General features: G+C 38.7%; 4 protein-coding genes across 4 annotated transcripts; 2 read left to right on the top strand and 2 right to left on the bottom strand.

Moving 5' to 3' along the window:
- Positions 1 to 21,029: 21,029 nt before the first annotated feature.
- Positions 21,030 to 24,811, top strand: LOC104087525 (uncharacterized). Its single transcript, XM_009592031.3, has 6 exons — positions 21,030 to 21,184; positions 22,241 to 22,524; positions 22,640 to 22,748; positions 23,093 to 23,185; positions 23,481 to 23,568; positions 24,074 to 24,811. Exons 1-6 carry the CDS (start codon positions 21,120 to 21,122, stop codon positions 24,362 to 24,364), a joined length of 930 nt encoding a protein of 309 aa, XP_009590326.1. The 5' UTR covers positions 21,030 to 21,119; the 3' UTR covers positions 24,365 to 24,811.
- Positions 24,812 to 37,711: 12,900 nt separating this feature from the next.
- On the bottom strand, positions 37,712 to 38,023 carry LOC138895610 (uncharacterized). Its single transcript, XM_070180318.1, has one exon. It carries the CDS (start codon positions 38,021 to 38,023, stop codon positions 37,712 to 37,714), a length of 312 nt encoding a protein of 103 aa, XP_070036419.1.
- Positions 38,024 to 40,143: 2,120 nt separating this feature from the next.
- Positions 40,144 to 43,826, bottom strand: LOC104087532 (leucine-rich repeat receptor-like serine/threonine-protein kinase RGI4). Its single transcript, XM_009592040.4, has 2 exons — positions 40,891 to 43,826; positions 40,144 to 40,792 (listed from the first exon to the last, which is right to left on the bottom strand). Exons 1-2 carry the CDS (start codon positions 43,700 to 43,702, stop codon positions 40,326 to 40,328), a joined length of 3,279 nt encoding a protein of 1,092 aa, XP_009590335.1. The 5' UTR covers positions 43,703 to 43,826; the 3' UTR covers positions 40,144 to 40,325.
- A 26,961-nt stretch (positions 43,827 to 70,787) lies between these two features.
- On the top strand, positions 70,788 to 71,336 carry LOC138895609 (uncharacterized). Its single transcript, XM_070180317.1, has 2 exons — positions 70,788 to 71,014; positions 71,105 to 71,336. The coding sequence occupies exons 1-2, from the start codon at positions 70,788 to 70,790 to the stop codon at positions 71,334 to 71,336; spliced, it is 459 nt and encodes a 152-aa protein (XP_070036418.1).
- The last annotated feature ends 753 nt before the right edge of the window (positions 71,337 to 72,089 follow it).

The raw sequence follows: 72,089 nt of genomic DNA, 5'->3' as shown, positions 1-72,089 counted from the left end.
CACCCAAATGACCCCAGAATGGCCTAAGGACCTAAAAATCCATATCTGGGCGCGCTCCTAAGACCGGAACCATCATACGGAGCTATTCCCAGACTCGAAATCCCAAACGGACATCGATGTCATTGAAATACACTTCAACTCAAATTTATGAAATTCTTCCAAAACACCAACCTTCCACAATAGGCGCCGAAACGCTCCCGGGTCATCCAAAACCCGATTCGGACATACGCCTAAGTCTAAAATCATCATACGAACCTGTTGGAACCTTCAAATCCCGATTCCAAGGTCGTTTACTCAAAAATAAAACCTTAGTCAATTCTTCCAACTTAAAGCTTCCGAAATTAGAATTTTCTTTCCTAATCAACTTCGAACTTCCCGAAATTCAATTCCGACCATACGCACAAGTCATAATACCTAAAGTGAAGCTGCTCGGGTCTCAAATCGCTAAATGACGCGCTAGAGCTCAAAACGATCGGTCGGGTCGTTACATTCTCTCCCACTTAAACATACGTTTGTCCGCGAACGTGCTAAGAACTGCTCTGGAGTTGTCTGAAATCACTGATTAACACCTCTTGCACCTACCCGTGCTACCATAACCCAGTTGAGCACATTTTCTCGAGCAAACCTGAAGATCTTCCTCTTTATTTAGCCAAGTAAGTCTTAGAGTCAAATTCCAACATACAGAATTCTCCACCAGGCCTGTTTCCAACATACGAACACCGTATCAATCACTACACACTGCACCAAACACGATTGTGTACCCTTACTAAATTCATACCATGCACCGCATAATTCACATGACCATAATAACATCCTCCGATAACAATCGCCGAAATTCCATGAATCTGATGCCTACAATACACTTCGTGACACGTATAAGTCCTGTTCCAACTCTTGGAATGCTGCCACGACGGAAGAGATGTGCAGCAATTCATAACTAACTGCCGAGTCAAACAATCATTTGGTTTCTTCTCTTGACTAGAACCATTACCTCATTATGAACCAAATAACGATATTTGCTCTTTAATATGCTTCAAATAAATCTGATCGCACTGGTCCCAGGTCCAATTATCTTGTCTCCTCCAGTACAAGATGTTCATGCAATAAGCCACCTCAAACACTGCCAAAAATCTCGTATAATGCCATAATGTGCCAACAAGATACAGACTCGAAGGCGATACATAAGGAAAAACGAACTCTGGAAAGAACTACTCAACCCACGTAACTAATTAAACAACTGAAAGGATGTTATGAACCTTCCTCAGGAAATGAAAAGCAAAACACGCAATAATAGATATGGGAAACTGTACTCAATAACATACTATTGCGGTGTGCACCTGATCCACACATGATACCATTGCGGCGTGCAACCTGATCCAACCATGATACCCGTGGCGGCATGCCACCCGATCCAATCAACATAATAATCTAAGGAAAATACACATCGAGCCGTAATGCTTATACTTACGAAATGCCTGAATATCAACCATAAGCACGCCAAGTGCATAATACAAATCTTGGGGAGACGGGTAACGACTAAGGTGCGATAAATGACCTGCATCTCGGGAGCCATCCTACTCATATAACACTACAACCTATACGGGATCTCAATACGAGTGTGAATAATCAAACCGCCTCACAACCCACATGGCACAATAGAGACTGCACGGAAGGGCTGACAACAGAAATAACATCCAAGGTCCGAAGAACCCTCCGAAAACAACGCTATGCTGAAATGAACACTTTCGGCTTGATATAGAGCCCACATTCACATTTAGATCCATCCACAGACCTCAAGCTGATTCTGATCGTGCCGCACTGGGCTAATAACCTTTCAAGAATCCACAATATCCCTTTTCCCCATGGCATACAAGAACAACCGTCGGATCCAGAACAAACTTCCACAACTCACAATCAAATGAACCAAGCGCCCTTCAGACATAAATTCTCACATTAGCGATAGTACCACAATCTTCATACTTGGTTTTAAATCTTTAATCAATCAGGTGACTACATGTCACACTTACACAATCTTCCCGTGGGACGCACTCCCGCGACCTTCCGTACTAGGTAACAAGTCTGCACCTCCATACAACCGGCCACTTTAATGCTGTAAAGCAAATCAAGAATCCACAATCAGTACACAAAACCTCTTACATAGGACACTGATCTCAGGTGACGCTAAAGACAATACCATCTTACTCTAAACATCTGAATTCTTCCCTGATCATCCGAGCTCGTGACATTCTTGTCAACACCGAACCGCAACTTGATCCTCAACTTTTAATTTTTCCCATGCCGCTCACTGCACCTAACATGCCAATACGCGACGGAACAAGAATTTCACCGTAACTCCTGAACCACTAATAGAATAAATACTTTATCGTATAGAAACCTTCTACTTAGCTCATCTCAGAAGAACCAATGCAACTCGCAACTAAATTCTCAAACCGCAGAAAATACAACCTCATGTCGTAATCTAAACTGCCATAACATTTTCGAAAAATACCTTTACATAACAAGGCCATATGAATCAAATACCTCCCAAATCAACCAAGTTGTGGTGGCGCTCAAGTCCAAGTGTACAACCACAAACCACATGTATAACTTCACGTTGGAGAAACTGGTCACTCCCATAACCGTGCTGATTTAACCATTACCAACCGAGCCACTTCTTCTAATTTACTCTGGATTTGCCTTAGGAATAATAATAGCTCCATTCAAAACATCATGAACCCAAATCCGCACTTATCCAGAGTGACCTTATTTTACGAGACCATGTTGTCTCAAAACCACAAACCATCACACACTTTCCTTGTGTGCATATTCGCATCTTCAACGGGTACACTCATTCTGATAATTTCCCTATGATTCCGAAGTTATTTTCTCCCATTCTTCCACTCCTACACCGCATACCGAAGATAACATAGAACACTCCAAGCCCATTTTGTAATCCGCTGCAAAAGCTCAATACTTAACCATACTACGGACTCGAAATCCTTAGGCACCACACTTTAACTTTTGAATCCACTAGGACCGTTGTTGAGAGTCACCCACTTTGACTTGGTCCTGAATATAATCAAACCCCAAGGCTCTACTAGCACATGAACACCCTCTCAAAGAAGCACCCGGCTGAATCACTTTCCTTGTAAATCACATCTACGCAAAACATAAACTCTGAGTCTTCCCAAAGCCTGCATATAAATCGATAAGACCAATTATAGCACACATTCCTCAAATCCTTGGCTCAAATCACCATTGATGTCCTCTTTCTTTAGTCGTAATAACCCACCAACATGCCAATAACCAGAAACCTCACAAGTAGACAACCATGCAATCCAATCATAGACGGTGAGGCTCTCCCACTTAGCTTGAAGCTACCATTGCATAACTCTGGAACCTACCAAGATTCCTTCTTCCTTACTGACATGACCTTGCGCAATTGACCCGCCAAATTCCTCGAAATCTTCCTGTTAACCATTTCATGAATTCCTTGAATTACTAGCCACATTTACATATTCAACCTTTTATGGGATAGCCAGTAAAATTCTTCGTAGAAGTTTCATCAACACCATGTAATAGTTAACCTGCTCACCAGAAATAACCCACATGTGGAAATTCCATACCGACATCTTCCAACAATGCCGCACCGAGTACAATTACTATGAAATCCTTAAACCATCCTAAGCTCGTGCTCATTCACTAGTCGTACAAGCCCGTTCACTCCCCATTGACATCAACTAAACGTGCGACGATACATTCAAATCCAAAGTCATGTTGTATCCTTCTTCATATCATGCAACTCTTTTCCGTCGTATCCAACCCTTCTCCGTATAGCTGCCAATATTCCAAATTAAGTTCGTAGACTTAGTCACCGTCCACCATGAGTTCCAAATCACTCTAAACTTTTCCCAAGGCATATATTCATCCTACCACAGAACCCATATGCTACTCCGCCACTCTCCCACTTTGGTCAAACCCTCTCCTTTAAGCAACTACCCGACTTTTGTTTCTCACACTTGGCCTTATAGAAATTTAACCACCGCAAAACACTTCCCACATGTCCTTCCTCATCCTTCGTTGCCCAATTGTTTCCTTAACTCAATATCTATCTCTGTAGCACTTGAACCAATAGATCGCCACCAACTTTAAACCCCTCCGAAGATTATCTTCCTCGAGCCGTCAACATTAGAAATACCCATTTAAATTCTGAAATTACTGCACTCTGTTGTCTCTAACAACTGCTTCTCCGGCACCATCTCATACTACTCTGCCCCGAAGGCGAATTGATAAATACCATAACATCGGCGAACTTAACACATTCAATCCAGGGCGACGATACCACATCACAGATGAAAATTCCACCATGCTCGAAATACCAAGTCTCGTTACTCTGTCCACCCAAACCTGAACAATCATAGCCTGATTGCTTTTCCTTCGCCGGAAATAAAACACTGGATCTCCGAATCATACACTGAGTAAACCTCTTTCCAAGTCATTCACTGCTTCGATGCGTAGACAAGCATCCTACTATTACACCAACACTGTGCGATAGCAACGCGTGAATCATCATAACAATCAATGCCAAGTCTCAAAACCTTAGGTAATACTGACATTGAGCTGAAACGATAGAACGACCTTCCTTAAGGTGAAGACAATAGCCCCAAGCAAATATGCAGGGAGAAACATCCCGCACCACATCTATAGTACCATTTGAGATCCTAGATTCCCAATCTATAACAAGCGTTTCACGCCACGTAAGATTGAATAGGAAGGAAGTGAAGGCATAAGCCTCACAGGGATCAAATTGCACGACGAGGAATCAAGAAGGAAAGTGCTCCTAACAGCCCTGTAGCCTCTCGAAGATAAATACAGACGTCTTTGTACCGATCCGCAAGACTCTACTAGACTCGCTCATGACTCGTGCGACCCAAGTGAACCTAGTTCTCTGATACCATATTGTTACGACCCTAAAATCTATTAAAGGTCGTGATGGCACCGGACACCGCTGTTAGGCAAGCCAAAAATAAATACTTAATTTGGTTCTCATTTTTAATATTTCTGAAATCATATTTCCTTCAATTAAATAGTAAAAGATGGAGTTTACAAAATACATAATAATATCTTCAAAATTCCAATACAGTGCAACCCATAATCGCCTAAAACCCCGATGTCACAAGTGCATGAGCATCAACTAGGAATATAAAATAAAATACAACATCTGTCCGGAATTACAAATTGGACATGAAAATGTAAATACTTTGAAGGAGAATCTGCTGGCCGCGGACTCGTAACGTGAAATGCAGCTCACCTAAGTCCCCGCAATAACTGCGCCTCTACGCCCACAAGGCTACTAGACATATATGCACCTGCACAATTCCTAACTCTACTTGAAAAGTCGATAAAAATCACCCTCTAGCCCACATGCTTGGATTCTGAAAATTTTTAAAGATAAACTTTACCCAAGAAACCACGAACTCAAATATATAATTTATTCCAAATTCCATATCCAATTTCGTGGTCAAAATCCAAAAATATCAATTTCTAGGTTTTCTACCAAAATCATAAATTTCTACAAATTTTCAAGTCTAAATCCATATATAATCCAAGTATTTAACTTGTTATATGTGGAGGAAAATGGCCAAATCCCGTCTTTTAAAAACCTCATTGCCCAGGTGATTTTTGCACTTGCGGTGCCTTGGCCGCATCTGCGGTCCCGCACCTGCGACAAAACCCTCACAGGTGCACATTTCCCTTACCTGGCCAAGCTCCGCATCAGCGGACAAAAAAGTGTCGCTTCTGCGAGCCCATCCACTTCTGCGACTACTTCCCTCGCACCTATGGTCACGCAGGTGCGCCAAAACTTCCGCACCTGCGGTGGCTGGCCTGCACTCACTCTTTCACTTCTGCGGCTAATAGCTCGCACCTGCGGCTACCTCTGCGCAAATGCGGTTACAGCCGAAGCTGGAAGCTTCAGATGTTCTTCCCAAGTCAAAACTCGATCCGTTTATCGTCTGGAATCCACCCAAGGCCCCCGGGACCTCAACCAAATATACCAACACGTTCCAAAACACATTACAAACTTAGTCAAGGCCTCAAATAACGCCCAATAACATCGAAACAATGAATTACCCTCCAATTTAAACTTAATAAACTTTAAAATTCCAAACTTCTAAAATCGATGCTGAAACCTATCAAATCACGTCCGATTGACCTCAAATTTTGCACACAAGTCATAATTGATATTACGGACCTACTCCAACTTTCGAAAATCGGAATTCGACCCCGATATCAAAAAGTCTACTCCCGATCAAACTTCTCAAAATTATCCAAATTTACAACTTTCGCCCAAATGACTCCACCTCCCAATCCACATCTGGACGCACTCCTAAGACCGGAATCATCATACGGAGCTATTCCCAAACTCAGAATCCCAAATGGACGTCAATATCATTGAAATGCACTTCATCTCAAATTTATGAAATTTTTCCAAAATGCCAACCTTCCACAATAGGCGCTGAAATGCTCCTGGATCATCCAAAACCCTATCCGGACATATGCCTAAGTCAAAAATCATCATACGAACCTGTTGGAACCTTCAAATCCCGTCGTTTACTCAAAAATCAAACCTTAGTCAATTCTTCCAACTTAAAGCTTCTGAAATTAGAATTTTCTTTCCAAATCAACTTCGAACTTCCTGAAATTTAATTTCCACCATATGCACAAGTCATAATACCTGAAGTGAAGCTGCTCGGGTCTCAAACCGCTGAATGACGTGCCAGAACTCAAAACAACCGGTCTGGTTGTTAGAAATAGATAGATAGATAGATAGATAGATAGATAGATAGATAGATAGATAGATAGATAGAATAGATAGATAGATAGATAGATAGATAGATAGATAGAGAGAGAGAGAGAGAGAGAGAGAGAGAGAGAGGGAGAGATTTCATCGTATCCTTAATACGTTCTGCCTCCTCATCTTTGAGATGGTTTACTTCCTTCTTTCTCATGTAATTGATTAGTTCTTGGAGAGTTATGTTCTTTTTGTGCTTCAGTTAGTTCCTGCAATCACTCAAGGAAGATGAGAACTTTTCAAGCAGCACATTATCCTGAAGAATGTCACACATCTCCATGCTTTCATTGAAAATATCAGCGGTCAAGTTCTCATATTTGTGAACCTGCTCCATGATTAGCTTATCATCAATTATTTGGAACTTGATCCACTTCTCCACTACATACTTTTTATCTCTCGTATCATCAACATCATAGTTCTTCTCTAAACTGTCCCATATGACTTTTGCAGATTTGCAATTTATAAATAAATCAAATAGACGGTTAGTCATATGGTTAAGCAGATGCCATCCAATAATTTTATTATTATTTTTGAATTTTTTTAGCAGAATCATCAACAACAATAGCAGTAGTAGTATTAGTTCTATTAACAACAACAACAATATTAAAAACAACAACACGAGGTTCGTTAAATAAAACATAATCAACTTCTAATTGTTCAGAGAAAATCAGAAGTTTTTGGGACCAACACTTATAATTAGGAAAAATGCATAAGTACCCTCTAACATATAGCCCGATTTTCAACTATCTTTATTTTTGCGGGGGTTCTATTACCCCCCTGAATTTTTTTAAAATGAAATTAGTATTCTTTTAGTGCCGATGTGGTAGAAGAGAGTGTATGTCACCCTCTTGAGAGTAAGAAAGAGAGAGAATGTTAAAATTTTATTTTTATAAAATACTATTTCCCTTTTCTTTTCTCTTGTTTTTCTTTTCCTTTTTCTTTTCTTTCCTCCAGTTTCGTTTCGTTACTTATAGACTTGGCCGGAAATTGTACTCCATCATTCTCCATATTCACCGACAAGATCGAGGTCAAATATTCTCGATGTACTCGTCGTTTTCTGATTGGTGCCTTCGGCCATTCACTGCTTCAGGTAGTGAGGTGAGGGAGGGGAGTCCTATTTTTTTAATTAATTAAATTTACATTTAAAAAAAAAAGAATGAGGAAAAAGAATTTGATTGTTGATTGTTGATTACCAGAAAGTTTTTTAGGAGCTCACCATTGTTTGATCTATCACCAAAAAATATTTTCGCACCGAAAACAAATAGAGTCCTTAAAACTTCGACCACTATTTTCTTATATTCATTCTTTATTACTTTTTCTCTTCCTCCTACACATAAATCATACTTTCAAGAAAAATTTATACATATATAAAGAAAAACACACTTAAATCTGGACAAAAATCTGTCACCGAAAATATTTTTCGAGCCGAAAAAAATTGAGTCTTTGAAATTCTGACGACCACCATTTTATGAAATTGTGAAATCAGAGAAGAAGAAAAAAATGAATAACATCACCTTGAAAAAATTAAATTTTTAGCATAATTTCATTCCATTCTAAGTATTTATTCTTATAGAATCTAAAAATAATATTTCTAAACTTGTCTACTTGCCCAACTAAGTGGAATGTTGAATTGTTAGATAAGGATCAAAATTTATCTCTACTGTTATGCCGCCGGTGACCAAAATAAAAAGAAAGAGAATGAAAAATACAAAAAAAATAAAAACAATAATAGAATGGTAAGAAATACGAAAAAGGAAAAGAAAAAGAAGAAAGAATAAAAAAATACTAAATATACATGTGGCAGTGTGTGTAACAACTTGCCAAGAGTTTGGTTGTCTAGCTTTAGGGTGGTATTTATTTCGTGTAAACAAAGTTTAGGGGGGTAATAGGACCCCCACAAAGATAAAGTGTGTAGTTAAAAAAGCGGCTATAGACCAGGGGGTACTTATGCATTTTTCCCTTATAATTATTTCCATCCAAAGGCTCAAGTTTTGATAAATCGGAAAGAGTTTCATTCAAATTGGTAGACATTGATCAATATTACGTGTAAAAATTACTATTAAATTGTAAGAGAAATAGCTAATAATATTGACCAAGAGCAAGAAGAGAACAAAAATAACTTATTGAATAAATATTGTATCGTGACAAGCCACTATCTTAAAAGTAATTTTCGCTCGATTGGGTGCAAATCGTTAAAATTAGTCGCTATCCAAGATTCTACATGTCATGACCCAAAAACTCATTATAAGTCGTGATGGCACACAACGTCGCTATTGGGCAAGCCAACGGTGAACTACCAATTTTTACCTATGCAATTATTACTTTCGAAATCGTGACTCTTATTAGATAAAGAAATCAATGCTTTAGAATTATGAGAACATACAATTTAAATAGAATAAATAATAAAGGTGTATCAATGCTAAGCACAACCAAAAAATAATTTATAAAATATCCCAAAATCCGATGTTACAAGTGCATGAGTATTTACTAAGGAGTACAATAATAATACAACATCTATTTGGAATATAAATAAGACGGAATAGAATAAATAGTGCGATGGAGACTCTGTGGACTGCGATGCGTAGCCTGGAGTGCATCTCACATAAAGTTTCCTCAACATCTGCGCCTACGCGCCAAGATGATTACCCAAATGAACCTGTCAGATTCTGCACATTTAGTGCATAAGTGTAGCATGAGTACGTAAATCAACGCGTACCCAGTCAGTATCTAGCCTAACCCCGGAGAAGTAGTGATGAGGGGTCGACATCGACACTTACTAGTGGTCCAATAAATCAATATGGTAAATCATAAACAGATAAGAGTACAATAATAGTAGTGAGGTAAATATTGAACTAACACAATCTTCCAAAATTTCTTTTAACGATATCAATTTTTCAATCTCGTATTCTATCTCAACAGCTCAGAAATATCAAGTGCCAATATCAAACGGATAAGGAACTACCATATAAAGTGCAAGGCATTAGTGGAAGGGAAATCTCGCAAATATTTGGACTGCTAGCGATATAACACATGATTATGTCGAGGTCGTATGCCCAGATCTCAGAAAGAATATGATACTGCCAAGGCGATCGGCCCGATCCCATCATAACGTATACACTACCGAGGGTCAAGCGGCACAAACCATAGATGCATATATTATATTGTCGAGGCGAAAGGCCCGCTCCCTTAAAGAGTGTGGTACATAATCCCGCCGAGGCATTCGACCCGCTCCAATAGAAGGAAAGGAATTATCGAATTACGAGACACGAGCTTACGATATAGTATATGAACACAAGGCGAGTATAACCTTTACCGTTTCTCAAATAACTTGCCAACAACTCAAGGTGATAAGGCTCGACCTAATATATATGTAATTTCTAAATCAAGTTCAATTATAATTTCAATTAGTTAAGCAGCAGAATGAGTTCAAATATTTCATAATAGAGTCCTAAGTCTACCCGGACATAAACATGCTTTATATACGTACGGACTTTCATCACCTCATGCGTACGCAGCACCCACAACTAGTAGAACATAACAATTACATCACCTAGGGGCAGTTTCCCCCTCACAAGGTTAGACAGGAGACTTACCTCACTCCGAAGTTCCATAACCGGCTCTAACGCCTCTCTAACTCTTCAATTCAAAGCCAAACGATCCAAAACTAGTCAAAAAATGTGCAACTCAATCAAAATATATTCCAATGCTTATAATTAATCAATTTATAATAATTTTCAACACCGCTCGAAAAGTCAATAAAGTCAACCATCTAGCTCACGTGCCCAAATTTCAAAAATGTTTGAAGATAAACTTTACTCATAACATTACGAACTCAAATATATAATTTATTCCATATTCTATGCCCAATTTCGTGGTAAAACTTCAAAATACCAAATTATAGGTTTTATTCAAAATCTCACAATTTTCACCAATTTCTATGTTCTAATTCATGTATTTAACTCACGATGAGCAGAAATTACTTACCTCCTAGTTGATGACGAAAATGGTGCTCCAAAATTGTTCCCAAAGTCGGCTCCCATGAAGAAATGGAGTGAAAATGAGCCAAACCCCTGTCTTTAAAAAGACATTGCCCAGCACCTCCTTCTTCGCGAACGCGACCTTATCCTCACGTTCGCGAAGAGCATCCCTGTCCCAGATCCAAAACTCCCCTACGCGAATGCGATGGACCGGTCGCGAACGCGGTGACCAACTCCTCCGCCCTTTCTCGAACGCGACACCAGACACACGAACATGTAGAACAAACCCCTGGTGCATATACCCATTCGCGATTGCGAAGCACTGCCTTCTCCAAGGCTTCGCGAACGCGCACCCTGAATCGCGTACACGATGAACAAAATGGCCAAACGCCCCACAGACCTTCGCGAACGCGATCCTTTCTTCGCGAACGCAAAGAAGGACGCACCAGACCTCAGCAAACAGCAGTCCAAATATAGCAAAAAGACTTGTAGCCCCTCCGAAACTCACCCGAGGCCTCCGGTATCCCGTCCGATCACACCAACAAGTCTAAGTATATGACGCAAACTTGCTCGAGGCCTCCAATCACACCAAACAATATCAAAACTACGAATCGACGATCGAAACCTTTCTTTAAACTTTCAAACTTCGACGAATGCGTCCGATTCATACTTAAACATTTTGAAATGACGCCAAACTTTACGTACAAGTCATAAATCACGATACGAACCTATTCCAAGGCTCGAAACCCCAAACGAACATCGATATCACCAAAGTCCACCTCAAACCAAACTTAGGAAATTCTAAAACATTCAAAATGCCAACTTTCTACAATAAGCGCTGAAATGCTCTCGTGCTACCCGATACTCAACCCGAACCTACGCCCAAGTCCGAAATCATCATACGAACTTATTGGAACCTTCAAATCCCGATTCCAAGGGTGTTTAATCAAAGGTCAAATCTTAGTCAATTCTTCCAACTTAAGCTTCCAAAATTAGAATTTTCCATTCGAATCAACTCTGAACTTCCCGAAATTTGATTACGACTACGCGTATAAGTCATAAAACATGAAATGACGCTACTCAAGGCCTCAAACCGCCAAGCGACATGCTAGAGCTCAAAACGACCGGTCGGGTCATTACATTCTCCCCCACTTAAACATATTTTCGCCCTCTAACGTGTTAAGGACTATTCCGAAATTGTCCCGAAATCACTGTTCAACACCTTGTGCACCCCACCCGTGCCACCACAACCCAGTTGAGGACATTAGCTCGAGCTAGACTAAAGATCCTCTCTTTTTACCTTAGCCAACAAACCTTAGGGCCAAATTCCAATATCTGAAATCCGCCACGAGACCTGATTCCAACATACGAACACCGCATCAATCACCAGACACTGTACCCAACATGACCATGCTCCTCCGCTGAAATAACACCATGCACCACATAAGTCGTTTGACCATAATAACATCCTCCGACCACAATAGCTGCAATTTCACGAACTTGGTGCCCGCAATACACCTCATAACACATATAAGCCATGTTTCAACTCTCGCAATACTGCCACGACGGAAGAGATGTGTAGAAACTCATAACCACCGGTCGAATCAACAAATCATGGAGTCTCTCCTCCTGACAAGGACCATTACCTCATTCTGAATTGAATAAAGATATTTGCTCTTTAATATACCTTATATAAATCTGATTGCACTGATTTCAGGTCCAATAATTCAGTCTCACCCAGTACAAATTGCTCAGGCAATAAGCCACCTCAAACACTGACCAAGATCTCATATGACGTTGTCAATGCGACGATAAGCCACAACTTGAATATGACACATAAGGAGAAACAAACTATGGAAAAGAATTACCCAGCCCGTGTAACGAATAAAACGGTCGAACATATGCTATGAACCCTTCTCAGAGGATGAGAAACAAAATACACAAGAATAGATATAGGGAACCATACTCAACATCTCACTGTTGCGGCGTACAACCCGATCCACATATGATACTGTTGCGGCTTGCATCCCGATCCAAACAACATACCCATGGCGGCGTGCCACTCGATCCACATATAATAATTAATAAGGAAATACCCATCAAGCCATAATGTTTATACCTACGAAATACTCGAATATCGACCACAAGCACGCCAAGTGCAAAAATACAACCCTGGGGAGACGGATAGTGCCATACACTATAAAACCCAGGCATGACTAAGGTGCGATAAATGACCTGCATCTCGAGAGCCATCCTGTTCATATAGAACCACAAGCTACGCGAGACCACAACACATGTACGAATAATCAAGCCGTCTCACTACCCTCATGGCATAATAGAGTATTACATGGAATAGCTGACGACGGGAATAACATCCAATGCTCGAAGACTCCTCCATAAGCAACGCTATGTTGAATGAACATATTCGACCTGATGTAAAGCACACATTCACATTAGATCCATCAACGGACCCCAAGCCGATTCCGATCATCCCATACTGGGCCAACAACATTATAAGGATCCACGATGGCCTTATTCATTACACACACGAGCAGCCGTCCCAATCCGGAACAAACTCCCACAGTTCACAACCAAAGGAATAGAGCGCCTTCCAGGCATAAACTCTCACATTAACAATAGTACCATAATCTCCATCCTTGGTTTCAATCTTTAACAATCAAGTGACTAACATGTCACACGTATACAGATTTCCCCGTGTGATACGCTCCCATGACCTTCTGCACCAGGTAGCAAGGTCTGGACCTCCATACCACCAACAGTGCTAATACTATAAAGCAAATCGAGAATCCACAAATCAGTACACAAAGCCTCTTACACAGGACACCGTTCTCAGATGACACTAAAGAAAATGCCTGCTTACTCTGAACATCTGAATTCCTTCCTGCTCATCCGAGCTCGTGACATTCTCGTCAACACCGAACCGCAACCTTGATCCTCAACTTCCAATTCACATGCCACTCACTGCACCTATCATGCCACTACGCGAGAGTACAAGAATTCATCATAACCCCTGAACTACTCGTACAACAAAAATCCTTCATTGACTAGAAACCTTTCACTTAACTCATTTCAGAAAACCATTGCAACACGCAACTGAATCCCCATAACCGCAGAAAATACAAACCTCAAGTCGTGGCCTAAATCGTCATAACTCTTCCAGGATCCATTTACACATAACAAGGTCATTAGAATCAAATACCTCCCAAATCAATCAAATTATGGTGGTTGTCAAGACCGCACGTACAACCACCAACCACCTGTATAACTTACGTGCCGAAGGAATTGATCATTGCCACAATTATATGGATTTAAACCATTACTAATCGACCCCACTTCTTTCAATTTGCTCTTGACTTGCCTTAGAAATAATAATAGCTCCATTCGAGAACATAACGAAACTCAACAACACTCCTCCCGAGTGACCGAATTCACGAGACCACATCGTCTCAATACCCATGAACCATCTCATATCCTCCTCATGCGCACAATAGCATCTCAAACTAGCACACCCATTATGAAAGACCTTACGCGAATCCGAAACTGTTTCTCCTACTTTTCCAATACTGCCTCGCAGACCCCGATGATAACATAGAAAATTGCCCAAGTATTCTGCACACTCTGCTGCAAAATCCCAGTCTTCAGCCATATAACGAACCCATTAGAACCACTGTTGAGAGTCACACAATCTGACTTGGTCCCGAATATAAGCCAATCTCTAGTGCGTTGTCAGCACATGAACACTCCCAAAGAAGCAACCAGATAAATTATTTTCCTTGTACATCACATCCACAAGAAGCATAAACTTTGAGTCTTCCCAAAACTGCACATGAATTGATAAGGCAAAGTATAGCACATATTCATCAAGTTCTTCGCTCGAATTTCCCCTAATGTTTTATTTTCTTAGTCATAATAATCCACCAATGCACCGATAACCAGAAACCGCACAAGCAGACAACCATGTGATCCAATCGTAAACGGTGGGCTCCCCCACTTAGCTTTAAGCTACAATTACATAAAAGTAGAACCCACAAAGATTCCTCCTTCTCAATTACCATGATCTCGTACCTTTAACCCGCTAAATTTCTTAAAATCTTTTGTTAAACATTTCATGAATATTTTGAATCATCAGCCACAATCACATATTCGACCTCTTACCGGGTAGCAAGTAGAATTCTTCATAGAAGCTTCATCAACATCACGCAACCGCTAACCTACTCATAGGAGATAACCCACCTGTGGAATTCCATGCCGACATCTTCCAACGATGATGCACTGGGTACAACTACCACGCATTCAGTAAACCCTCCTGAGCCCATGCTCGTCCACCAGTTGTACAAATCTGTTCCTTCCCCATTGACATCAACTGAAAGTCCGACAATACGTTCCAAACTCGAAGTCACATTGCATCCAAAAATGGTAATCAAGTTTTCACACCCCTCCTGTGTAGAACTAGTTGCTTCCTACCACGAATCTCAAATCACTGCAAACTTTTCTCAAGGCATATGGCTATCTTACCAAAGAATCCATATGCTACTCTGCCACTATCACTTTGGTTAAGCCATCTTTTTAAAGTAACTTCTCGACCTCTGCTTTTCATACTTGACCTGCTAGTAATTCAACCACCGCAAGACACCTCCCGCCATGTCCTTCCTAATCCTTCGCTGCCTAAATGTTGCCTCAAATCAAATCCATACCTGTAGCACCTGAACTAATAAATTGCTGCCAACTCTAAAACCTCCTAGAAGATCATCTTTCTCGAGCCATCAACATTAGAAACACCAATTCGATTCCGAAACCACTACACATCGCTATCTCTAACAATAACTTCTCATGCACCATTTCACAACACCCTGCCCCGAAGGCAAATCGAAGAAGACTATAACACCGACGGACCTTAATGCGTTCAAACAAGGACGACGACACCACCTCATAAATGAGAATTCCACCTTGCTCGAAATATCAAGTCTCGTTACTCCATCAACCAAAGCCTGAATATCCATAGACCGATTGTATTTCCCCCATTGGAATTAAATGCTAAACCCCTAAACCACGTACCGAGAGATCCTCATTTCGAGTCATTCACTGCGTCAACACATAAACAAGCACCCTACCATTACTCCAACACTGTGCGATAATAACCATGAACCTTATAATAATCCGTGCATAGCCTCAAAACCATAGGAAATACAGATACTGGGCTGAAACGATAGAACACCCTTCCGCAAGGTGACGATAATAGCCCTCTCGAATATGCATGGAAAAACATCTTGCACCACATTTGCGGTACCATTTACAACTCCTCAATGCCCAATTGATAACAAGTGCCCCACGTCGCATAAGATTGAGTGGAAAGGAAATGAAGGCATAAGCTTTAATAGAATAAAATCACACAATGAGGAATCAAGAGGGATGTGCTCCTAACAGCCTTGTAACCTCCCGAAGATAAGTACAGACGTCTCCGTATCGATCCGCGGGACTCTACTAGACTTGCTCATGACTCGTGAGACCTAAGTGAACCTAACGCTCTGATACCAAGCTGTCACGACCCAAAAATTTACTATAAGTCGTGATGGCGCACAACGTCGCCATTAGACAAGCCAACGGTGAACTACCAATTTTTAACTATGCAATTATTACTTTCGAAATCATGACTCTTATTAGATAAAGAAATCAACGCTTCAGAATCATGGGAACATACAATTTAAATAGAATAAATAATAAAGGTGTATCAATGCTAGGCAAAACCAAAAAAATAATTTACAGAATATCCCAAAACCCGGTGTCACAAGTGCATGAGCATTTACTAAGGAGTACAATAATAATACAACATCTGTCTGGAATATAAATAAAACGGCATAAAAAAATAGTGCGATGGAAACTCTGTAGACTACGATGCGTAGCCTGAAGTGCATCTCACATAAAGTTTCCTCAACAGTTGCGCCTACGCGCCAAGATGATCACCCAAATGAACCTGTCAGATTATGCACATTTAGTGCAAAAGTGCAGCATGAGTACGTAAATCAATGCGTACCCAGTCAGTATCTAGCCTAACCCCGGAGAAGTAGTGATGAGGGGTCGACATCGACACTTACTAGTGGTCCAATAAATCAATATGGTAAATCATAAACAGATAAGAGTACAATAATAGTAGTGATGTAAATCTTGAACTAACACAATCTTCCAAAATTTCTTTTAATGATATCAATTTCTCAATCTCAAATTCTATCTCAACAGCTCAGAAATATCAAGTGCCAATATCAAACGGATAAGGAACTACCATATAAAGTGCAAGGCATCAGTGGAAGGGAAATCTCGCGAATATTTGGACTGCTAGCGATATAACACATAATTATGTCGAGGTCGTACGCCCAGATCTCAGAAAGAATATGATACTGCCGAGGCGATCAGCCCGATCCCATCATAACGTGTACACTACCGAGGGTCGAGCGGCACGAACTATAGATGCATATATTATACTGTCGAGGCGAAAGGCCCGCTCCATTAAGAGTGTGGTACATAATCCTACCGAGACGTTCGACCCACTCCACAAGAAGGAAAGGAATTATCGAATTACGAGACACGGGCTTACGATATAGTATATGAACACAAGGGGAGTATAACCTTTACCGTTTCTCAAATAACTTACCAACAACTCAAGGTGATAAGGCTCGACATATATAATTTCTAAATCAAGTTCAATTATAATTTCAATTAGTTAAGCAGCAGAATGAGTTCAAATATTTCATAATAGAGTCCTAAATCTACCCGGACATAAACATGCTTTATATATGTACAGACTTTCATCACCTCGTGCGTACGCAGCACCCACAACTAGTAGCACATAACAATTACATCACCTAGGGGGCAGTTTCCCCCTTACAAGGTTAGACAGGAGACTTACCTCGCTCTGAAGTTCCATAACCAGCTCTAAACGCCTCTCTAACTCTTCAATTCAAAACCAAACGATCCGAAACTAGTCAAACAATGTGCAACTCAATCAAAATATACTCCAATGCTTATAATTAATCAATTTCTAACAATTCCCAACTCCACTCGAAAAGTCAATAAAGTCAACCCTCGGGCCCACGTTCCTGGATTCCAAAATAATTTCGAAGATAAACTTTACCCATAACATTACGAACTCAAATATATGATTTATTCCAAATTTCATGTCCAATTTCGTGGTAAAATTCCAAAAAATCAAATTCTAGGTTTTCTTCAAAATCTCACAATTTCCACCAATTTTTATGTTCCAATCCATGTATAATTCATGTATTTAACTCACAATGAGAAGAAATCACTTACCTCCTAGTTGATGATGAAAATGGTGCTCCAAAATCGTTCCCAAAGTCGGCTCCTATGAAGAAATGGAGTGAAAATGAGCCAAACCCCCGTCTTTAAAAAGACACTGCCCAACACCTCCTTCTTCGCGAACGCGACCTTATCCTCGCGTTCGCGAAGAGCATCCCTGCCCCGACTCCAAAACTCCCCTACGCGTACGCGATGCACCGGTCGCGAATGTGGTGACCAACTCCTCTGCCGTTTCGCGAACGCGACCCCAGACACGCGAACGCGTAGAACAAACCCCTGGTGCTAACTCCTGTCTGCCTCTCTACGCGATCGCATAGACCCATTCGCGATCGCGAAGCAGTGCCTCCTCCAAGGCTTCGCGAACGCGCACCCCCAATCGCGAACGCGATGAACAAAATGGCCAAATGCCCCACAGACCTATGCGAACACGATCCTTTCTTCGCGAACGCGAAGAAGAACGCACCAGACCTCAACAAACAGCAATCCAAACATAGCGAAAAGACCCGTAGCCCCTCCGAAACTCACGCGAGGCCCCTCGGACACCGTCCGATCACACCAACAAAGTACCAATACATGACGCAAATGTGCTCGAGGCCTCAAATCACACCAAACAACATCAAAACTATAAATCGGCGATCGAAACCTTTCTTTAAACTTTCAAACTTCGACGAACGCGTCTGATTCATACTTAAACAATTCCGGAATGAAGCCAAACTTTACGTACAAGTCATAAATCACAATACGAACCTATTCCAATGCTCGGAACCCCAAATGAACATCGATATCACCAAAGTCCACCTCAAACCAAACTTAAGAAATTCTAAAACGTTCAAAATGCCAACTTTCCACAATAAGCGCCGAAATGCTCCCGGGCGACCCGATACTCAACCCGAACACGCTCAAGTCCGAAATCATCATACGAACCTATTGGAACCTTCAAATCCCGATTCCGAGGTTGTTTACTCAAAGGACAAATCTTAGTCAATTTTTTCAACTTAAGCTTCCGAAATTTGAATTTTACATCCGAATCAACTCTGAACTTCCCGAAATTCAATTCCGACTACGCGTACAAGTCATAAAATATGAAGTGAAGCTACTCAAGGCCTCAAACCGTCGAGTGACGCGCTAGAGCTCAAAATGACCGGTCGAATCGTTACACTACAACACTCCCAAACACATGCACTCGTGACTGAAAATTTAAAGTTTGCACAAATAATTACCCAATGATGACGGAAGAAGAAGAGAAGAAGAAAGTACGTTTTTTATGTTGGAAAACTTTACAAAATAACTCCCTATATAGGTGTGCTTTTGAAGTAGTTACAAGAAGTAGGAGTAATGGATTAATGAGTGTTACAAAATTTGAAGGGTTGTTACAAAGAATTAAGAAGACTGCTACAGAATTTAAGTAGCAGTTATAAGAATTCAAGTTTAGAACGAAGCTGGTCATATTCTTGTCACGTGTATATATAAATTTGTACACTTATTTGATAGGCTAAAAAATATTTAAAATATTTTTGCAAAATCAAATTTAGATTAGGCCTTAATATATCTCGCGCACATGGGGGCATATTGACTTTTTTTGCCTTCAGGACCAACTTCTCATGTGCGCGAGGCCATTCCCTTTTACTAGCTCTTTACAAACCCAATAAAAAATAACTTAATATAAAAAGAAGAAGGAAACTTTTCACAACGAATTATAGACTTTTGTCTTTCATAAAAGACAAAAAAAGTAACGGGAAAAAAAAAAATCCACAAAAAAATCTTCGACTTTGGCTTACTATTTATTAATAATACCAATACATATTCCTTTTTTCTCAAAGAGGTAGAAGCAATTGAAAATTGAAAGAAATTAATATGTAGGTCATTAATTACATTACATTATAATCAATAAATTACTAATTCATATATTACTAGTCCTGACATAACTAATCCCTCTATATTAAATCATACATAACTATATTCTGCATAACTAATTCTTATAAAATCATGTACAATTATTTTATGTATAATTAATTCATATATTACTAATATCAGCATAACTTTAACTAGCAAGCATCTATAAGAAGACTAGAGAGTTAAGAGGAAGGATTTGTTGGGTGGAAAAGCTACTCCAGAAGAAAAAGCTCATGCAATCAGTGTTTTAAAAGGCGTTTTCGGGGCGAGCCCTGGGGTGAGGCGCACCAAAAACGCCCCGAGGCGATAGTGTGGGGCAAAAGTCTCAAGAGGCGTACGCCCAACAATTTGGGGTGTACGTCCGGGCGTTCGGGGCGTATGCCCGGGCGGTTGAGGCGCGTTTTTTTATTGAGGCGCAAGCCCCAGAGACTTTTTCAAATTAAAACAAAATTTATTGAATAAGTCCTTCATATAATACCCAAATTCTCAAAAGTCAGCTTGGTAATTACTCAAAATTTTTAAAAAGGAACTGAAATGTATTAAATTTAAAAGTCAAGACCTTTTTTTTGTTGATTGAATCCCTAATTTATAATTTTTCTCAATTCTTTATCTTGTCAGCTAATTTGTTAATATCTCTAAAAAGCAAAGAATATTCAATTTTTTTTTTACAAATGCAAAAAGAACTTCATTCTCCTTCACAATAGCAAGTTCAAAATTCAAATTGTAGGTTAGTCATTCTTTTTGTTCTTCCATATAGAAAACTTTATTCTTTTAGACTCAAGTTACTTGTGCTTATAAGTAACGTGTGTGTGTGTATATATATATATATATATATATATATACATATATATATATAATTTATTTTAATTTTTATATAATTTTACGTGTTTATAAATATTTATTATAATTATATTATTTTATAAAATATTATAACCCTAGTACCCGTGGCTTACGCTTTTCTGAAAATGATTCGCTTACGCCACACCTTTTAAAACACAGCAACTAACAGCAATTTGGGGGCTCCTTTTAACGACTATCAAGCCCTAAAACTCTACGAAACAAACATGGCAGTTTCTTTCATAGTTAAAGCTTCCATCCAGCTTCATTGTCGAGCCATTTTCATTCCCTGGTCAGTAGTTTCCCACACTTGGGTTTTATCTTGAAGAAATTTTATCATTCTTTACCCTATTTAAGTTCTTTACTAGCAGCTGCAACCATGTTTGCTAGAGTTCTGGCTATTGAATGTTCATACATATTACTGCATTTGTTGATTTATAGTAAGTATCTTGGTAAGCTGACAACTTTTTTTGAAGTGCTTCTGTGAATCTGCAACGTGGGTTGTTTAAGCAAAGGTTTGATTTTTTAAGCAAAACATGACCATAGAAAAGATTACCCAGTTCATTTTCCAAATTACGGAGATGGGTTTGAATTTTAGGAAAATATGACCAAAGAAAAGATAACAGCAGTTCATTGTCCCAAATTATTGAAATGGGTATTTGTGTTAAGTGGGGTTTTTAAGCAAAGGTTTGATCTTTAGTATAAATACGACCACAGAAAGAGATTACAGCAGTTCATTATTCAAATTCTTGAAATCGGTACTTGTGTAAGTGGATTTGTGAAGAAAAGGTTTGAGTTTTAGGCCAAAGGTGACCATCAAAAGATTATGATAGTTCACTCTCCAAATTTTTTGAAATAGGCCCTTTGTGTTAGGTGGGTTGGTTAACCAAAGGTTTGATTTTTAGACCAAATATGACCATATGAAAGGATAGAGCAGTTTGTTGTCCAAATTCATTAAATGGGTACTCTATGACATGAGTTTCTTAAGCAAACGTTTGATATGGATGGACATGACCGTAGAAAAGATTAGCGTTGTTCATTCTTCAAATCTCCAAATCGGTACTTGTCTTACATGGCTCTGTTAAGCAAAGGTCAATTTTTAGGCAAACATGGCCATGAAAAAGATTAAAGCAGTTTATACTCAAAATTCTCGAATATGGTAGTTGTGTCACATGGTTTAGTTAAGCACACTTTTGATTTTTAGGGCAAATATGGGCATAGAAAATATTACAGCAGTTCATTCTCTAATTTATCAAAATGGGCATATAACTATGGTATGTAATATATGTATGTTTCCGTGTATGTTACTGTCGAGAAACAGTTTGATTTAATATGATATGATTTTTAGGGTGCAGAAGTTCAGTGCCATAAGCTGCTCCAGAGGCAGAGATTATAGCTTATTTCCAGTCCGGCACATTCCCAAGAAATCTAAAGAATGCCAAGAGTTGGAAGCTGCTTCACCAAGGAAGCACTTTTTGGACATAGAAAAGCAGAGTTACGTGGACAGGAATGTTCAGGAAACTGAATTTTCTGTTGGTGGAAGGTTGAAGAATGGAGGCATATCTTTTAATTCCAAGTCTCAAAATCATAAACAAAGGCTTCTGACCAGCGTAGACAATGAGGTTGAATGGGGTATGGTTGGATTTATCCATGCCTCTGTTGTTCTTACCTGTAGTGAAACTCATATTATAATGCAGCATTCAAACTGTGGAAAATGAGAAATTAAGAGGTTATTATGGAATTTCAGGGAAGGAAGATGAAGTTAATGCAGATTTTAGGCTTGGGCGCGGTATAGCCGAAACTGATAAAGCTAGAGTAGATGCAGAAAGGATAGCAGTTCAATTACTTGCTTCAAGGTTAGAATATTAAATGTCTTATATCTCTTTATCTGGTCGTTATTTATTTGCTTTGACTATTATTTGCTACTGCGCTGATCTGACTTCCGACCTGATCTTTTCAAGTGGTGTTGAAGACTCTAAGCGCATATTAGATGGATAAATATTCATTTCCTTCATTATATGTGTGCATAGAGCTGTATGAGTGTGGCTTTCAGTGAGAGAATGATGTGCCAATGATGAAACTGTTAAACCTTTGTTGATGCACATGAATTCTCTTTCCAGTCAGTGAAGCTGAGAAAAGAAGCCCTTAGACTGATGCAAATGGAGTTTCTTCTGATGCATGTATTTTTTTAACTGTGCAGAGCACTTACGGCTGCAGAAGTGAAGAAGAAACTCCTGGGAAGAAAGTTTACAATCAGTGTTGTTAATGCTGTAATTACAGATTTCCATACCAGGTAAATCGAACTGCCATCAAGATATTCTCCATCATTCGGTCTTTGGTAACACATAGATGTTATTTCAAATCACAGTCATATTTTGGCTATTGATGCACATTTGTCACTTGTTCACTTACATTGTTCTACTGTTATCTAGACGTTAAGTGGTACACTTAGACTTGCTAAAAGGAAAATTAGTAGAAGAAGAAGATAGTGCCATAGGTTTTGTGTCATTTCCGAGTTGGTAATTCCTGGCTCAATCTTAATTTCACCATAATGACCTCATTTTTATTTGTTCCGTGTGTTGCCCTAGGGGTTTAATCAATGACAGTCTGTATGCTGAAATGTTTTCTCGGTCCAGATGGTCTTCCTCAAGTTGGGGTCCAAGACGAATCAAGCAAGTAAATTTTCCTCTTTGTCAACTACTTCTCTGAAGGAGATTTTGAACTTACTTTTTTATGCTTCTGTATAGAGTGAATTGGTTGTACGGTTCCAAACTAATGGGTTTCTCACCTACCTTTTTTCTTTCATTTTGACTTGGTCTTGTTTGGGCTAGTGTTGGAGAGCAGTTAGTAAATCACTTGCTGAATTTCCCTTGGGTAATCTGGAATTTTTCTTTTTCGATCCACTTAGGAGGACACAGGAGCATATATGTTTCTTATTACATCCAAACTTGAGTACTTAACAAAAAGAACTAAATAATTTTAACATTGTTAGTATAGTGCAATTATGGAGGCACAGTGTGTTATTTAGTTATGATGTTCCAACCATGTGGTCCTTTATTAGTTCTTTGAGCAGTTACACTCTTTTCTTCTCACCTCCATTTTATTATACAGAGGGGTAGCTTTGGTTTTGTTCTGCTTTTGTCATAACCCTATTGAACGTCCTTGTCATTTTACGGATTAGGCCTTGATCAAGAAGGGTGTAAGCGAAGCGGATGCAGAGAAGGCCGTAAAATTGGTCTTCAAGAATGACGAAGCTGTTGAAGAGGAAGACTCAGGACAATCAGTAGTTACTATGTCGAGACCTTCTCTGGATCAATTGTTTGTCCAGGCATCTAAGCAGTGGCTTAAAGGGCAGGGTGTGCCTAGAGAAAAACGTAAAGCAAGGATTGTTCGTTGGCTTCAGTACCGTGGCTTTGATTGGAGTGTGGTTAGTTTCATACTTAAGAAGTTAGAATCCAGCTATCCTGAGTAGAGCCCCATTACACAGCGAAAGGGATTATGATGATTTTGTTTGCTGTTGCCATTGCTGGATGAAGTAGGCAAGAGCACTGCTTCCAACTGTAAAATGGCTCTTAGTGGAAGTACAAGAAAATGGATCAGTTATTCAGTCTAGGGCTGTTCAAAACCGAACCATAACCGTTAACCAAACCGATTGGCTTATTGGTATCAGGTTATCGGGGTAATGGTTGGTGAACGGATTGAAATTTTATAATTAACGGTTTAACGGTTTGGGGGCGAATTACTCAATTTCCTTATCGGATAAACGTTAACCCGTTAAGAATTTTTATATTTATACTTTTACCCCTATGTATATAAAGTAATATTTGATGTATGATTGGATTTGATGGTAAGTAACAGATGTAGACGTTGATGTATGATTAGATGTTTGATTTTTCTATGGAAATGGTATTTAAAATCATGCTGGAGAATAAACCTTGGATATTTAAATTTTGCTTATTCATATTAATAGATAATGATAAATTTTCGAATATGTGGAACTGTAGACCACCTTGGACCCAGGGACTGATGATTCACTAGTAGTTTCTTCTTGTTGCCATCCCTTGATTTGAGTTATTTTGTCCCTTCTCATGTGTTTGGTTGTTGTAGGTCTTTGTCACGGGTAAAAAATCGTGGCGCTTCTCTCTTTAATGGGGCAGGAATTGGATTAATTGGGCCAGTGAGTTCCAGATAGGGACCTTTTATTCAAATAACTGGTTCTATTTAATGTTTACTTTTTCTAATCGTTTTATATATATATATATATATATATATATATATATATTATACATGTATTATACATCTACAAGCTAATTTTGGTTTAAGTGGTTGGGTGGGTGGCTATTTAGGTTAATTCTTCTCCCGAGCGGATTATCGAATGTTTATACCAAAAAAGAAAACATATTTATCTCCTGGATGAATATGTAATACTCGCCCACCTTGCTAGGGATAAATTTTACTTATTAAACTGTCTTCAAACAAATGGTATCATGGTACTACATAAACCCACATTATGGGGGTAAATTCCAACTTGAACTCGAAGTTGAGTGACATTCATCCCCTACGAGCAAGCATACTAATTGCTTAAAAGCTTCTCTCAGAAATCACATGAGCATGTGATGGGGCCAACTCATTGTTGGCAGCTGGACTATTTCTTGCAATACACTTGGGAATCTTATTTCTATTCAATAAATTCAAGGTACATAAGTCCAAGAACCTCCCTCCAATGATTGCCTCACTTTCCACATGTCTATACTGTTTCTTAACCCTCATACAAGTTGATAGTTGAAGTATTTATGGTAATCGTGGACACGAGTTCAAATTCCGACAGAGAATTAAGTAATTTTCATTCCATTTGCATAAGCTTTATTAAACAGAGTTATCTGATATTTGTGTTGGGGTAAAGTAACAAGTCTCGGTGAAAGTGGAATATGATGGGTCCATCTCATTCAATAGCCAAAGTAATAGGCATGTGCCTAAGGAAAAATTTTTTGGTTTGGTTGCCAACTTTGTTGAATTTCTTTGGTTTGGTTTTGGTTGTCAACTTTGTTGAATTTCTTTGGTTTGGTAGCCAACTTTATTGAATTTCTTTGGGTTGGTAGCCAACTTTGTTGAATTATCAACATTGAAGAAAAAGAAGAAAAAGTGTGTGCAAATTATCAAATATAGAGGGTGAGGCTTCGGCTATAAAAGGAGAGCTTCAACTCTCATTTCTACACACCAACAAAGAGAGAAAGAAAGAGTGAGGTTTCACAGACAAGGTATAAGAAAATAGTCTGTGAGAAAAATAGAGAGTGAGCGATATTGTAGTGAGGTGAGAATATCAAAAGAGGGTTATTTCTTTTGAGTGTTGTAGTGGTCTTTGGAGTATTTTACTCGGACCTACAAAGTATAAAATTTCTTGCTATAGTGATATTAGTTGCTCGTCTCGGGGCCGTGGTTTTTTCCCTTATTCAAAGGGTTTTTCACCTAAAAATCTTGGTGTCGTTGTCACTCTTTTATTCGTGTTAATTACCGTATCTCGGTGCTACGTGATTATTCCGCTTTTATTACTGTGAATATTATTTCTGTAGGGGATTTATTCCCAACAACTGGTATCAGAGCACAGGTTTTGCTCGTTCACAGAAATACTATTCACTGTCGGTAGTATTATACTCGATGAAAAATAAAAATGTCCGGAGTAAAGTACGAGGTAGCAAAATTTAACGGAGATAGAGGTTTCTCAACATGGCAAAGAAGGATGAGGGATCTGCTCATCCAACAAGGATTACACAAGGTACTAGATGGTGATGCCAAAAAGCATGATACCATGAAAGCTGAGGATTGGGCTGACTTGGATGAAAGGGTTGCTAGTGCAATCATGTTGCACTTATCAGATGATGTAGTAAATAACATCATTGATGAAGACACCGCACGTAGCATTTGGACAAGGTTGAAAAGCCTATACATATCCAAAATGCTGACAAAAAAATTGTACCTCAAGAAGCACCTATACGCCCTACACATGGGTGAAGGTACGAATTTTTTGTCACATTTAAATGTGTTTAACGGAATAATCATACAGCTCGCCAACCTCGGAGTGAAAATCAAGGAAGAAGATAAAGCCATCTTGTTGTTGAACTCGTTGCCATCTTCGTACAATAATCTGGCAACAACCATCCTGCACTGTAAGACTACCATTGAGTTGAAAGATGTCACATCGGCTCTTCTACTCAATGAGAAGATGAGAAAGAAGCCTGAAAATCAAGGACATGCTCTCATCACAGAAGGTAGAGGCAGGAGTTATCAAAGGAATTCGAGCAACTATAGTAGATCCGGAGCTCGTGGGAATTCTAAGAACCGATCCAAATCAAGAGCTAAAAATTGCTACAATTGTGATCAACCAGGTCACTTCAAAAGAGATTGCCCAAATCCAAGAAAGGGCAAAGGTGAAACTAGTGGCCAGAAAAATGACGACAACACAGCCGCCATGGTGCAAAACAATGATAATGTTATCCTCTGTATAAACGAGGAAGAGGAATGCATGCACTTATCAGGTCCAGAGTCGGAATGGGTAGTTGATACAACAGCATCTTACCATGCCACACCGGTAAGAGATCTTTTTTGCAGATATGTAGCAGGTGATTTCGGCCTTATAAGAATGGGTAACACAAGTTACTCAAAAATTGCGGGGATTGGTGATATTTGTATCAAAACAAATGTCGAATGCACATTGGTTCTGAAGGAGGTGCGACATGTACCTGATTTGAGGATGAACTTGATCTCGGGAATTGCTTTAGACCGAGATGCATATGAGAATTATTTTGCAAATCAAAAGTGGAGACTCACCAAGGGATCATTGGTGATTGCAAAGGGAGTTGCTCATGGCACGTTATACAGGACAAATGCATAAACATGCCAAGGTGAATTGAACGCAGCACAAGATGAGATTTCTGCAGATTTGTGGCACAAAAGGATGGGTCATATGGGTGAGAAGGGATTGCATATTTTTTCCAAGAAATCACTCATTTCTTATGCCAAGGGTACAACGGTAAAACCTTGTGACTACTGTTTATTTGGTAAGCAGCATAGAGTCTCATTTCAGACATTATCTGAAAGAAAATTGAATATACTTGATTTGGTATATTTTGATATTTGTGGTCCAATGAAAATTGAATCGATGGGCGGTAACAAATATTTTGTTAATTTTATTGATGATGCTTCACGAAAATTATGGGTTTATATTTTGAAAACCAAAGATCAGATGTTTCAAGTTTTTCAGAAGTTTAATGCTCTGGTGGAAAGGGAGATAGGACAAAAGCTAAAGTGTCTCCGAAGTGACAATGGAGGTGAGTACACTTTAAGGGAATTTGAAGAGTATTGTTCGAGCCATGGGATCAAACATGAAAAGACAATTCCTAGAACCCCACAACACAATGGCGAAGCCGAAAGGATGAATCGCACCATTGTGGAGAAGGTGAGAAGCATGCTCAGAATGGCTAAACTGCCTAAGTCATTCTAGGGTGAAGCAGTTCAGACAGCCTGTTACCTGATCAATAGTAGTCCATTAATTACGTTGGCGTTTGACATCCCAGAGAAAGTTTGGACCAACAAGGAGGTGTCCTACTCGCATATAAAGGTGTTCGGTTGCAGAGCTTTTGAACATGTACCAAAGGAGCAGAGAACAAAGTTGGATGATAAATATGTTCCCTGTATATTCATCGGATACATAGATGAAGAGTTCGGATACAGATTGTGAAATCCTGTAAAGAAGAAGGTCATCAGAAGCAGAGATGTAGTCTTCCGAGAAAGTGAAGTTGGAACTGCTGATGATATGTCAGAGAAGGCCAAGAATAGTGTAATTCCTAACCTTGTTTCCATTCTTTCTTCTTCTAACTATCCCACAAGTACAGAAAGTACGACCGACGAGGTTGCCGAGCAGGGGGAGCAACCTGATGTGGTTATTGAGCAGGAGGAGCAACTTGATGATGGTGTCGAGCAAGTGGAGCACCCCACTCAGGAAGAACAACAACCTTAACCTCTGAGGAGATCAGAGAGGCCAAGGGTAGAGTCATGTAAATACCCTTCCACGGAGTATGTCCTCATTGGTGATGAAGGGGAGCCAGAAAGTCTTAAGGAGGTGTTGTCTCATCCAGAAAAGAACCAGTGGATGAAAGCCATGCAAGAAGAGATGGAATCTCTACAGAAAAATGGCACGTACAAGCTGGTTGAACTTCCAAAGGGAAAAAGACCACTCAGATGCAAATGGGTATTTAAACTCAAGAAAGATGAAAATGGCAAGCTTGTCAGATACAAAGCTCGATTGGTGGTAAAAGGCTTCGAGCAGAAGAAAGGTATTGATTTTGACGAAATTTTCTCACCTGTTGTCAAAATGACTTCTATTCGAACAATCTTGAGCTTAGCAGCTAGCTTAGATCTTGAAGTGGAGCAGTTGGACATGAAAACTGCATTTCTTCACGGAGATTTGGAAGAGGAGATCTATATGGAGCAGCCAGAAGGATTTGAAGTAACTGAAAGGAAACACATGGTGTGCAAACTGAATAAGAGTCTTTATGGGTTGAAGTAGGCATCAAGGCAGTGGTACAAGAAGTTTGACTCATTCATGAAAAGTCAAACTTACACAAAGACATATTCTAATCCATGTGTATACTTCAAAAGATTTTCTGAAAATAACTTTATTATATTGTTGTTATATGTGGATGACATGTTAATTGTAGGAAAAGACAAGGGGCTGATCGCAGAGTTGAAGGGAGATTTGTCCAAGTCATTTGATATGAAGGACTTGGGCCCAACACAACAAATTCTAGGTATGAAGATAGTTCGAGAGCGAACAAGCCAAAAACTGCATTTACAAAATACTTTTATAAACCTAGGATTAACTCTAATCCCGTTGTGGCAACCAGCCTCTAACTATTGCGACAACTTCAAGTTAACTCTAACTTGAATACTCTGAGTACCTATTACAACTGCCTCTAGATAAAGCTGAAAGGTACAATATGAAAACACCTACTACAATTGAACTAGAATAAAAGACAGACACTTGGAACTGGTTCTTCTATCTGGTTCATGTAGCTTCAGGTTTGCACACTTGAATCACATATGAATTGCTTGTAAAATACCTTGCTATTTTGCTCTCAATTCACGTTTAACTTCTGCTTTTGTGCATACCTATAGAATGAGAACATCCTGCAATATATAGAGTTAGTAGATGAAGAAATAACTAGAGTTCTAATGCTACTCTTCCTTGGTGGAAGAGTTCTAGTTGATCTCAACTTCTAACTCCTCCCTTATCTCAAATAGTGTTCTCTTTGCTTAAGGAGTCCTTCTCCTTATCAATTATGCAACCTTTTCGATCAGGAGATATCAAGTATACCAAGTTAAGCTTATCACCTTTACGTGCATCCCACATGCTCGAATATGCCCGTGTCTATGCACACAAGGGATGCACCTGGTTCATGCCTGAGCTTCCTTTGTCAATCTTCAAAAAAACATTCACTTGGGCCAACAAATTCCCCCCCCCCCCTTTTGATGATGACAAACTATGTACTTTTTCATAAGCTTAGGCCATGTTTCAACTTAGCTCAACATCAATACAATGTTAGAAATATTTTTCCTTTTTATCACTTATCATCAAGGACCAGGTTCATCAGGTTATAAACATCATTGTTCAAAGTTAAAGAATAACTTTTTTTCCCCTTTTGGCATCTTTAGGAGTGGCATGAACTTCATAGTCACAAGCAAGCAGCATATTTGCCCCAAAATGATCCTTGCTTGTACCAACCTCCCACTTCTTCATAGGTACCTTGAAATGTGCAAGCACAACTGTGAGAATGAATCCATAGGGAATGGCATGAGTCTTGGTGCCATTTAGAACCCTATCAAGAAGTTGGATTATAAATCCATGCCAATTTATCTGCCTCCCACTGTCTAAACACTCCATGAGGACCAAGTCCATGAAGTTTGCAATGTGCCTCCTTTCTTGTCTTGGTAGAACATATTTGTTGACAAATTCAAACAACACTTTGTGGGGTAGCTTCATCTCACTCTTGTACACAGCCTTGGGCTCAACTTCATCCTCATTGTCACTGAATTTTCTGGTAATGGCAAGGGCGGTAGGAAGATTTTCTAGGCTTGGCCACTTAAGCTTTGTATAGTCATTGTACTCCTCAGCAGGTACACCCAGAATTTCTCCCAACTCCTTCACATCGAAGGAGACTTGCACTCCTTTCACTATACTGGTAACGCTTCCATCTTTCACCTCACCATTTGCCATAAACTCAATAATTTCATTCCTGGCCAACTTGCCATCCATCTGAAGGACCATGTCCTTCCAGCCTTGCAATTCTAACTTCTCCAAAAGCAACACCATTCCTTGCTCCTCCAAGTCCCTGAGGAGTCTGCCCTTCAAAATTGTCCTCTTGCCAAACTTGGCCATCTTGTCTTTCTCAGTGTCAGAATCATCTTCTTCCTCTCCACTCCATTCTTGTTCCTCAACAATTTTCACTTGTTTTGACTTCACAGCAGACCTTGTTCTTTTTGCCAAGGTGGATGGTTCAGTAGACTTTGACTCTGAAACAGACTTCTTAGTGGAAGTCTTGGCTTTAGGAGTCAGAACCTCCACTTCTTCAGTATCTTCTTCATCTCGAAAGACCAGGTCCATCTCATCAATATCAACAGTCTCAACAGGCTCATCCATCTTCTTCTTTCCCTTAGCAACTACTTTTCTTCTACTTTCTTCTAAGGCTTTCTGCAGTTCTGCCTCATTCTGCTTTAGCTGACTTCTTGTGGCTCTTCCTCTTGTGGGAGGAATTTCAACAGTAACAGAAGGGGCAGCCTTCCTTTTCTTATTTGCCCTAGAAGTGCCAGGGGTTTTAGCCTTTGAACTTCCTTTCTTCTTTGGATTATAACTCTCAGTCACTCTTTTCAGTAGGTCTGCGAGGATTTCCTGTTAAGATGAAATAGGTTCATCTCTATTTTTCCCAAGTTGAACCAGCCCTTCAGCAGCTTCGCCAGACCCACTTCCCCCTGTTTTCTTTACACTCTCCTCTACTCCAGCAGATTTTTCTCCCCAAATAACCATTGCACCTGTGTCCTTGGTTAAACTAATAGGAGTGGGCGAAGAATCAACCACTCTTTTACCCTTTTCCCCTCACAACACTCCTAACTCCCTTGCTCTCTTTTTCTTTTCCCTTTTCATTTTTGCCACCAACTTCTCCAGACTCTGTAGTTTCAACACCTGCTATAGACCCTACCAGCACAAACCTATTCTCCAAATTTGTAACAACTTCAGAAATTATCTCACGAGTAACTTTAGGGCAAGAAGATACCTGTTCAGTTTTGGAAGAAATAATTTCTTCCCCCTCAGTAGCAGATTTGAATGATTCATTAGATTTCTAAGGTTCTTCCTCCCTACTCGCTTTCAGTTGTTCATTAATTTTCTAAATCTGTTCACCACCAACAACAACCTTGCGAGCCATCATTTTTACTCTATTCTTAGAATTTAGGGTGTTGGAAGGAGTGACAGTGGGTGTGGAAGTGGTTTCTTGTGGTGGTGATGAAGGGTTTTCAGGAGTGTTAGCCATTTCTGTGCTTGGGTATGGAAGAGAAGAGAATTGGATTGTGTTTGGAAGATGAAAGAAGATTGAGAGTATTTTGATGGCTTGAGAGAGATGAAGTGAGGAATACACTAAAGCTAATCAATTTAAAGAGGAGTAATTAATGAGGTAACGACAGCTTTTCAGACTTTTAGAAGTCTAATCAAACTGAATTTCAGTTTTGAAAAGACGTTGGAGTGTATCCCTAAAATCTAGGTACTTCAATTCGGTTGGGACTCTTTTGAACGGAACTGTTTTACTTCTAACGGATAAGTACAAAAGGAGTTTGGAATTAGGTAGGACTCTGCTCATGATCCAAATATTATTATTTCAAATTATGTAGAGTATAGAAAACATACCAAGTAATCTTAATGAACCAGGTTCTTCACTGAGAATTCTCTTATGTAAGTTTAAATTTGCCAAAATAGAGAAAATATTATTAGAGATTAATGAGTCATTTTTGCACATTTCACAAGAGTATACTATTAAAAGTATGAGATTGAGCAAAATTTAATCTAATTATATACACAATTTACAGATTTTCTAACCAAATTTTTTTTTTTTCATTTTTTTTTTCATTGTGAATTTTGAACTAGTCCTTTTAGGTGATCTTAATCATCCCTAATTCTAACATGTTCCTTTCAAAGTGATCTCTACTTAGGGCTTTTGTGAAAATATCAACTATTTGCTTGTTAGTAGTACAAAATTCCATAGTTATCAAACCCTTTTCATAGTTATCCCTCAAAAAGTGATGCCTAACATCTATGTGCTTAGTTCTCTTGTGATGAACCGGGTTCTTGGTCATACTAATTGCACTAGTGTTATCACAAAAAATGGGGATACAATCAGCATCAATTCCAAAGTCCATTAATTATTGTTTGATCCATAACAATTGAGCATAACATGAAGTAGCAACAACATACTCAGCTTCAGTAGTAGATAAGGCCACTGAATTTTGCTTTTTGGTAGCCCAAGACACAAGACATGAGCCAAAAAAGTGTGCCATACCTGAGGTACTCTTTCTATCCATAAGAAAACCTGCATAATCAGCATCAGCATATCCCACTATATTGAAATTACTACCTTTTGGATACCATAGATAGAGATCAGTGGTGCCTTTTAGATATTTCAAAATTCTCTTGATAGCAGTCAAGTGAGACTCCTTTGGATTTGCTTGAAATCTTGCACAAAGGCCTAGACTGAAAATAATGTCAGGTTTACTAACAGTGAGATATAACAATGAGCCAATCATTCCCCTATACAACTTCTGATCAACAGATGAACTAGGTTCATCTATATCCAACTTTGTAGCTGTTGCAATAGGAGTGTCAATTTCTTTGAAATCTTCCATTTAAAACCTTTTAAGCAACTCTTTTATATACTTCTGCTGATGGATCATAGTTCCATTTGAATTTTGTTTAATTTGTAAACCTAAAAAGAAATTAAGCTCACCCATCATACTCATTTCATATTCACTCCCCAATAGTTTAGCAAATTCTTTACTTAACTTATCAGTAGTTGCTCCAAATATTATATCATCAACATATATCTGAACTACCAAGAAATCTTTACCTTTTTCTTTCAAGAATAAAGCATTGTCAATTTTACCTCTCTTGTAGTCGTGCTCAAGCAAAAACTTTGATAATCTTTCATACCATGCTCTTGGAGCCTGCTTGAGCTCATAAAGTGCTTTGTCAAGTTTGTACACATGATCAGGACTCTCCTTGCTTTCAAACCCCGGAGGTTGCTTGACAAATACTTCTTCCTTTAGATAGTCATTGAGGAAAGCACTCTTGACATCCATCTGGTGAAGGGTGAATTCCATGTAAGCAGGAAAGTCTATGAGGAGTCTTATTGCTTCCAACCTTGCAACTGGAGCAAAGGTTTCATCATAGTCTATGCCCTCCTCTTGGCTATATCCTTGAACCACCAATCTTGCCTTGTTCCTTGTAACTGTTCCATCTTCATCAAGTTTGTTTCTGAAGACCCATTTTGTGCCAATTACCGATATGTCCTTGGGTCTTGGTACCAGATGCCAAACTTGACTCCTTTCAAATTGGTTTAGTTCATCTTGCATTGCATTTACCCAGTTTGCATCCTGCAAAGCCTCAGCAATATTTTTAGGTTCAATAAGAGATAAGAAGACATCAAAAGCACAAAGATTTTTTAATGAAGATCTGGTTTTGATTCCAGAGGTTGGATCAGTGATTATGTTCTCAATGGGATGAGAACTTTGATACTTGTAAGATTTTACAACCAACTGGTTTCCCCTTGATGTTCCTTTAATGCTTTGTTGTTGTGGAACAGGTTCATGGACAGGTTCCCTTGAGGTTTGAGAATCATTTCCTCTTTGTTCTATTCCCCCTGTCATGTTGCCCTGGGTGGAAGAACATGTTCCATCACCTGTTCCTTCCTCTAGTGCAGCTTCAGTCTGGGATGTGGTTTCATTTGAGTTTCTTACCATCCTAATTGCTTCATCATCATGTTCCTGCCTCTCAGAAAGAATGTTAGTTTTATCAAAAACCATATGAACACTTTCTTCTACACACATAGTTCTTTTGTTATAGACCTTATAAGCTTTTCTATGTGAAGAACATCCCAAGAATACTCCCTCATCACTTCTGGGATCAAACTTACCTAGGGAGTCTTTACCATTGTTGTGCACAAAGCACGTGCATCCAAATGCCCTAAGATAGGATATGTTTGGTTTTCTCCCTTTAAGTAACTCATAGGGAGTCTTCTCTACAAGAGGTCTAGTCAGGCACCTGTTTATAATGTAGCATGCAGTATTTACAGCTTCTGCCCAGAAGCTATGGGGCAGTTTACTAGAAAGAAGCATAGTCCTAGCCATATCTTCAAGTGTCATATTATTTCTTTCAACTACTCCATTTTGTTGTGGAGTCCTAGGAGCAAAAAAATTATGATCTATGCCATGATCATCACAAAATTCAACAAATTTAGCATTTTCAAATTCAGTGCCATGATCAAACCTAATTGATGCAAGTTGATTACATAGTTGTTTCTGAGTTTCTCTAACAAAAGAAGTGAACATATCAAATGCTTCATCTTTAGATGTTAAAAATAATGTCCAAGTAAACTTAGAGTAATCATCAACAAGCACCATCACATATCTTTTACCACCTCTGCTTAATGTTCTCATTGGACCATAGAGATCCATATGGACTAGTTCCATCGTCCTGGTGGTGCTTACCACTTTCTTGCATTTAAAAGAGGATCTTACTTGCTTCCCCCTTGCACAAGCCTCACAAACTTTGTCTTTCTTGAACTTGATGTTAGGCAACCCTATCACCAGGTCCTTGGAAACTAATTTGTTGAGTTGACACAGACTGGCATGTCCAAGTCTCTTGTGCCAAAGGAGGGGATCATTATCCAACACACTTAAGCAAGTGAGTTCATTTTCTGAAAGTGTGGACAGATCTATAATATATATATTGTTTACTCTTTTTTCCTGCAAAACAATCTTGTCAGTGTTAAGATTAATCACAAAACATTTGGTAGAGGTGAATACTACCAAGTTACCTCTATCACACAGTTGTGATACACTGATTAGACTGTATTTTAATCCATCTATCAAGTAGACATTCTCAATAGAGTGAGAATCAGTCTTACCTACCTTTCCAACCCCAATGATCTCACCTTTCTTCTCATTTCCAAAGGAAACATTACCTCCTTTAAGGTCCTCAAGTGAAAGGAACTGGTTCTTGCTTCCTGTCATGTGCTTTGAGCAGCCACTATCTATGTACCATATTTGGCTGCTCTCTTTCACTTGGACCTGCAAAAGGAAATCAGGGGTTAGTCTTAGAAACCCAAACTAGTTTGGGTCCCTTTCTATAGGCAAAAAGATGAATCAGATTCCTTTTAGCCCAACTTGGTAGCCTATTCTTCCCTTGAACAAATTTTTTGTTCTTTTGGCTTGCCTTTTCTTTTGCATTGCATTCACTTTTATAGTGACCTGTTTTACCGCAGTGAGTACAAATCTTGTTCTCAGGAAGTATAAGGTACTTGCTTTTGGGATCCCATTTAGGTGGCAGATTCCCAAAGCCAAGTCCTCTTCTATTGCTACTATGATGTTCCTGTAGCCATGAAAGTGCATCGGAGGACCTGTTCCATTTATAAGTTCTGTCTAGTTCATGCTTGGCCTTGCCTAGATCCTTCTTCAAAATTCTAACCTGCCCATCCTTCTTATACAACTCATCTTTTAGTTTACCTACATTTTCTTCTAGAGTGAGTTGTGTGCAATCAGTTGTCTTCTTACTTGATTCTAATTTTAGTTTTAGGTTTTCAGATCTAAGTTCTAGGACATTTGATTCAAATGCATGAACCTGGTTCTTTAATGCAGTATTTTCACGTATAGTCTCACTAACCCTAAGTTCCAGGTTCTTACACTTTGCTTTCAAAATCACACATTCCTTAGACAGTTGTTCATTTTCATTGTTTACATCCTCAAATTCATCAATGAAATCTAGAAGTAATTCAGATAGCCATTCTTTAGACAAAAATTTAATCTTGTCTTTGAGATGAATTACACTTACCTTAGATTCCTCATCAGATTCTCCAATGGCCATAAGTGCTTGTTCATCTCCATTTTCATCATCTGAGCTTTCTTCCAAAGCAGCAACCATAGCCTTTGTTGATCCTTTGTTCTTCTTGGGTTAAACCTGTTCCTTCTTCATGTTTCTCTGTTCAGCTCTTTCCTTCTTCCATTCAATTTCCCATTGAGGACAGTTCTTGATGTGGTGATCAGTCTTACCACACTTGTAGCATCCCTCATTGGTTTGCCTTTCAGGAACCTTTGGTTTGCTGTAGCTTCCACTTTTTGAAGGACCCTTTCCTCTCTTTTGGTACTTCTTGAAGTCCTTTATGATCATAGCCATTTCATCATCTTCTAGATCAGAACCTTCAGTGATTCTGAGTGCCAGGCTCCTTTCCCTCTTGGGTACATCCATCTTCATGGTTTGACTTCTAAGTTCATAAGCAGTGAGATTTCCAATTAGCTCATCCAACTTAAAAGTGGCAATGTTCTTTGATTCCTGAATGGCAGTGATTTTGCTCTCCCAAGTAACTGGCAGAACCCTTGTCAAAATCTTCTCAACTCTGTCTTCTTCAGGAATAATCCTTCCAAGAGATTTAAGTTCATTTGTCAGTGTGGTGAACCTTGTATACATCTCTTGGATGGTTTTCCTTTCCTTCATGGTGAAATTCTCATATTAAGAATATAGTAGTGTTCCTCTCGACCTCTTCACTTGAGGTGTTCCTTCATGGGCCACTTGCAAAGTGTTCCAAATTTCCTTAGCAACGGTACAACTTTGGATTCTACTGTACTCATCTGGACTGAGTCCACAAATAAGCCATTTCTTTGCTTTAGCATTCTTCTCCCATTTCCTCAAGTCGTCAGTAGTACAGTCAGCTCTTGTCTTTGCCACCTCTTCTCCTTCGGTATTTATCTTCATGGTAGCCAATGGGCCGTCTATGACAATGTCCCATAGCTCATAGTCTTCTCCTATGATGTGATCTCTCATCTTGTTTTTTCACCAAAAGTAATACTGGCCGTTGAAGAGTAGTGACCTAGCAGTGGATTGCCCTTCCCGATTTCCAGGTGGTGCACTTATCTTGATCTTCTCCTAAGGTGTTAGCCTATTCAAGGATAACCCGCTCTGATACCAATTGATATTTTAACTTCAATACCACACAAGAAGGGGGTGATTTGTGTGGTGTTCAATTTTTTGCTTAAACTGATTATGGAAGGATCGGGTTCTTCTATGTGTTCCTTAACCTACTATTGCTGAAATAGTAAATGCGAAAAGTAAAGAACACAAGTATTTTACGTGAAAAACACCTGGCTCAAAAGGTAAAAAAATCACGACCTACTTCTCAGTAGGATTTTTCCAAACTCTCCACTAAATCACTGAGCCAAAAACTGTATTTACAAAATACTTTTATAAACCTAGGATTAACTCTAATCCCATTGTGGCAACCAACCTCTAACTGCTGCGACAACTTTAAGTTAACTCTAACTTGAATACTCTGAGTACCTATTATAATTTTCTCTAGATAAAGCTCAAAGGTACAATATGAAAATACCTACTATAATTGAACTAGAATAAAAGACAGACACTTGGAACTGGTTCTTCTATCTGGTTCATGTAGCTTCAGGTTTGCACACTTGAATCACACACGAATTGCTTGCAAAATGCCTTGCTATTTTGCTCTCAATTCATGTTTAACTTCTACTTTTATGCATACCTGTAGAATGAGAACATCCTGCAATATATAGAGTTAGCAGATGAAGAAATAACTAGAGTTCTAATGCTACTCTTCCTTGGTGGAAGAGTTTTAGTTGATCTCAACTTCTAACTCTTCCCTTATCTTGGATAGTGTTCTCTTTGATTAAGGAGTCCTTCTCCTTATCAGTTATGCAACCTTTTCGATCAGGAGATATCAATTATACCAAGTTAAGCTTATCTCCTTCACGTGCATCCTACATGCTCAAATCTGCCCGTGTCTATGCACACAAGGGATGGACCTGGTTCATGCCTGAGCTTCCTTTGTCAATCTTCAAAACAAACCTTCACTTGGGCCAATATTGTCGGCATGCACTTAAACTAGAAGACAGTGCTACCTCCTCTAGATGAATGAGACTGGAGGGGAAAATTGATGGGGTCCATCTCATTCAATAACCAAAGTAATAGGCATGTGCCTAAGGAAAATATTTTTGGTTTGGTAGCCAACTTTGTTGAATTTCTTTGGTTTGGTAGCCAACTTTGTTGAATTTCTTTGGGTTGGTAGCCAACTTTGTTGAATTGTCAACATTGAAGAAAAAGAAGGAAAAGTGTGTGCAAATTATCAAATATAGCAGGCTTTAGAGGGTGAGGCTTCGACTATAAAAGGAGAGTTTCAACTCTCATTTCTACACACCAACAAAGAGAGAAAGAAAGAGTGAGGTTTCACAGACAAGGTATAAGAAAATAGTCTGTGAGAAAAATAGAGAGTGAGCGATATTGTAGTGAGGTGAGAATATCAAAAGAAGGTTATTTCTTTTGAGTGTTATAGTGGTCTTTGGAGTATTTTACTCGGACCTACAAAGTGTAAAATTTTTTGCTATAGTGATATCAGTTGCTCGTCTCGGGGCTGTAGTTTTTTCCCATATTCAAAGGGTTTTCCACGTAAAAATCTTGGTGTTGTTGTCACTCTTTTATTCTTGTTAATTGCCGTATCTCGGTGCTACGTGATTATTCTGCTTTTATTACTGTGAATATTATTTCTGCAGAGGATTTATTTCCAACAGAATAGTCAAAGTATACTCAAGCTGAAATTCTAAAAAGAAATGAAAAAACAAATGGCCCAAGTTTCCCTAACCTACCAATATTTGCAGAGCCACAAGAAATTCTGAAAAATATTAGAAGCCTTTTTCGATAGTTCCGATACTCGGTAAAGGGTGTGAATCTTTTTTCTATATTTTTTTAATTTTAATAAATCTAAAAATATCAAATCTTTGGACTTCTTTTGTACTCCATTTTCTTAAGCGCAATTGAGCAGTCCTATGAAGTATGAACTGCCAATTATATGAGTATGCCCCATTGGCTAACAAATTTAGTATTAGACTATAGAGTAGCAATATATTGGTATGTAAGAAAACCAATTTCAGATAATGATGAGCACTGATCTTTTCACTCTATAATACTAATGCTAAATTGAAAACACCCTTACTAGGATTACATGATTGAGGAACGGAAATGATTATAATTAAAATCTATAACCTGCTCTAAGTCATACTGCTATGAAACATGGCATATTCACAAATTTGTTCACTATGCTGAAGCCTTAATTGGAGAGAGAGTTATCAGAAAACACAAAAGAGCAGCTACAGGATAATTGGGAATCCACATTTTTGGTTCCAGGTGATTTTGGAAGAGCTGTCACACTTGCATTTTTCTTCAACAAGTCGGACTCAGACACAACAGGATCAACGTTTCGAATTTCCTTGAGCATGGCTACAACATCCCTCATCATTGGACGATCATCAGCTTTCGTGCTCACGCACAGAAATGAAACAGCTAAAGTTTGCAGCATTTCATGCATCTCAGGGTCAGCCCTTCCCCTAAGCTTTGGATCAAGAATGTCATTGGGATCGCGCTTGCTTTGTAAGTGCTCGCGCACCCATTGAACTAAGTGTGCACCCCCAGGCAATGTTGGGTCCAATGGATGCCTTCCTGTTAGTACTTCCAAGAGAACCACACCAAAACTATACACATCACTCTTTTCTGTGATCCATTGCATCGAAGCATGTTCTGTGGGTACACAACAAGGGCAGTGTCTTTGTCAATTCAAGAAAAGTTGATCTGCAATTAATCAAGCTGAGATAATAAGTATAGTATAAAATAATTACCTGGAGCCATATAGCCATAAGAACCAGTAAGATGAGGCCTTTGGCTTTGCTTCAACAAGTCAGCATCAACATCAGTGTTGACAATCCTTGCCAACCCGAAGTCGGCCAGGTAAGGCTCCATTCTAGAGCCTAACAATACATTCATTGCTTTGACATCTCCATGCATTATAGGAGGTACACAATCATGATGCAAGTATGCAAGTGCATGAGCTACTCCAATGACCACATCAAAGCTGGTCTCCCATTCTGCTGCTCCTTTGCCAACACCGTGGAGCAATGAGCTCAAACTTCCATTGGGTAGGTAGTCATAGAATAGTAGTTTCATGTTCTGGTTTGAAGCCCAACCAAGGAGGCGTACAATATTCTTGTGACGGATTGAACCTAGAGTACTAATTTCTGAACTAAACGCTCCTGATTCCTCTGATGACCACATTTTCTTGACTGCCAGAGTCACCCCATTTTCGGTCATTACCCTGTATACAACTCCTGAGCTTCCAGTGCCAATGACATTAGCCGATGTTAGATTATGAAAAATGTCATCTATTGAAAAGTCCAACTTCTGGTAAAGAGTCATTTCCCAAGTATCAACATCTGGAGATCTGTACTTGGCCGCTCGTGTCCTGATCAAGGTGTAAATGGCTAGAAGCACTAGCACAGCACTTATACTGATAAGGATCGACATAGCAAGTTTCATGGTTGATTTGGCACGTCGAGCGGGTCCCAGTTGAGTCACATCCCCACCAGAAATATAAAGAGCTTGGTTTCCAGTAAGATCACTCAAAGGAAGCTTATGAAAGAATTGGGTATTGGGCAGTTTTCCGGAGAAGTCATTGAATGATACATTGAGCGAGACAAGGTTTTGAAGGTCGGTAAGAACATCTAAATTCCCGATGAGTTTGTTGTGGGAGAGATCAAGATTTCCTAGTTTGCTAAGACCTGAAAACTCACTTGGAATGACTCCTGTAAATTGGTTACAACTAAGGTTGAGAGAGATTTCAAGGGATGGTATTTTACCCAGCTCTTTAGGTATATCACCTGAGAAACCATTGTACCCAAGATCTAACAGCTGAAGCTTACTACAAGAAACTATCTCTGCTGGAATTCTGCCAGAAAGTTGATTCTTCCCAAGATTCAGTTTTGTTAATTCAGCTAAAGAACCAACACTTGGACTTAGCGAACCCGTAAGCCTGTTGTCTGAAATGTCCACAAACTGTAGGCTTTTAGGCAGAGTTTCTGGCAAGGGACCAGTGAATGCATTTGAATGGAGATCAAGAAACTCAAGATTTTGACAACCAGATAATGATGCAGGAATTCCTCCCAGAAAATGATTGTGACTCATGTCAAGGAAATTCAGACTTCTTAAGTTTCCTATATCTAATGGAACAGTACCCCCTAGCCTATTGTTGTTCACCCTGAATCTATACAAGTTTGTGCAGTTTCCAACATCAGGTGGTATAAAGCCAGACAAATCATTGGAAAGAAGCAGCAGTTTTGTCAGATTATTCAAAGCAAAGATTTCTTTTGGTATGGTACCGAAAAGATTGTTGTAAGAAAGGTCTAGAGCCTGAAGATTCTCACATTGAGATAAGGAAACAGGAATATTGCCAGTTAAATTATTTTTCCATGCAAAGAATAAAGTCAAGCTCTTTAAGTTTCCTATTTCATTAGGAATCTGCCCTGAAATATCATTGTTATCAACTTCCAAATGAGACAGAGAAGTACAATTTGATATTTCAGGAGGTATAATACCTGATAACTGATTGACACTCAACTGCAACTCCTCAAGACCTAAAATGCCACCCAAACTAGTAGGAATGCTACCTGTTAAAAGATTCTCAGATAAATCAATAACTGTAAGAGCTTTGCAATTTCCAAGTTCATTAGGAATTACACCAACTATGCTATTTTGCCATAGCAATAAGCTCTGGAGCTTTTTGAGCTCCCCTATACTCCGCGGGATCGAACCTGAGATTGAATTTTGATACAAGTACAAGTTCTGGAGTTCACTACAATTACCAATCTCTTCTGGAATTGGTCCAGACAAGAGAGCTGTGTAAATTGCAATGGTCTGAATCCTTTTCAGGTTGCCAATTGAAGGTGGCAAATTCCCTGAAATGCCTGTTTCAGCTAGGCCTAGAAAAACCAAGTTGCTGCAGTTTCCAATTTCCAAAGGGAGTTCACCCTTAAGATTTTGATTTCCTCCAGCTCTGAATTCCTCAAGATTGCTCAACTTTCCAATACTCTTTGGAATCTCACCACTCAGTTGATTGTCATAAATCAAGAGATTCTTGAGACTGGACAAGTTGCCAATTTCAGAAGGAATATCACCTTCAAGATAATTTGAACTGAGAGACAAACTTTGCAGCTTGTTAAGCTTGCAAATTTCTTGTGGAATGGTACCAGTGATTGAATTGTCACTAATATCAATGAGACTAAGCTCAAGATAGTCTCCAAACTCTTTTGGGATTGGACCACTGAGATTGGCAGATGAAAGAACAAGGGTGTTCAAGAATTTGAGGGGCTGAAAATTTGAAGGCAATGGTCCTTGTAAATTTACTGATTTGAGACTTATACTCACAATTTGACCATTGGAATTGCAGTGTATGCCAAACCAATTGCAGGGACTTTTGTCTAAAGCATTCCAAGATTTCAAAACATCATTGGAACTGTTTAATGTTTCTTTCCATGCAAGAAGTGCCTGACTTTGTACATCAATAGAATAACAAGAAGAGAAGAACAGAGAGTTTAAGGAGAGAAATAAGAAGATATTGGAAAAAAGAAGAAGAAAAGGATTTGTTGAAGGAGCAGGCATTGCTGCTGAGAGGGGAAGAAGAGAGAAAGTTGAGAGGACTTTGGGATTGTAGAGGGGGGAACCCCATGTTTTGTTTATAGAGGAAAAGCAATAGAAGATCTGGATCCAAGAGCACTTTCAATTTTTCTATTATTATTGCACTTGGGATAGTTGTTAATTTGAGAGTTGCTGATGCATATGTTTTCCTTTGGCTTTATTAATTCATTATTAATATTCATATAAATACAATCTTTTCCTTTCTTTTGTTAAATTCTCCAATAGTATTTTTTTGGATTTTGCTTGTCACAAAATACATAATTGACTATCTTTTATCAGTGCAGGTCCCAAGGGAAACAAATGCTGGTTTTAAATAAGTAATTATCACATCCTTCTTTTTGTTGCATAATTAATGTCTGAAATAACTCTTTAGTGAGGCCAAGTTGCTGCTATCTTGTTATGTGTTAATTACTAGGTACAATTCATTAAAATGGAGCAATATATTATCAACTGCCTGCAGATTTTTCTTTTGTTTGGTTTTTTTGGGTGGGGGTCAGGGTAATAGGGTATCTATAGTTATTAAGAGGCTATGTTTGATTTGGTTTGGGGGGGGGGGGGGGGTGTTATTCTGGTAAATATTTCTGGGTACCAGAAGTTGGAAGGAAGAGCATGTTCTTACAAATGGTTTAAATAAGAGAAGGTGCAGAAATGGTCCATCATATCATATGCAGTAGTACAATAGTATGAGTCAGCCACATGTTAGTTATAAGACTTATGGCTACTAATTTTCAGTGACTTTGTAATGAAGGAGAGGAGGGCAGAGCCAAGTTTTCTTTTTTTCTTTTTCTTTTTTTCATTTTATTTGGGATAGCTTTAAAATGACAGGCTAAAGGCTGGGCTAAGTCGGACTTCAGATTTCAGAAAGTAAAAATAGCAGGGCTAGCCATTTTTCGGACCGGTAATTCAAAAATAGTCAGCGTTTGCAAAGTCATTAAAAAATAACCATTATTTTGCTGCAACACGGACCGGTCCATCATAATATACTGGAGATTGATGCACATATGTATGAACTTCCAGCATATTATGCTGAAATTCCAACACGCGAAAAGTTCCAGTATAATATACTAGAGATTGAAGCACTTGTGTATGAACTTCCAACATATTATGCTGGATCGGCAGTGGCGGAGCCACCATATAGGAAGGGGTGTCAAATTGACACCCCTTCGTGGAAAAAATACATTGTGTATGTAGTTAAAAAAAAATAAATTGTATGTATATATACTATGTATTGACTCCCCTTAATTTCCTGATATGTTTAGTTCTATATATTTTGACACCCCTTAACCAAAATTCTGGCTCTGCCACTGTCGACCGGTATATTATACTGAAACTCCAGTATAATATGTTGGAGTTCCAATATTGTAACAACTCGGCCGGTCGTTTCGAGAGTTATAGCCCCGTTTTTCTCATTTCTACTTCTTTTTGTGTTATTCAGCTATATTATGTTATATCGGGTTAGTTGGTTCGGGACTGGAGTGGTTTCATAGTGAATTGAGACACTTAGTCTCTTAAGTAGAAACTTAAGTTGGAAAAAGTCAACCCGATGTTGAGCTATGTGTAAACTATCTCGGATTTGAATTCTGATAATTTTGTTAGCTCCGTTAGGTAATTTTGGACTTAGGAGTGCGTCCGGAATGTGATTTAGAGGTCCGTGGTAGAATTAGGCTTGAATTGGCGAAATTAAAAATTTTGGCGATTTCGGCCGGCAATGGAAATTTGATATCGGGGTCGGAATGGAATTCCGGAAGTTGGAGTAGGTTCGTAGTGTCATTTGTGACGTGTATACAAAATTTGAGGTCATTCGGACGTGGTTTAGTTGGTTTCGGCATCGGTTGCCGAATTTGGAAATGAGTCGGCTTGCCTAGTTCCACGATAGGCACCATCACCACAGGGGTTAGTTTGGGTCGTGACAGATTGGTATCAGAGCCTAGGTTACATAGGTCTCACGAGTCATGAGCGGGTTTAGTAGAGTCTTGCGGATCGGTACAGAGACGTCTGTACTTAACTTCGAGAGGCTGCAGAACCTTTAGGAAACTCCACATTCTTGAATTCTTGTCGTGCGAATCTGTTGATTCTAGTAACTAAACATCTATTGTTTCATTCTCTCACAGATGGTGAGGACTCGTACTACCGGTCAGGAGGGCCAGCCACCAGTACCACCAGCCAGGGCCGCGAGAGGCCGAGGCCGCGGTAGAGGCCGTGGTAGGGACAGAAGTGCAGCCCATACAACAGCTGGGGTAGTACCTGCAGATCCGCCGGTTGTCCCAGATCAGGACCAGGTTCCAGTTGTTGATGCACCAGCTCAGGCACCACCTGTGCCTATTGTGATTCCAGGCCTTCACGAGGCCCTAACTCAGATTTTGACAGCGTGTACTGGCCTTGCTCAGGCAGTCTCTATTTCGACGGCCGCAGCCACTTCTCAGGCCAGGGGAGGCACTCAGACTCCCGTCGCTCGCACACCCGAGCAGGTTATTCAGGGACTTCAGACACTAGAGGCACCACCAGCCCAACCGGTTGCAGTTGCTCAGGATTATGTGGTTCCTGCTATGCCTGAGGATGATCAGCGTAGGTTGGAGAGGTTTGGGAGACTCCAGCCACCACATTTTAGTGGCACAGAGAGAGAGAGGATGCTCAGGACTTTTTGGACAGGTGTCAGAGGATACTCCGTACTGGTGGTATTCTGGAGACTTGTGGGGTCTCATTCACTACCTTTCAGTTTTCTGGGGCTGCACTTAGATGGTGGGAGACTTACGAGAGGCGTAGGCCTGTTGGCGCAGCACCCCTTACTTGGCAGCAGTTCTCCGTGGTCTTTTTGGAGAAGTTCGTGCCTCGATCCCGCAGAGAGGAGTTGCGCAGACAGTTTGAGCAGCTTCGCTAGAGTGATATGTCTGTGACACAGTATGAGATGCGGTTCTCTGAGTTGGCCCGTCATGCGATCTGGTTGGTTCCCACGGACAGGGAAAGGATCATGAGGTTTATTGATGGTCTCACTTATCATCTACAGTTGCTCATGACCAGAGAGAGGGTTTCGGGTGCTACTTTTGATAAGGTTGTCGACAATGCTCGGCAGATTGAGATGGTTTGCGGTCAGGAGAGGGTTGAGAGGGAGGCCAAGAGGCCTCGTGGTCAGGGTGGATTCAGCGGTGCTCCTTTTGGGGGTCAGTTCCAGCACGGTAGAGGTCGTCATTTAAGACATGCTCAGTCAGCTCGGCCATTTCATCGGGGTGCATCATCTGGCCATGGTTCTCACAGTTCTCATCAGGGACACTTATCACTTAGTGCCCTTCCAGCTCAGAGTTCCCCCCGTGCTCCACCTATTCAGGGCTCTTCCATGCTAGGTTCTTCTACGAGTCATCCCGGTGCTAGAGGTTCCCTTCAGTTTCCGCCACCCGCACCAGGGAGTTATTTTGAGTGTAGGGAGCTTGGGCATATGTGGAGGCAGTGTCCTCGTCGTCATGGAGGTTTATCTCAGCAGAGGAGTCAGCCTTTGACTACAGCACCAGTTACCTCACCACCCACCCAGTCAGCTCGGGGTGGAGGTCAGTCAGCTAGGGGTCGCCCTAGAGGGGGAGGCAGATCAGGGGGTGGTCAGGCCCATTTCTATGCTCTCCCTGCCAGACCAGATGTTATTGCTTTAGATGCTGTGATTATAGGTATTGTCTCAGTTTGTCACAGAGATGCCTCAGTATTATTTGACCCTGGTTCCACGTATTCATATATTTTCTCGTATTTCGCCCATTTTTTGGATATGCCCCGTGAGTCTTTAGTTTCATCTATACATGTATCTACTCCTGTGGGCGATACTATTATTGTGGACCGCGTATATCGGTCATGTGTGGTGACTATTGGGGGTCTGGAGACCCGAGCGGATCTATTGTTGCTCAGTATGGTTGACTTTGATGTGTTATTAGGTATGGATTAGTTATCTCCATGTCATGCTGTTCTAGATTATCACGCTAAGATGGTGACGTTGGCTATGCCAGGAATTCTGAGGATTGAGTGGAGCGGTTCTGTAGATTATGTACTAAGTAGGGTGATTTCATATTTGAAGGCTCAACGCATGGTTGAGAAGGGTTGCTTATATTATTTGGCTTTTGTGAGGGATGTTAGTGCAGAGACTCCTGTCATTGATTCTGTTCCGGTGGTACGTGATTTTCCGGATGTGTTTCCTGCAGACCTGTCGGGCATGCTGCCTGACAGGGATATTGACTTTGGTATTGATTTAGTGCGTGGCACTCATCCCATTTCTATTCCACCGTATCGTATGGCACCGACGGAGTTGAAGGAATTGAAAGAACAGCTTCAGGAACTCCTTGATAAGGGGTTTATTCGCCCTAGTGTGTCACCTTGGGGTGCACCGGTTCTATTTGTAAAAAAGAAAGATGGTTCCATGAGAATGTGTATCGATTACAAGCAGTTGAACAAGGTCACAGTCAAGAACAAGTATCCTTTGCCTCGTATTGATGATTTATTCGACCAGCTTCAGGGAGCGAGGGTGTTCTCCAAGATTGATTTGAGGCCCGGTTATCATCAGCTAAAGATTCTGGATTCAGACATTCTTAAGACAGCTTTCAGGACCCGATATAGCCATTATGAGTTCTTGGTGATGTCTTTTGGGCTGACCAATGCCCCAGCAGCGTTCATGCATTTGATGAACAGTGTATTCCAGCCCTATTTGGACTCATTCGTTGTTGTAGTCATTGATGACATCCTGGTGTACTCTCGTAGTCAGGAGGAGCACGCTCAGCATTTGAAGATTGTATTATAGAGATTGAGGGAGGAGAAGCTTTATGCAAATTTCTCCATATATGAGTTCTGGCTCAGTTCAGTAGCATTCTTGGGGCACGTGGTGTCCAGTGAGGGTATTCGGGTGGACCTGAAGAAGATAGAGGCGGTATAGAGTTGGCCCAGACCGTCCTCAGCCACAGAGATTAGGAGTTTTCTTGGTTTGGCGGGTTACTACCGTCGCTTTGTGGAGGGATTTTCATCTATTGCATCGCCCTTGACCAAATTGACCCAAAAGGGTGCTCCATTCAGGTGGTCGGATGAGTGTGAGGAGAGCAGAAGCTCAAGACTACTTTGACCACAGCTCTAGTGTTAGTTCTGCCATCAGCTTCAGGTTCTTACACCGTGTATTGTGATGCCTCGAGGATAGGCATTGGTTGTGTTTTGATGCAGGGGGTAGGGTGATCGCCTATGCCTCGCGCCAGTTGAAGACCCATGAGAAGAACTATCCTGTCCATGATCTTGAGTTAGCAGCCATTGTTCACGCCTTGAAGATTTGGCGTCATTATTTGTATGGAGTTCATTGTGAGATCCATACTGATCACCGGAGTCGACAATATCTGTTAAAGTAGAAAGATCTTAATTTGCATCAGCGGAGATGGTTGGAGCTTTTTAAGAACTATGATATCACTATTTTGTACCATCCGGGGAAGGCCAATGTGGTGGCCGATGCTTTGAGTCGCCGGGCAGAGAGTTTGGGGAGTTTAGCATATCTTCCAGCAGCAGAGAGACCTTTGGCATTGGATGTTCAGGCCTTAGCGGGCCAGCTTGTCAGATTGGATATTTCGGAGCCTAGTCAGGTATTAGCTTGTGTGGTCTCCAGGTCTTCTCTTTATGACCATATCAGGGAGCGTCAGTATGATGACCCCCACTTGCTCGTTCTTCAGGACAGGGTTCAGAGAGGTGATGCTAGGGATGTGGCTATTGGTGATGACGGAGTGCTGAGAATGCAGGGCCGGATATGTGCGCCTAATGTAGATGGGCTTCGAGAGTTGATTCTTGAGGAGGCCCACAGCTCGCGGTATTCCATCCATCCGGGTGTCGCGATGATGTACCAGGATTTGAGGCAGCACTATTGGTGGAGGCGGATGAAGAAGGATATAGTTGGGTTTATGGCTCGGTGTCTCAACTGTCAGCAGGTTAAGTATGAGCATCAGAGACCGAGTGGCTTGTTTCAGAGATTGGAGATCCCAGAGTGGAAGTGGGAGCAGATCACCATGGACTTTGTAGTTGGGCTCCCACGGACTTCGAGGAAGTTCGATGCTATTTGGGTTATTGTGGATCGGCTGACCAAGTCCGCGTACTTCATTCCATTTGGTACTACTTACTTTTCAGAGCGGTTAGCTGAGATTTACAGCCGAGAGATCGTTCGCCTGCATGGTGTCCCAGTTTTCATCATTTCAAATACGGGTACTCAGTTCACATCGCAATTTTGGAGGGCTGTGCAACGAGATTTGGGTACTCAGGTTGAGTTGAGCACATCTTTTCACCCTCAGATGGACGGGCAGTCCGAGCGCACTATTCAGATATTGGAGGACATGTTGCGTGCTTGTGTCATTGACTTTGGGGGTTCATGGGACCAGTTTCTGCCACTCACGGAGTTTGCATATAACAACAGTTATCAGTCGAGTATTCAGATAGCTCCATACGAGGCTTTATATGGGAGGAGGTGTAGATCTCCTAGTGGATGGTTTGAGCCGGGTGAGTCAAGGCTCTTAGGTATAGATTTGGTCCAGGACGCATTAGATAAGGTGAAATTAATTCAGGAGCGGCTTCGCACGGCGCAGTCTAGGCAGAAGAGCTACGCGGATAGGAAGGTCCGTGATGTGTCTTTTATGGTTGGGGAGAAGGTCTTGCTAAAGGTATCACCCATGAAGGGTGTTATGAGGTTTGGGAAGAGGGGCAAGTTGAGCCCCCGGTTTATTGGGCCTTTTGAGGTGCTTCAGATGGTAGGAGAGCTGGCTTATAAGCTTGCCTTGCCACCCAACTTGTCGAGCGTGCATCCAGTGTTTCATGTTTCCATGCTCCGGAAGTATATTGGAGATCCGTCCCATGTTTTGGATTTAAGCACGGTTCAGTTGGAGGGTGATATGACTTATGATGTGGAGCCGATGGTTATTTTGGATCGGCAGGTTCGAAGGTTGAGGTCAAAGGATATAGCTTCAGTAAAGGTGCAATAGAGAGGTCAGCATGTGGAGGAGGCCACCTGGGAGACCGAGCGGGAGATGCGGAGCAGATATCCACGCCTATTCGAGACTCCAAGTATATTTCTAGACCCGTTCGAGGACGAACGGATATTTAAAAGGGGGAGGATATAACGACCCGCCCGGTCGTTTCGAGAGTTATAGCCCAGTTTTCTCTATTTCTACTTCTTTTTGTGTTATTCAGCTATATTATATTATATCGGGTTAGTTGGTTCAGGACCGGAGTGGTTTCATAGTGAATTGAGCACTTAGTCTCTTAAGTAGAAACTTAAGTTGGAAAAAGTCAACCGGATGTTGAGCTATATGTAAACGATCTCGGATTTGAATTCTGATAGTTCTGTTAGCTCCGTTAGGTGATTTTGGACTTAGGAGTACGTCCGGAATGTGATTTGGAGGCTCGTGGTAGAATTAGGCTTGAATTGGCGAAATTGAAAATTTTGGCGATTTCGGTCGACAGTGGAAATTTTGATATCGGGGTCGGAATGGAATTCCGAAAGTTGGAGTAGGTTCGTAGTGTCATTTGTGATGTGTATGCAAAATTTGACGTCATTCGGACGTGGTTTGGTTGGTTTCGGCATCGGTTGCCGAATTTGGAAATGAGTCGGCTTGCCTAGTTCCACGATAGGCGCCATCACGACAGGGGTTAGTTTGGGTGGTGACAAGTATATTATACTGGAACTCCAGTATATTATGCTGGAATATTTTCCGGATTTTGAACAGTGTTTTCGTTCAAATTTATCTTTACATGAAAAGTGGTTAAATTTCGATTACTTTTGAAATTGTGGCTATTTTTCAATTATCACTTGTAAATCTGGCTATTTTTGAATTTCTCCGGATTAATTTGCTTGAGAAAGTTTGAAAAAGAACGGTTAGAGGTGGACAAGAAATCTTAATTTTTAACTTTATATTATAAGCTCCAACCAACACTTAGATATTATTATTAATATTTAATAGGAGTATTTCAAAACTTATGAAAATGCTATTCTATTTGCTATTATTATTGTTGTTATTATTATAATATTAAAATAGTACAGTATATATATTTTTTTTTAAAATTTTGATTCATCAATTAAACACCGAAAATAATTTTAATTCATCAATTAAACACCGAAAATATGTTTAAAGAAAGTCGAAGCCTGCATACACGTTAGGATGAAAGATATATATCCTACTTGTGTTTGGTACAACAAAAGTTATTTAGAAAAATATTTTTGAAGTATATTGTTTTTCTTTAAACATATTTTCGATGTTTAATTAATGAATTAAAAATATTTTTAAATAATAATAATAATAACAATAATAATAATAACAATAACAATAACAATAACAACAATAAGAATAATAATAATAATAACAACAACAACAACAACAACAACAACAACAACAACAACAACAACAACAACAATAATAATAATAATAATAATAATAATAATAATAATAATAATAATAATAATAATAATCAGAAGAGCATTTTGATAAGTTTTGAAGTACTCCTATTAAATATTAATAATAATATCTAAGTGTTGGTTGGAGCTTATAATATAAAGTTAAAAATTAAGGTAATGTTAGGACAATTGACTTTCATTCATAAGTGAGCGAAACTATCCCTTTTAATAAAAAATATTTTCTATTAATCAAACACTAAAAATAACTTCCTCATGAAAATATTCTCTCATAAAATGACTTATGTCGTACCAAATTCACTCTTTTACATTTAAAGGGCAAACCAAAAAATGAAGAATAAGATAGAATAAGTTATGGCTACTTATTCTAAGAATAAGAATAACTTAAAAGAATTAATGCATCAAATCTACTTCGTATTTATGAGTTATGACTATTTAAAATTCAAACAAACATTAATCAATACCTTTTCACAAAATAATTAAGCACAAGGGATCATAAAAACTTCCGTTGCCAACCTTCTCACCCGAAATTAAATAAACACACAGAAAAACAAAGAGACAAAGGAGAGTGTTAATTTAAAGCATAGGGATCTGGATCTGTAATTCTTAGGAAGTAGTAGAAGAATAACTGCATGAATAAAATTTGTATTTCTAAGACAATGATTATGCTTATAATATTAGTATTAAGATGGAGATCTCTTCTAATTAAATTAGAGAGAGTTGAATCTGAGCCTGAGGGTGGTGTAGAAGTGAAGAGCACATGCAGGTTTAAAAAACTATTAAGATTAATTACTTTTATTAAATTGCAAAAGTTTCAGGTCATGTTGTCGGGTGGCCTTGCTGTAAAGGATATTAATCTTGTCTTAAAATAATACTTAAAAGAAAAAGAAGAAGAGCACTGGCCTTGAATTGGAGAGACAAAACCACAACATCTTAATTTTTTTTGGTATTGCCTTCCTCTCACAAATCAACCCAAAAAAACAAAAAAGCAATTGTAGATTAGATCTCAACCCTCGTGCTTTTCCACTTAGCATAATTCGATCACGGACTCTTCACTTTAAAATTCAAGAAGAAAAAGGAAAAAAAATTGTCATTCATTATTTCTTCATCAATTAATAAACTAGGCAAATTGCCAGAGTAGATGTGTCTTTTCCTTGCATGAAATTTGTTTCATACATTACATTTAGCAATATGGCGCAGTCTATAATGACAATTACGTTATTTTAAGTGGTTAATCAGTTAATTCACTAAGGGTTCGTTTGGTTAGGAATAAGTTATTTCATGATTAATTATCCCATGATTAGTTATTCCGTGATTAGTTATTTTACCCTCTCGTTTGGATAACAAAAATACTATAATCTCGGATTAGTTATACCACGATTTTATCTCAATCGAACGTGGGATAATATCATCTCAAATTTAATTACGGGATTCATTATCCCTTGTCCCTGGTAGAATTTACTCCTAAATGTCTGTCTAGTCAATTATTCTGCACGCTTCTCGATGAGAACCAAATAGCTCTAGATTAAACTTTCAAGTAGGATTTCATCCATAACTACAACTTATCCTTTGATCTTCAATATAAGTCTACTCAAACTTCCACTTAATTTCACCCAAATTTCATCCTAGTCATGGATAAATCATACTATAGGTTTACGGTTCATAAACAGTAACAATTTATTATATGAAAACTAGTTTTCGCTATGCTGTGGTAATTTTCTTAAATAAGTCATGAGTTGCCGGTTTAGCTCCCCATTGTCTCAATCTAACGTCTTTGCCTACTAGATTAATGAATGTTTAAATCATTAAACATTACTTCAAAAAGAAAATGAAGGGAGAAACATTAGCCAAATAAATGATGCCACATAAAAAGAAGGGAACAAAGAAGCCAAACTCCAAAATGGGGATGAAAAATTCTGTATACGATAATGGATTCTCCACCACCCTTTCTTTTAAGTGTAAGTTCTGCAACTTTATCTCCTTTGAGCCTGAAAAGAGTACGCATCTTTAAGAAAGTACTTCCGGATTTTAATGTGGGAAAAAAGTCACGTTTGTTACTTAGCAAACTAGTGAATAGTCATTCTCTTTAAGTAGAAAGATGATCTGACATTTCTACTATTCAATAAAACAATATGGTATCTGTCTATTCTGTATCTTTCCATGAATTAAAAGCCCCTCATTTTCTCTGTTCCAGCATTGCTGGTGGAGTATTCTTGAGCTTCGCATGGTAAAAATATAAGAGAGCATTAATTTGAGAATATGGTATGTAGTTAATCTACAATGCAAAGCTACTGTAAATATTCTACACAATTTTGTGAAAAGTGTTGTTACTATACAATTAACAATTGCATTTATTGTTCAGTTATTAGTTGCACGCTCCACTGTACTTGTAGGCAACCTACTATACCAAGCATTGTCGGACCCATAATTTTATACAATCAGTTTAATGAGATCATGATAGTCAATTTTATAAGTGCACCGATAAACACCATTTGCGCAATGCTCTTTTTTTTCATCACGACAATGAAGTCATATATGTTTTTTAAAAACTTGGGGAAATTTTTATTTTTTTTTATCTATTTACTTTAAATGTTTAAAATTTATCTATATAAATTAACAAATTTTATTTCAAAAAATTTAGCAATTTTAACCAAAAAGTGTTTAACCAACTTTAAAATTGTATTATAACTCTAAGAGATATAACGTACAAAGTTACAAACAAAATACGGCAAACAAGAGTTTTAAACTAAACTAGTTAATCCAAAATGATTAAAGAAAAAGATATTGTACGCCAAACTAAATTAGCAATTTCAATATAAATTAAATTAAATTAAACTAAAAATATTACAAATAATTTCAATAAAGCACACTCATTCTTTTAGCAATACTTATGAAAAAGAGAACCAAAATTTACTTTGTAGAAAGATTTAAATATTTTTGAACTAAAATGAAGTTTATAAAGAAGTAGAAAAACAAGGACAAGAAAAGGAACAACAAGGCAACAATAAGCAAAATAATATACTCCTACGATTATAACAGAAGTGATGAAGTGGAAAATGAATTCAAATGTGTGTTCAAAATTCACGTTTAGCGAAAGGGGGCAAAGCTAAAAAGAATTGAAGCTTCAATTATGTGCTTCAGCGGAGATTCGAACTGGCAACCCTGGACTTGTTTTGAACCCACTTGATCATTGCTCTGCAATGTCTGTTTGTGTCAAGTGGGTTCAAATCTCTAGTATTTATTCATTTCATTATTTTTTGATGAAATTCACAAGTAAAAATAATTAATTTTTCCAATAAAGCGGGTTCAATTGAACCACCTTCGTACAAGATGGGTCCACCCCTGATACCAAGTGGATGTTTCATAACAACTATATGAGAGTTTTTTGGATATGGATGCGACCTAACTGTCAATAAATTAAATGAGTGAAATTTTTAAGAGATAGATATTCAAATTTTAATAGAGACTAAAATATTACTCCTTTTAGGTAATTTCTTTTTAAATGTCTAAATTGTTAGAATCAAAATCATTCTAACAAAGCAGACCTTGAACGGTGATAAATTAGACAACAAAAGAGACACAAATATTTAATGTGATTCGGTTAATTAGCCTACGTCCACAAGTGAGGGCTCTTCTCGTTTTCTCTCGGCGCACGTTAACGATGCTTGGCTATCGTACACAACTGGACACCATGGGAGGAAGAGGAAGACCTAAACAGAACTCTACAAAAATTTTGTCCACTGATCCGAGATCTACTGATGGAAGGAATGCAGTAATGGAACACTTTGTCTTACCCAAAGGGGTGAGAGTTGAGGAACCAACTGAGAACAACACTCCAGGAACATGACGAGTGAGCAGAGCAGTATAGTCTCAGGTCAAGCAATCAACAATGGTAAGCAGAAAGCAGTGATGGCAACACTTAAAAATAGAGGAACATGTCACAGATTTGGGAGCGGAATGGAACAGATGAACTCAAAAACTCCAAATATTAATGCAACAATGCCATGCAAATCTAGCAAGGCTGAAAATCCCAAAGACACTGACCAAATGGTGAAGGCAAGTGGCATTCAATTATGGGCAAATATTGTAGTAGGGAACAAGATGGCATCGAGAGGTATGAATCTTCAATATATTGCACCAATGATACAAGATGGGGAGAAAATTGTGCAATTAGACCTAGAGGATGTTGAGCAAGAAAAATAAAAAATAGAGTGCAGCTGTTGTTTTGTATGTCATTGGGAATTCACCATCCAAAGGAGCAATGAAACGATTTCTTGCTTCAATAGGTAAGTACTCTATAAAACCCCAGATGTACTATCATAATGAAGACTATTTTGTAATTTTATTTGTAAATTTGGAGGAAAGAAACCAAGTTGTGTACACTGGGGGCCATAGCATCAACAACAGTCCTATTATAATGAAAGTATGGACACCATAGCTCAATTTGCATGAAGAAGTTCTTAGAACCATTCTGTTGTGGGTGAAGTTTCTAAATCTTCCCCTGAATTGCTGGAGCATGAAGGCATTAAGCAAAATTGGTAGTGCTCTGGGTAATCCAGTATATGTTGATGACTGTACAACTAGTACAGTTAGAATATCTTATGCTAGAATGCTGATTGAGATGGACATTACCAAACCTCAACCTAGAAGGGTGAAGCTGCAGGATCGAATGGGGAAAACAATTGAACAAGAGGTAACTTATGACTAGGAACCTACATATTGCACCACATGTCTACATAGAGGACACAATTGAAATGAGAACATAATGCAGCAACCATAAAGGTAGACATACAAAGGGAGAGGGAACAAAGTCAAGCAAATCTGGAAAAAGACTGAGAAGAGTGGACCTAAGGAGAATGATCAGGGGAAGGAGCAAGCAAAGAGGGTAGAACCAATAAAGCCCCTAGAGCACAATATAATGTAGCTTAGTGTATCTACAGAGCAACCTGCAGAAGAAGAGTGGACAACAGTAACTGAAAAATCAGCAACAAGGATGGCAAAAATAAAGTAAAATGAAGGTAAGGTTCTTGGTGGTACTAATGGGTTCCAGTCCTTAGTAAGGGGACAAGAGCCTAAAACCAATGATCCAGGACCAAGCAATATGTAGATGGGGTCCTATAGGGAGCATGAGCAATACCATGATACACAATTTATACTAGTATGGGTGTAATTACATGGAATGTTAAAGGTTTAAATAAAGCATATAAGCAAAATGAGACAAAAGAGTTCATAAATCAGAAAAAGAAGGCAGTGATTGCATTAGTAGAACACGGAATAAAGGAGCAGAAAGCTAGTAATATTATCAGTAAAATTTCCCCAAGATGGCACTGAGTATCAAACTTCAGCAACAACAATAAGAGCATAATATGGATTCTTTGGGATCCAAGATTTTTTAAATTTGATCTAATTGACATGGATTGTCATTGCATACATGGACAAGTCAGAACTCACTAAGGACTGGTATCATTTGGATTTACTGCAGTATATGGCTTGCATACTATTAAATATAGGTTGAGTATGTGGCAAAAACTGAGGCAAATAAACACTATACAACATGGACCATAGATAGCAATGTGAGATTTCAACTCACTACTTAATATCCAAGACAGACAACATGGTACTGTAATACAAGTTATGAAAACAAAGGATTTCACGAAATTCATGAATGACGCTAGCATGAATGAATTACCTACTGTTGGTAGAGACTATAATTGGACAAATAATCATACTTATAGCAGGATAGACAGGGGAATGGTTAACACAAACTAGATGCTGACAATGCCTAATCTGTATATACAGATCCTAGAACCTTCATTCTCTGATCATTCCCCCCCTAAGCTGATGATCACACAAATACAGAGGAAAAAAGCTAGCTTGTTCAGGTTTTTTAACTGCATGGCTGATCACCCCAATTCCTACCAGAAGTGGAGCAAACATGGAGTACATCTAGAGTTACTGAAAACTTACAAGGAGTGTGGAACAAACTCAAGAGAGTTAAACAAGTCATAAAGGGCCTTAATACACAACAATACAAAGGTGTTGATGGCAGAATCAAAGAAATGAGAAGGGAACTACAGGAGGTGCAAGAGAAAATGGGTTGTAAAAAGATGAATAAAGAGCTAATTGAGAAAGAGAAAGCTGAAAAGTAACTTAGATAAGTGGACACTGATTGAAGAAAGCATTTACAGGCAAAAGTCAAGGGTGCAATGGTTGAAGCTGGGAGATTTTAATTCTGCATATTTCTTTGCATATATGAAGAACATGAGCACTTCAAATGGAATCCATAGTCTCATTACTGATCTAGGGGTTCAAGTACACATGGAGGAGGAAATAGAGGTTGAAGTGCTTGGCTACTATAAACAATTGCTATGATCAAATACTCCTGCAATCCCAGCGATAGATCCAAATGTAATGAAAAGAGGGGCCATTCTCAATAAAGAGCAACAACATCAATTGATATTACCTGTTACAAGGCAAGAGGTATGGAAAGCTCTGCAAGATATAGATGACTTGAGGGCCCCAGGATATGATGGTCTCAATACAGTCTTTTTCAAGAAATCATGTAATATCATATGGAAGGAGATAACACAAGCTATACTGGATTTTTTCCAATCAACACAGATGTTCAAACTAGTTAACTGCACCTCAATAAATCTTATACCCAAAGTCAGGAACCCTGATACTATAAAGGAGTATAAACCTATTTCCTGCTATATTACAATCTACAAAATCATTTCAAAGGTTCTAAATAGTCGACTACAAGGAGTCATGGATGATTTAATAGATAAGATTCAGTCTGCTTTTGTTCCTGGAAGAGTCATTATTGATAATATCATACTAAGTCATGAGCTAATCAGAGGGTATAGGGGGAAAGGGGTGTCACCAAGATGCATGATGAAGTTGGACATACATAAGGCATATGACTCACTTGAGTGACCTTTTCTTAAACAAATATTATGTGCCTTAGCATTTTCATAAAAAATTGTGAAATAGATAATGACTTGTGTACAAAGTGTCACTTACACCATCATCTTAAATTGCTCACCAACTCAACCATTTGAGGCTAGGAAAGGGTTTAGACAAGGGAACCCTCTATCCCCTTTCTTATTTGTACTAGCAATGGAGTGCCTCAACAGAAGATTGAAGGTATTGCACTGTATCACGTACTTCAACTTTCATCACGAATGTGCCAAGATCCAGATCATGCAACTTGAATTTGCAAATGACCTTTTATTATTTTGCAGAGGAGATACAATTTTAGTTCAGCTGCTATACAAGTGTTTCCTGGATTTCTCAAGAGCATCAGTACTGGAAATTAATAAGAAGAAGAGCTCCATCTTCTTTGGTGGTGTTTAACAGGATATTCAAAAAGAAATACTGGAGTTCCTTGGCATTCCAAGAGGGGAGTTGCCAGTGAGATATCTTGGGGTATCTTTAAGCTCTAAAATAATGTCAATAACTCAATGCCAACCTCTAATTGACAAACTGGTAGGAAAAATCACATCCTCGACAACCAAATTACTGTCATATGCAGGGAGACTGCAACTCATCAAAAGTGTCCTATTTTCCATTCAAACTTTTTGGGCTCAAATCCTCATGTTACCAAAGAAGATTACAAGAAAGATAGAGGCAATTTGCATGAGTTTTCTATGGACAAGGGGTAGCACTATATCAAAGAAAACTCTCCTAGCTTGGGAGTAAGTCTGTTAGCCTAAGTCATCAGGTGGTTTTAATGTAATAGACATATCCCTAAGGAACAAAGCAGCCATCAGCAAGCAGCTATAGAACCTATGCAAAGAGAAGAATAAACTATGGATCTAATGGGTGTATTGTTATTATATAAAAAGCAAACACGTATGGGAGGTGCAACCTAGCCAAGCTTCATGGATTATGAGTAAGATTCTGAAAGCCAAAGATAACTTTGAGAAGGCAGGCTACACCTACGAAGATTTAATGCATATGCAAACTTGCTCCATCAAACACATATACCATAAACTGCGAGGAGATTTCAACAAAGTGAGATGGAAGAAGTTGGAATGTAACAATGCAGGCTTCCCTCGGTGGGTATTCACGCTAACATTGGTGGCTCATGGTAGGCTATACACCAAGGATAGGCTAATAAAGTGGGGGCATTCATAATGATCAATTATGTCCTTTATGTTCACATGCAAATGAATCCATCAAGCATCTGTTCTTTGAATGTCAAAATGCGGCTATCCTATAGAAAAGACTACTCAACTGGAAAGTTATTCACAGAAACATCTATAGCTGGCATGAGGAATTACATTGGGCAGAGAATTGGGCTAAAAATAGGAGTGCAAAAGCAGAATTATTCAAAATGGTGTTAGCATGCTGCGTGTATTTTGTGTGGCAGGAGAGGAATGCAAGACTCTTTCAAGCCAAGTCGAGGGATTGTAAGACACTTAGCAAATTAGTTGTACAAGAAGTGCATTGTCGAAGCAACAAGAAAATAGAGAAAATACTCAACGGATTGGACTACTATCTGATGTAATATGCATGTGATTCTTAGCAGGGATGTATAAAGAATGTATAGGGGAGAGAAGGGAAGTACAATAAAGCTTTGAACATGACAAGGCTCTATGGGTTTCTGTTTTGATTTGTAAATATTTTTTCCCTGGTATATATAAAATTTTAATTAACAAAAAAAAATCTACGTCCACATGCGGAAATGAGCATTCCACTATATAAAAGAGAATACAAACTATCGAGTGAAAAAAATCTCATAAAGAGGCAAACACAGGTGGCAGGCTAACACTTGTCCCGTAATTTTTCCCCTAAACAAGACTCTCAAATCCCTTATGGCTACATTGTGGATGCTACTAAATGAGAAGGAATGGTCCTTAATTTATAGAAGTCAAAACGTTTTCCTCCCCAAAAAAAAAGAACTAGCTAAATATGAGAAATTTATAAGTTCCTTCTATAAAAAATAAAAAAAAATCCCAATTGTAGTAAATATGTTGGCCTTTCCTTCAAGAGATAGAAAAATCAAATATGGCAAGAAAATCAGGATAAACACTTAATAGTTCTCCCCCTTAGCCTGAATTTTCTGACAAAATAAACTTGATACACCTTCTTCATATAACATTCAACGGGTCGCATCTCCACCAAAAAGTTTGTCTCAATGTGAGCAATACTCCGGTCAAAGTTTTCAAACAAAAATCATGATTACCAACAAATAAGTTGCGAGTAGAACTAAACCTGCCTAGATGAACTTGTCTTGAACTTCGCCCCAATACCATTTGTTATGATCAAAATCATCAGGTGTCATGCAGAAGCTAACAAAGTAGACCTTGAATGATAATAAATCAGACAACAAAAGAGAATTATACCAAAAATAGACACAAATATTTAACGTGCTTCGGTAAATTGACCTACGTCATAGGCGGAGACGAGTAATGTACTATATAAAAAAGAATACAAAATATCGAGAGAACAATCTCACAAAGAGGCAAACACAAGTGGCAGGCTAATACTTGTACCGAAATTCTCCTCTTATATAAGACTCTCAAACCTCCATTGTGATGCTACTGAATGAGTGAAGGATCCTTAATTTATAAAAGTCAAAATATTTTCCTCCAAGAAAAAGGACTAGCCAAATATGAGATATAAATAAGTTCCTTCTAAAGAAAGGAAAACTCAATTATGATAAATATGTTGACATTTTCTTCAAGAGATAGGAAAATCAAATATAGTAAGAAAATGAGGACAAACACTTAACGTAAATCTTGATGGATGATAGAATTATCCAATACATGTATTAGTAGAAAATAACAAGTATACTTTGAGTTATCATTTTTAATATTAACCTATTCTGCTTTTGAGAAGTATAATCGTAGATAAATAATTCTAAGAATTTGTTTGATGTTCTAGGCTAGAGTTTATAGTCTAGGAGAGTAAGCTACAATTTGGTTGTATATACGGTAGGGTTTAAGGTAGTAGAGTTTATAGTCTATTGGTTATTAAGTTGTAACCGAAAAATTGTTTTTGTTATTTAGTGGAATTTGAAAAAATCCTACTCGGATAGGTCGTAATTTTTACTACCTTGAGTAAGGAGAGTTTACACGTAAAATCACTTGTGTCTTTAAGTTTATGCACTTTAATTATTTTGCGATTGGTACTGAAATCTGCAAATTCTTTAACACGCAAAAATACGGCAAAACACAATTCCCCTTTCTTCTTGTATCTAGGTGGTATCTAAAATAACATATAAATAGTTACTACTTAATCATAATCAATTATATTCGGTGATTTAAAACAATGAAATAACATGTCCTTTAATGTATCAAAACGTTCAAATATTAGAGACATGTTGCGTTCTAGTTGGACCTGTCACATGTAATGGCGGAAGCAAATTTTCATTATCAAGAAGTAAACTAATAAAGAAGTCAAAGGTAAGTTCACCTAGCTACATATGGTAATTTTTTGAAGAAACGAATGAGTGTCAGTTGACACCTCTAGCATGTATGTGGCTCCACCACTGACCACATGTCATAGCTTCTCTACCATTTACTCTGCATAGTTACAGTATGAATTTGATATACTTTTATTTGTTTCTTTAAAACTTAAATAAGAAGGAAGAAACAAAGAAACTTCACCTCATTCTCACACTGCAGACATGCTTTTCTTTTGTTGAATTTATTTGTAATTTGGTTATTCTTGGTCCGAATCAGATCAGGAGTTTCAATACACTATGTAAGTAAGAGATGTCATCACGTGAGCGATGATGCAGATCTTATAGGAAAATGCATGGCACATGACACGATCAATTAAAATTTGGGGAAAAAAAATGAGGTCTCATGAGAACATGACATGATTGGATTTTGTATTTAATCGAAATGTTAAAATCCCACATTATCAATCATGGACAGATATTGGTTTTATCCTAAGGGGAACAAATTAAAACAAGAGCATATGAATTTGTGGATGTTCTCATATCATCGTTATCTGGTGTAATAATTTTATTTTCAAGATTACAAACTTCCTATTTTAAGATGACTTATTTGTAGATATGTTTTGGGTGACATAATAATATAGATAATTTTTTATACTTATAGTGTATACAAACTTTTTTATATATCATCTACCACTACTAGCTAGTGTTACCAACTATATATGCGACTTTCAAGAACGTGCATGTACGTGCCCCATGTTCCTCCCACAACCTTTCCATCTCCATTTTTTTTTCAATTTATCGCAGCTCTTGTCCATTCTTGTTCTTTTGGAAGTGAGCATATTTCTTTTTGTCTTTTAGGAATATATATATATGAGTTTTCAAATCATTTGTCTTCCACGGTTTCTAACTCGAATATATAACAATTCTAAACGTATTATGCAACAAAAAAAACAAAAACAAAAAAATTATCTCTGAGGATTAATGATGGTGTGTGGAAGCACGTAGTCTTCCACTGAACTATTTCTGAATCAATTGTTACCACGAAGAGAAAAAAAAGACATAATAATACTTCAAACTAACTGTCTTTAAGATCCTGAATTCGTCTATAGTACAAAGAACTGGAGTACTAGACATAACCAAAAGGATCAACTTCTTATATAACTTAATGCATAAAATTTCACGAACTATTCTTAAACAGGAGGGAAATAATTATCATTATGCTAGTTATGTTGTTTTAAGTAAAGCTGGTGATGGAGGCTTTATAAGTAATATGAGATTATCAAAATTCTACTCTCTTCACTCAATTTATGAGACGGTGTTTGGTGTTTAATTGGACACAAAGTTTAAGAAAAAAAGACTTTGAAACTCGTTAACATGTCATAGACATTGCTGTGGCTATAAATTATTTCACTAAGATCAAAATTATATCAAAATCACAATTTAGTATTAAATTACTTTAAATATGGAAAATATTATTATTTTGAAATAAGATTTAAAAAGTAATGTGTGTCATATAAAATAGGACAATAACAATATAATTCTAGCTAGTGTAATTAGTTCATATACTCCAATATTAGTAAACATAGTCAAAAGTGGTAAACTTGTACTTGTGAGTTACAGCAAGTTGTTCGATGAATATAGTAATTGAGGTGTACCCAAATTTGATTCAAATATCTCCGCTATACAAAAAAGAATAAGAAAAATACAATGAAAGTGAAAAGTGGAAAGACACTTATTTTTCTATATAACCGTAGTGTGAATAAGTTTATGCATACCTTTTTCTTCAATCTTTTTCATATTATATATTATAGATGAGGCATGGGCTTTCAGGTCTCATCCACTCGTGCGAGTGAGATTATGATTTATGACTATAAAAAGGTGAATGAATTGATTTGACAGTAGGTGGACCCTGCAATTATAGCCGACTGGCCTCTTGTATTGTAACCCACAAAAAAATTAAACCATATCCTGCGTTTTGGAACTAGTAAAAAGGCTCACATAATGATAAACTAATGTCTGATCTAATTATATATATCAGTTGGAAAGCTAATTGTCCCAATTTCAAAGATTTTAAGCTCCATCACTATACATGTTCTCTTAATCAAATCTTCTCTCAGCATTAATTGTTCCAATTTCTGCACTCAACAATTAATTACTCGCTATTCTAACTTTTTGTACCATAAATTTAGCGAAGTTGCATATTTAAGTTGTCTCACATTCATTTTAGTTTCTGTGGCGTAATTTGACAGTACAAGAGAAAAACATATTTTAAAATTTATAATCTTAAACGTATTATGATATTTTTAAAGCATATCATTAAAAGTAAATTAAATAAATATGTAAAGGTGTAATTTTTTGAAACGGATTAATAAAGTAATAGTGCCACATAAAATAAAACGGAAGGAATAATAATTTTTAGCATTGTAATATATATTTTTTTATAAAAGAAGTTGGATTTCTGAACATACCCGTTGAGTTAATAAGCTACTAATTTCTCGTCTATCTCTCTACTCTCTACCCTTAATCTCATGAGTGATTCAATCATTCAAGAAGTTTTATCTGTAACTAAGTGCATCTTAACCTTGTTATTTTGGCTTTTATCCTTAAATTTGAGACTATTCATTTTCCCTTCAACGAGACATAGGAAATATAGCTTTCTCCTCTTCAACCTAATTAAATAAAAACATGATTGTTGAATACCTCCGGCTTTAATAATTTTAGTGAATTTGAGGTACATCACTACATGTTTTGATTGCATGTCGTAATCATCATAATAATCAAAGTTAATCTTTGAGATTAAGAACATTCATTGAATAAGCAACTGAATTTCAGCATTCTTTTGGCTTTCTTTTGTTTCTATTAGTTAAACTGCCACACCGAATGAACTTGACTCGTTAACTTTTGCACTTTGTTAATCGTGTTAGCTTTATTTTCATCACCACATTAACTGGCCCTCTCTTTTTCTCTAATACGATTAATTGTTAAAAAAAAGATTAGGCTGGTCTGAGGTCCCTTTTAAATGTCAAATCATTGTCTCCTAATTGCAACTTTGCTGTCGTTACCTTTCCTTGATTTCGGGCTTAGTTGACTAAAAATAACAGACATAAATGGGTCTAAATGTGGAGTGTGACCTCTTCCATGTAGTTTATTAAACTCTTAATCTTTACCTAAAAACTAGGGGCCAAAAACCTACCGGGTAATACTTTATTTTGATGATGATGAGTCAATTTATTAAACTCGTAATCTTTACTTAGAAACCTACCTGGTAATATTTTATCTTGATGATGATGATTAGTCAATGTTTGTGTGCTACAAAAAGAAATGGAAAAGAAAACAGAAGCCCATTAAGACAATAGCTTAATCTGAAGAAAACAAAAATATTATTTTGAGAATGATTTTTCAAAAGTATTTTTTGTGAGAAGTAGTTTGTGTTTGGCTAATTAATTTGAAAAACACTTCTGAGCAGCAATTAGTGTTTGGCCAACCTTTTAAAAACTGCTTCTAAGTTTATTTTTCTCAAAAGTGTTTCAAAAAAATATTTTTGAGAAGAAGCTATTTTTTTCTGCTTTTCCAAAACTGCCTTTGTTTCTCCTAAAAAACACTTTTGTTTTTCAAAAGCTTGTCAAACACCTCAACTTTTAAAAACAAGTACTTTTTTATATAAAAAAAAAAAGTGCTTCACGGGCCCAAAGAGGCTATAAGATCTTTAAGGAGAGGCCACATTAACCAGGTGCAACTTAAAATGATTATGGACTCCTTTTGATCACAGTTGCTAAATAGAAATTCTCATAGAGGAAGCTAAAAGCAAAAGTTCGTTCAATCCAACGCGGTCAAATATTCCTTCAAGAATTGTCTTTCTTACTTTTTTTTTATAATTATTACTATCACTCAACCATGTTTTTATTTAAAGAATCAAACTGCTCCTTTTTTAATTTAGTTTCGTAGCATCAATGTTACCTGATGGTAGACTAGAAACACAGATTTGGTCTTCATTTCACCTATTATTGACTGCATTTCAATCGTATTTGAGCTTAAATATAAAATATTTGTATTATGACGTAGTTTATGCGTTTAGAACTTGAACCCGAGCTAAAATAGAGCACGGAGCTTCGAAGTCTGGTAGAAGCCCATTTAAATCATCCGGAATCAAGTCCGAAATTCGAGAACCGACTATGCATACAAAAGTTGAAAGAAAAACGAATGTCATAGAAAAATGAGTTGGGGCGACGCCCCACATTAGCATAATGTTTCATCAGAAAGTTGTAAAGTTCAAAGAATGAGATATTGGTGTGTCCGACGAAAAAAAAAAAAAGAACTAGGGGGGTTTGGAGGGGGGGGGGGTCACATCAGTACAAATTTTTATCAGAGAGTCAAAAGATTAGAGAGTCATCAGTTGGAGATAGTCTACTGGTGCAAGAATTCGAAACCAAAATATTGTTCTTTTGGACTTAAAAAATAAAAATATATAGAACAAATACATAGTGACCAAAATATATATAGCGTCTTTTTAAAAGACGTTATAGCTTAACGGCCGTTTGGCCAGTTAAGTATAGCGTCTTTTAAAAGACGCTCTATATATAGCATTTTTCACTAAAACGCTATATGTATTATGTGAGTATACAAATAATTCTTCTGGGCTTAACTGACATAACAATAATTCAATTGGGTATAGCGCCTTAAGGTAAGACGCTATACCTTAAATAATTCACCCCCCGGACTGGTTTTTGCCTTATATAAGGACGTTAAAGATTTTGTAAAAATCCATTCAGAAATACTCTTAAGTGTTTGAAATTTTTCTTTGTTAAGTTGTTTTGCATTTTGTCATAATGTCTGAAGAGCGAAGAATTAGGGTTTCATTATATTGGGGGGGTGAGGTTGTGGTGGCGAATAACTCAGTAAGCTATAGTTTATCTCCACGGTCTCATGTTAAGTTGTCACTTACAATGGAGTACGATACATTGGTATCGTTGTTAAGTAAAAAAATTAGTGTGATCAAACGTTCGGTGAATCTTAAAATAACCGGAAGACATTCGTATTCTGTGACTCCGCAAGGGGTTACTTGTTATGCTGAGTTTAACATCGAAGACGATGAAACTCTGAAAGATTTTTTGAGGACTCCAGATGAATACCGAAAATTTATTGTGATAAAAATATTGAAAATATATGTCAAGGCTGAAGACGTTCGTAATAATGTGGTTGCGCAAAGTAGGGAAATATCTCAATCATCGGGTGGTTATTTTGGAGCAGTTTTAGCCGAACAGGTTCCGGCTGAAAGAGTTTGGCCGGATCTAAACTTATCTCCACGGGTAAATGAGGAGTGAAGAAATAATTTCTCCCCTAATATACATAATCCACAAGCAGAGTGGTAAACTTCAATTTTTCTTTGTGTTATGATGTATATTTATGTGTATTATATTTGTATTAACACATATATATTCCATAGGGAGTACCGACCAGATATGAATTTTACAAGTTATGAATCAACGGTCAGTTGAAATATGCTGAGTTTTGGCGTGTTGGATCATGGTGGTCCATCCGGGAGTCAGCATCAACAAGATAATGTGCATCATGGGATATCAACACATTATGATTTGTAAGTGAATATATAAAGTTATATGTATTGTTTGGACCAATTTGAGTAACTCATTATTTCTTTGGTTGTGCAGTGAAAACGAGCAACTTGATGGCCATGTCCTTACTTAATTACCCGACGATGATGTATTTAATCGGGATCTGGCAGATGCGCAAAGTCAGGAAGTGAATAGTGATTATGAAAACAATGCCCATGAGTCTAGAGATGACACACCCTTCCCTGACGAGGGTGATTATGAGGAGGAAGAGAATGTCGAACCTGATTTGACGAGGGAGCATGCTCCACCTCCCGTTAGACCAAGAGTATACGAGTCCCACGTGCCGTTTCATTCAAGGCATATTCCCTACCTTGATCATTTGCCAAGTATGCCGGATGTGGATGCCCTCACAAGGGATATTGACGAAATTCGGAGAGCAATGTGGGATGAATCTAGACCAACGGTGCTGTCAAAGGGCATGCTTTTTCCTGATAAGGTGCGCCTAATCAGGGCGGTGAAAATGTACAGCGTAAAAGAGTGTCGTGAGATGATGGTATGGGAGTCATCTCCGGATGTATACAAGACTATTTGTCGTAGATGGTTTACGGGTTGTAATTGGATGTTGCGTGCGAGGAACAACAACAACAACAACAACAACAACATCAACCCAGTAGTAATCCCACTAGTGGCGTTTGGGGAGGGTAAAGTGTACGCAGACCTTATCCCTACCCGGGGATAGAAAGGCTATTTTCGGGAGACCCTCGGCTCGGAGACAAGATCTGTAACAACACAGAAACTAGACAAATAGAATCAGCACCATAAGAGACAACAAATAAGTAGAAGGGCAATAATTATGTCAATAATAAAATTGAAAAATAAATTATGGAAATAAAAATCGTGTGATGAACAACAACCGCTAGCAGACCTAGACCAAACTCTATCAGACTAGCTGGAAAAATGCTCAACTACCCCTTTAACCTACAACCTAATGCTCGACCTCCACACCTCCCTATCCAGGGCCATGCTCTCGGAAATCTGAAGTTGCGCCATGTCTTGCCTGATCATCTCGTCGCAATACTTCTTAGGTCGCCCTCTACCTCTTCTCGTACCTGTCAAAGTCAACCGTTCACACCTCCTAACCGGGGCCTTTAGGCTCCTCCTCCACACGTGCTCGAACCATCTAAGCCTCGCTTCCCGCAATTTGACGTCCATGGGAGCCACGCCCACCCTCTCCCGAATATCTTCATTCCTAATCTTATCCAGCCTAGTGTGCCCACACATCCATCTCAACATCCTCATTTCGCCTACTTTCATCTTCTGGATATAAGAATTCTTGACTGGCCAATACTCAGCTCCATACAATATGGCAAGTCTAACCACCGCTCTATAGAACTTACTTTTAAGTTTCAGTGGCACCTTCTTGTCGCACAGGACTCCAGACGCTAACCTCCATTTCATCCACCCCACCCTAATACGGTGCATGACATCCCCGTTGATCTCCTCGTCTCCCTGGATAATTGACCCTAGATACTTGAAACTCTCTCTCTCTTAGGGATGACTTGCGAGTCAAGCATCACCTCCACGCCCGCTTCACCCAACCCCTCGCTGAAATGACACTCCAAATATTCCGTATTGGTACTACTCAACTTGAAACCTTTAGACTCCAGGGCCTGCCTCCATACCTCCAGTCTCTCATTCACGCCGCCTTTCATCTCATCAATAAGAACTATATTATCAGTGACTAACATACACCATGACACCTCCCCTTGAATATGGTATGTCAGTGCATCCATCACCAGAGCAAATAAGAACAGGTTGAGCGCAGATCCTTTGTGTAACCCCATAACCACCGAAAAAGGCTCTGAGTCCCCTCCCACAGTCCTTACCCGAGTCTTAGCTCCATTATACAAATCCTTTATTGCACTAATATAAGCTACCGGCACACCTTTCACCTCCAAGCATCTCCAAAGAACGTCCCTAGGGACCTTGTCATACGCCTTCTCTAGATCAATAAATACCATATGCAAATTCCTCTTCTTATCTCTATACTGTTCCACCAACCTCCTGATAAGGCGGATAGCTTCCATTGTAGAAAGACCTGGCATGAACCCGAACTGGTTATCTGATATTGACACCGCCCTCCTTACCCTCCCTTCTACCATATTTTCCCAAACTTTCATGGTATGACTTAGTAACTTAATACCCTTATAGTTGTTACAATTTTGGATATCCCCTTTGTTCTTGTACAGCGGGATCATCGTACTCCATCTCCATTCATCTGGCATCCTCTTCGTCCTGAAAATAATATTAAACAGCTCAGTCAGCCACTCCAAACCTGCTCTACCCACATACCTCCAAAATTCTACTGGAATCTCGTCTGGTCCAGTCACTTTGACCTGGCTCATCTTACGCATTGCTCCCACGACCTCCTCTACCTCAATACGCCCACAGTACCTAAAGTCTTGTTGACTCTCAAAGTGCCCCAATTTCCCTAACTCGATGTTTCTGTCTCCCTCTTCATTCAGAAGTCTGTGAAAATATGACTGCCATCTCTGCTTAATTTGGGCTTCTTCCATCAATACACGACCTTCCTCATCGTTGATGTTACCTGCGAGGAAGAAGAAAATAAATATGTGGGTTGTGGGTAAATACACTGGCACCCACAATTGTGAAATGGACACATTCAGCGGGAATCACTTTAACTTGGATGTTGACTTGATTTCTCTTGTCGTGGTTCCACACATTGAAGCCTCCATAAGGTACAAGATCAAAGAATGTATTACATCTGTCCACCAGGAATATGGGTGTATCATTACCAAAAGAAAGGCATTTCTCGGGCGCAAACGTGCGTTTGAAATTGTTTACGGTGATTGGGATAAGTCATTTGCATCTCTACCCAGGTACATGACCGCATTGTAATATTTTAACCCCGGGACTGTTGTTGAATGGAAGCTTGAGCAGAGTCCGGGAATACCAGAATATATATTCAGATACATGTTCTGGGCCTTCAAACCAGCAATTGATGGTTTTGTGCATTGCCAGCCGGTAATATCCATAGACGGCACTCATGTCTATGGAAAGTATGATATTAAGCTGTTGATCGTCATTGCAGTAGATGTTAATGGACAAATATTTCCCCTGAATTTTGCTATTTGTGCCAATGAAAGCCAAGAGACGTGGACGCTATTTTTGAACCACTTGAAGGAGCATGTTGTCAAATAACGTTCAGGTATTTGTTTAATATCTTATCGGCATGGCGGTATTTTAAGTTTTGTACACATTTGCCTGAATGGCAAGAACCGTATATATACCACCGTTACTGTGTGTGAGGCACCTGAAGGCCAATTTTCAGAAGGCACATCCCAATAAGGACTTGCATGATTTAATGTGGATGGCTGCAACTGATAACCAAGAGTGCAAATTCAGGAGGCGCATGGAATCTATCAGGCAGGAAGACGAAAGAGCCTATCATTGATTGATGCGACATGAGCTTGACAAGTGGACATTACATGCTGATGGTGGCATACAATGGGGAACTGTGACTACAAATGTGTTAGAGTCTTTCAACGGGTTATTGAAGTCTGCACGTGGATTGCCTGTCACTGCCATGGTGCGGATGTCATTCAAACAGATGACAGAGAGGTTTGTTGAAAGGCATAGAGGTGCATCAGAATTGATGGAGAGGGGTGTTGAATTTATGCCAATACCAATGAAAAGATTTGAGAAATACAGGAGGCGAGCACATTGGCATTCATTTTTACAGTATTGCAACGAGTGAAATATTTTTGAAGTTCGCACCGCTATCCATCAAAATCGGGGAAATAATACACACACCATAAATGAAGCCAGCAGGTTGTGTTCTTGTAGGAAATAGTCCATCTACCACATGCCGTGCTCACATGCCATGAAGTGCTTTCAACATACAGGTTTCGCGGCAACGCGGTATGCTGATAAGCAATATAGTGTTGCTGCATA

The sequence above is a fragment of the Nicotiana tomentosiformis genome, chromosome 7 (assembly GCF_000390325.3).
Source record: "Nicotiana tomentosiformis chromosome 7, ASM39032v3, whole genome shotgun sequence".
In the NCBI taxonomy this organism is placed as follows: domain Eukaryota; kingdom Viridiplantae; phylum Streptophyta; class Magnoliopsida; order Solanales; family Solanaceae; genus Nicotiana; species Nicotiana tomentosiformis.
This window is presented reverse-complemented; position numbering and strand designations above follow the sequence as displayed.

Coding starts and splice junctions, on each gene's coding strand:
- LOC104087525 (XM_009592031.3), top strand. CDS start 21,120: ATGGCAGTTTCTTTCATAGTTAAAGCTTCCATCCAGCTTCATTGTCGA. Junction 22,525..22,639: donor AGACAATGAGGTTGAATGGG/GTATGGTTGGAT, acceptor ATGGAATTTCAG/GGAAGGAAGATGAAGTTAAT. Junction 23,569..24,073: donor GTCCAAGACGAATCAAGCAA/GTAAATTTTCCT, acceptor TTTACGGATTAG/GCCTTGATCAAGAAGGGTGT.
- LOC138895610 (XM_070180318.1), bottom strand. CDS start 38,023: ATGAGAGATCACATCATAGGAGAAGACTATGAGCTATGGGACATTGTC.
- LOC104087532 (XM_009592040.4), bottom strand. CDS start 43,702: ATGCCTGCTCCTTCAACAAATCCTTTTCTTCTTCTTTTTTCCAATATC. Junction 40,793..40,890: donor TTATGGCTATATGGCTCCAG/GTAATTATTTTA, acceptor GTGTACCCACAG/AACATGCTTCGATGCAATGG.
- LOC138895609 (XM_070180317.1), top strand. CDS start 70,788: ATGGACACATTCAGCGGGAATCACTTTAACTTGGATGTTGACTTGATT. Junction 71,015..71,104: donor TCATTTGCATCTCTACCCAG/GTACATGACCGC, acceptor ATATATATTCAG/ATACATGTTCTGGGCCTTCA.